Source organism: Dryas octopetala, chromosome 4 (assembly GCF_963921425.1).
Source record: "Dryas octopetala chromosome 4, drDryOcto1.1, whole genome shotgun sequence".
NCBI lineage: Eukaryota > Viridiplantae > Streptophyta > Magnoliopsida > Rosales > Rosaceae > Dryas > Dryas octopetala.
In genome coordinates this window covers 8,053,470-8,124,375 of record NC_141369.1, presented here as the reverse complement: position 1 = coordinate 8,124,375, position 70,906 = coordinate 8,053,470, and the positions used below count along the sequence as shown (strand labels likewise).

General features: G+C 37.1%; 7 protein-coding genes and 1 non-coding gene across 14 annotated transcripts; 5 read left to right on the top strand and 3 right to left on the bottom strand.

The window, feature by feature from the left end:
* Positions 1–2,726: 2,726 nt before the first annotated feature.
* Positions 2,727–5,333, top strand: LLG3 (LORELEI-LIKE-GPI ANCHORED PROTEIN 3). Its single transcript, XM_086240526.1, has 3 exons — positions 2,727–2,823; positions 2,962–3,018; positions 4,972–5,333. The coding sequence occupies exons 1-3, from the start codon at positions 2,727–2,729 to the stop codon at positions 5,331–5,333; spliced, it is 516 nt and encodes a 171-aa protein (XP_086096652.1).
* Positions 5,334–11,078: 5,745 nt separating this feature from the next.
* On the bottom strand, positions 11,079–11,854 carry LOC147286482 (uncharacterized). The gene is made up of 2 exons (XM_086241830.1): positions 11,639–11,854; positions 11,079–11,300 (listed from the first exon to the last, which is right to left on the bottom strand). The coding sequence occupies exons 1-2, from the start codon at positions 11,753–11,755 to the stop codon at positions 11,181–11,183; spliced, it is 237 nt and encodes a 78-aa protein (XP_086097956.1). The 5' UTR covers positions 11,756–11,854; the 3' UTR covers positions 11,079–11,180.
* A 5,615-nt stretch (positions 11,855–17,469) lies between these two features.
* On the bottom strand, positions 17,470–20,138 carry LOC147286481 (lumazine-binding family protein). 6 transcript variants are annotated; one of them, XM_086241317.1, is made up of 2 exons: positions 19,205–20,138; positions 17,470–17,706 (listed from the first exon to the last, which is right to left on the bottom strand). In XM_086241317.1, exon 1 carries the CDS (start codon positions 20,056–20,058, stop codon positions 19,219–19,221), a length of 840 nt encoding a protein of 279 aa, XP_086097443.1. In that variant the 5' UTR covers positions 20,059–20,138; the 3' UTR covers positions 17,470–17,706; positions 19,205–19,218. The 6 variants fall into 6 exon arrangements, with proteins under 6 accessions (XP_086097443.1, XP_086097444.1, XP_086097445.1 ...); XM_086241318.1 differs by having other exon boundaries at positions 17,470–17,660; XM_086241319.1 differs by having other exon boundaries at positions 19,211–20,138.
* A 13,816-nt stretch (positions 20,139–33,954) lies between these two features.
* Positions 33,955–35,146, top strand: LOC147286480 (CASP-like protein 1C1). Its single transcript, XM_086242517.1, has 3 exons — positions 33,955–34,109; positions 34,227–34,329; positions 34,913–35,146. The coding sequence occupies exons 1-3, from the start codon at positions 33,955–33,957 to the stop codon at positions 35,144–35,146; spliced, it is 492 nt and encodes a 163-aa protein (XP_086098643.1).
* A 7,492-nt stretch (positions 35,147–42,638) lies between these two features.
* On the top strand, positions 42,639–46,115 carry LOC147286479 (formin-like protein (DUF1421)). 2 transcript variants are annotated; one of them, XM_086241657.1, is made up of 3 exons: positions 42,639–42,969; positions 43,824–44,114; positions 44,744–46,115. In XM_086241657.1, the coding sequence occupies exons 1-3, from the start codon at positions 42,817–42,819 to the stop codon at positions 45,899–45,901; spliced, it is 1,602 nt and encodes a 533-aa protein (XP_086097783.1). In that variant the 5' UTR covers positions 42,639–42,816; the 3' UTR covers positions 45,902–46,115. The 2 variants fall into 2 exon arrangements, with proteins under 2 accessions (XP_086097783.1, XP_086097784.1); XM_086241658.1 differs by having other exon boundaries at positions 42,640–42,969; positions 43,827–44,114.
* A 6,267-nt stretch (positions 46,116–52,382) lies between these two features.
* Positions 52,383–60,526, top strand: GSL05 (glucan synthase-like 5). Its single transcript, XM_086240372.1, has 2 exons — positions 52,383–57,891; positions 59,654–60,526. The coding sequence occupies exon 1, from the start codon at positions 52,543–52,545 to the stop codon at positions 57,883–57,885; it is 5,343 nt and encodes a 1,780-aa protein (XP_086096498.1). The 5' UTR covers positions 52,383–52,542; the 3' UTR covers positions 57,886–57,891; positions 59,654–60,526.
* On the top strand, positions 55,526–55,605 carry LOC147286478 (small nucleolar RNA J33). The gene has a single exon (XR_015122178.1). It is a non-coding gene; the product is annotated as a small nucleolar RNA J33 (small nucleolar RNA).
* A 387-nt stretch (positions 60,527–60,913) lies between the features above and the next one.
* Positions 60,914–62,763, bottom strand: LOC147286476 (red chlorophyll catabolite reductase, chloroplastic-like). The gene is made up of 2 exons (XM_086240201.1): positions 62,400–62,763; positions 60,914–61,846 (listed from the first exon to the last, which is right to left on the bottom strand). Exons 1-2 carry the CDS (start codon positions 62,736–62,738, stop codon positions 61,247–61,249), a joined length of 939 nt encoding a protein of 312 aa, XP_086096327.1. The 5' UTR covers positions 62,739–62,763; the 3' UTR covers positions 60,914–61,246.
* Between the last annotated feature and the right edge of the window lie 8,143 nt (positions 62,764–70,906).

Sequence of the window (70,906 nt, the reverse complement as noted above, 5' to 3'; positions counted from 1 at the left end):
CATTATTTACGTTGTCCACATGACTTTCATCCTCACATGTTCTTTAGGTTAACAATTTCAAAAGTTTCGCATGGCATTTTTTGCAGTGTTTTTCGAGTTTTCATTCATCCTTACTTATAGGTAAGTAACGTATTATTTTGCTTTGGTTGCGTTTGTGGTTTCTTTGATCTTCTTTTTTTTTTCTTTTTTTCTTTTTTTCTTCTTCTTTGATTTTCCTTTTCTTTGATTTTTCTTCATCTTCTATCCTTCTTCATCATCAATCTTCGATCTTCTTCTTCTTCCTACCATATTTTTCCTCGACCTGCTTTTTTTTTTTTTCAACACCAAGCCCTCTATGATTGTGGTTCTTATTTTTCTCCCACATTTTTCTACTTGAGTAAGAGGTGATGAAACTATTGGTATATATATGTCAAAAGGAGGTTGAATTTGGGGGAACTAGTCTGAATTTTAGATAGTTGTATTAACTATCTAAAATTCAAACTTATTATTATTATTATATATACCTAAGTAAGAGGTGATGAAACCATTAGTATATATACCTCAAAAAGATGTTAGATTTGGGGGGATGTAAGTTTGAATTTTAGATAGTTGTGTTAACTATCTAAGGAGGGTGTACTCAATCCAGATTTTTTAAAATTTTTTTTAAGTGACAGACTTTCAGAATTATGATAGACTTTCAAAGAGTTTTATAGACTTTTCTCAAAAGTCTTTCAAAGTCTTGGGGAGGAATGGAAGAGAAATAAGAAGATTTGGTATGTATACTTTAATGCCAAAAGTCTTTCAAAGTCTATGGATTTGAGAAATTTGTGAAAGTCATTGACATTTTGAGTACCGTATGACTTTCATAGACTTTTAAAAAGTCTTGATTGAGTACCCCCTGATTTTCATAGACTTTTTAAAAGTATATAAAAGTTTTGATTGAGTACCTCATGACTTTTTAATTTAACAAAAGTCTTTAAAAGTCTTAATTGAGTACACCCCCCTAAAGTTATGAACCAAAGGTATCTTATTATTATTATTATTATTATTTATTAACATTTTGTTCTTCCATTTTTCTTGTCCTAAGCAATATGTATATTTGTTTTTTCTTCTTCTTTTTTTTTTATATATATGAGTCCAAAGTATTGGTATATATATATATATATGTTAGTGCTATGTTTGTATTGTGTTGGATTTGTTATATTTTTATTAGATTTTTTTTTACCCAAAGTGGAGGCTTGCTGTGTTCTTTTTTTTTTTTTTTTTTATCTATATTATAAGTATATTATATGTATATTGAGTGTTTATTTTATGTTTTGTATTTGAGTGTTTATATGTTGATGTTCATAATTGGTAACAATTTTGTTAACATATGAAATTGTAAAAAAGCCTTCTTCTTCTTTTTTTGTTAACATATGAAATTGTATCCAGCCAAAAAAAATATGAAATTGTATAAAAAAAACATAGATAATGATCCATGAGTTCACTTTTAACTTTTCATTGTTGCATTAACCTACATGAATTTCTGTTAATAAGGTCAACTCCTAATTTTTTTAAAGTTACATAGGTCCACATTATAAACTTACATTGTCAAATTTTCAACGAGCATTAATGAGCAATTTAACGCTTATTGGCATTATCCGTAAATAAAAACTACGCTTATGTGGTTGTACACTTGTACTGACCAATTGTAACAATCACATTTTTTTAATTTTTAAGAAGGGGTAAGCTTTCTTCTTTGGACTTGTGAGCATTACTTTCTTATTTTCTTAATTGTATATTAACATTTCACAGGAAACATGTAAACAAAATTTATGTGAATGTCTTTATTTTTTATGTAAATATGGGTTGTCCCTGACGACAGTAATAACAATGAGTTATAACTAATTAAGAGTGACAAGAGTTTTTCTGCGTGTTAGAATGCTTGATGCAGAAAGTGAGCCGACTTAATTAACACTAGTTTTTAACATATATCCTTATTTATCAGTGTATTCACTAATTTGACCTTATAAAAAAAAAAAAAGCTCAAAAAGAAACCGATTTTAGCTTTAATTTCTTTTAGAAAAGAGTAAATTTGGATTAAAATTTTAACAATAAAAGATACAGTAAATTTGGATATAGAAAATAATTAAATGGGTTTTGTCCCACCCTTAACAAATTTTATTTAAGTTCAATAACATTCTTTTACAGCAATAAATAGGTTCGATAGAATAACAAAAAGAGAAAAACGTACGAAAAGAAAAAACCGTTGACCATTAATATAGAGATAAACATGCAAGTGAACCGTATTGTTTCCTGCATGTAGTGGTGGCATTGCCATTTGTGGAAACAAGTCAAATCTACAATGCCTAATAACGAAAAAAAAAAAAAAAAAAAAATATCCATTATCGATGTATACATGTTTTGTATGTAGACACATAAAATATATATGCCTGTTACACATATTTGTTTCACCTAATAACAAACCAAATTAAGGTGAACAAATGAATTAGTTGATCGAGCTGCGGAGTCTTGCCACTTTGGCAATTGCAATTTGCAACCTAATTTCATGCAACATTTCACTCTCCTCCATTCCCTTGTTTCTCTTCCTCTCTCTCCCCCAACAAAGAGGCAGAGAACCAAAGCCATCCAAAGAGGGGCGCCAAGCCCAACTCTCAGATCGAAGGCAGAGAGATCGATCCAACCGACGTACGAAAACGTCATTTCGGTTTGGTTTCTGACGAAAACCAAAAGAAAACTTACCTACAATGACGTCCACTTCCAATATTCATCGTGGCCTTCTCTTTTCTTTTTTCTCCTTCCTTCTATTGGGTTTGGCGGCCTCCTCCACCACCTTCCTTCCCAGTAATTAATTAATTTCCTTTTCCACCTTATTATTTTTTTTTTATAATTTTCTTGCATGCCTCATTAATTTACGTATCATTCATCTGGGTTTTGTTTTCTTTATCTGAATATATAATTACTTACATTTATTTATTGCAGATCATATCTTTGAGCCTCATGGATCCCTTGGACGTTCCCTTCTCCAGGCCAAACAAAGTAATATACGGTTTTCTTGCTGTCGCCTTTTAATTTTAATTTTTCTATTTCTTTTTTCCCTTATTTTTAAATAATTATTTGTTGCTATTTTATTCCCATGATCAATTTCATGTCCTGGAACTGTGTTTGTTGATCATTCTTTCTTGTCATTATCTAGTACGTTGCACTTTAGATTTTAAAGTTATGTGTAATCTAAGTTGATTAATAGGTTAAAAGTAAAAGAATGAAGGTGAATGTCTCTTTAACAACGTATGGTTTGTTGTTGAGATACTGGGCCTTTATGGTCAATTGAGATCAATGGGCTAGTGTTGGTTGCATGGGCTGAGGCTATCATCTGGGTTGAAACATCACTTTTACCATTAACTAGTTATTTTATTAACGCATTTTCTTCATATTAACTTGCTAATTAGTTAATTTTGAAATATTTTTACATGTGTATATATGCATATACATATACACAAATTCTCTTTGCAGGAAGTCGGACATGGGTATTTCTATGAGATTTTATCATTTTTTACAAGGTTTAACATGTTATGGTATATACCCTAAATAAATAAATACTGTCAAGTTTAAGATCAAATGTTGAAAAAAAAAGTCATTAAACATATGCGTTCGTTCTTTAGTTAAAGAACGGACATCCTGCATAGAGAATTTATATATATATATATAGGGTTAAATACAAAAATAGTCTACAAACTTTAAACTGATTCTCAATTTGGTCTATTAACTATAAAAGTGTCAATTTGATCTACAAATTTTTCAAGTTGTACTAAAGCAGTACAAACGTTAACTTCCATCCGAAAATTAATAGAATTGGTCACATGAAAATATGATGAACGGACTGAAATGCTCATAAAAATGTAGTCACTTGCTATGCACATGACAATTTTTCATTAATTTTTTTTTAGAAGTTAACATTTGTTTTTGCTTTGGTACAACTTGATGTTCATGAACCGAATTGACACTTTTTATAGTTAGTGGACTAAATTGAGATTGACTGTAAAGTTCAGGTAGGTAAAGTGTAAAGTTCAGGTTAGTGTATATATATATATATATATATAATATGTTCTAAACCTAATTGGTTAACAAGTTAGTATGAAGCTAATAACCATGCACCTTTTGGATCCACCACATGATGTAATCTTATAATTCGAACTGTTCATATTTTAGGCCTCACTTCAAATATCATATTTGTAAAAAAAATCTTCTAAATTGGATGTCTTTTAGCTATTTGATTATAATAACAACTATTTATATATTTTTGTTGAAACATAATGTTTGTCTATTTATTTGATCATAGTTAGATGATCAAATAGTTTATGATTTGGTTGATTTTGTGCAATAATAATCTTTAAAGTGAAAGCTAAAATATGAACGGTTTGGATTCTGAAATTACTCATGTAGTGGGCCAAAAAAGATAGTTAACTTCGTATTAACTTGCTAACTAGTTAGTTTTAGAGCACTTATATATACACAATAAAGCTGCAATTACAACTATGAATGAAATGAAAATTTATTTATTTTTGTGTTAGATTCCTTTTCTTCATTAGGGTTCCATCATTAATTTGCCTATATGCAACAAATAAATACGGAGACATTAAATCTTAGGCACCATGTCATAGGCATTTCAAATACATATTGATCCTTGTAGATATGTTATTGAACTTTCAAATTAAACCCATATAATCTGTAGTTGAGCCTTCACTGTGAGTAAAGTTACAATTATTGAATTTATATTACACGGTTAAAATTGAAACAATAAAGAATAAGGACAACAGAGAGTCCAAATACCTAGAAAACCAATTAGAGAAGTAGGCAGTTGCCTAGCTTTTATATGCTCTATTTGGGTAAGAATTTTGTTTCCTTTCAGTACTTTGCCATTGATAATATATAAACTACCATTCGTTTTTATTTTTATTTTTTATTTTATTTTGTTGGATTAATTATGTGCAGATTGTCCTGTGGACTTCGAGAACCAGAACTACACAATAATCACAACCAAGTGCAAAGGACCCAATTACCCACCCAAGGCGTGTTGTGATGCACTTAAGGAATTTGCCTGCCCTGTCGTAGACGATCTTGTTAAGAATGTTAATTGTGCTGACACCATGTTCAGCTACATAAACCTCTACGGCAAATACCCACCTAACCTGTTTGCCTCTCAATGCCGCGAAGGTATTATAGGCCTCGAATGTCCTGATGCGATAACAAAGGAGAGCAGCAACAGTGGTCACATAGCAGCAGCTACTCACTCCATAATGCTACCACTCAGTACTGCTGCCTTCCTACTGTTCTCCTACTTCCATTTCTTCTGAAACAACTAAATTCAATTATTTTTGCCCAGAAGATGTGCATGCTTCCAGTTGTACTCTAATTACCACAAAGTATAAATATTTTGTTACATAGATATGCTTCACACCTACTTCTTTACTAGCTAGACCACCACACACATTGCCATGCAGACAGAAACATGCAAGTTTCTTAATTTCGATCCACCCAATATACTTATTCCTTCTTGCCTATATTTTGTTTGTATATATGTGTGGCTTTTAAAACAAAGCTAAATAATAAAATAATATTTATCCTAGCCATATGTCTCATTCCATGGAGTAAATAATTTTTTTGAAATGAATTACTCCCGCACGCTTAAAAACTCTTTTTTTTTTTTGGCCATCCACACGCTTGAAAACTCCTAGCTTACATTATTCAAACGATAGACACTTAAGTTGTTAATCAAAATGACAAGTCCGAAGGTTTTTCCTTATTTTTCAACTTGAATCTTATTATTTTTGGGGTTGATTAAAGTTTTTCATAGTGCGTTTAAGTATGTTTTAGTGGGATTTTTTGTTGAAAAGTATAATTTTATTGGAGATAAATGATGTATTTGCAATATTGTAACCACAGATGTAGTAATTAAATTGAAAATACAATTAATTTCAGACGCAGATTTAGTGTGGTAACTTTTTGTCCGAGAACATAATAATGTAACCGACTACCTTTAATTTTAAGCAAAAAAATTAGTTGTCTATCACTTATAATTAAAATTTCCAAATTTTTGAGGAAATAAATATTGCAAAATGCCTCATAAGTTGGTAGAGTACCCATTTAACCTATGCATTTGCTATCTCCCATTAAATGCTCGAAAAATTTTGCGGACAACAATCCTTAATTCCTTATGACTATGGACTTTTTCGGCCGAATTAATTCTTTGTTGATGTAGGGGGCAAAAAGGTAATTCCAAGATTTTTACTTCAATGGTGATACTGCAGTCAAAAAGGGTATGCTAGAAATTTGAGAAAATTATGTGACCAAGAGAAAACCGATAACTCATTAAATATCACAATCATGGAAGAAAACAAGTGCCGCATTTATATAACTTTCTTTTTGGGTGACGACGTACGCATTGTTGAAGGATGTGGTGGTGTATGGGGAATATTTAATTTCCATGATGCACGTGAAAGGCCAAATTCCTCAACTAAAGCTTGTATATATAGTAATATACTGCTGTTGGTGATGTGGTGCTTTGCAACGATCAAAAGTCATAACTCACAAGTTTTATTAATGTCGATCAAATAGTCAGCATTGACTCAGATTTGGATCCTCTTTTAAACATTATAATCTCCTAATTTTGCTAACTTTTTAGTTATGGATTGACGCATGTTTTTTATAACATTTTATGGTTCACACTCATTTAGAATTATAATTATTAAATTAAATTAATTAAAAAATAAGAAAAAAAAAGAAAATCATTAGCCCAGGTGCTTTTAAGAAAAATAATTAAAAAAATAAGAAAAACAAGAAAACCATTAGTAGCACTTTAAAGAAATTTTTTGAGAAGCACCTGATAATAAAGCAATTCCAAGTGTTTTTGCATGAACAACTTAGAATGTTTATAAAAATATGTTTGTATTTCTTAGCAGAAGCACTTCCAGTAAAAGCGCTACTAAGTAAAAGTGCTACTAACTAAAAGTGCTTCTAAGAAACAGACTTGTGGTAGACCAAGATTGGCTCAAAATTTTAATTTTGATCAAAGTTCTATATATAATATACTTATATTTTTACATTTCAAAAATATTCAATTTACCCTTTAAATGAAATTAAAGAAACTAAAAAAACAAATATTCAAAAGAAGAAAGAAGATGAGTAGCTGCACCACACCCACCATCCCCACCGGCAACCACCTCCTTCACCGGCACAACTTCCTTTCCCTTTCTCTTTCTCCATCTCTTTCTTTCTATTCTTCTCTCTTCCCTCTCTTCCCTCTCTCTATTCCTTTTCTGCTTTCCCTCTCACAAATCGCATGCACCAACTACACCAAAATAGAGGTCGGTGACCTTCGATATGGAGGTTGAGGACCTTCATTTTTGTCTTCATTTGCATTTTTATCAAGAGGTGGTTTGTTAAATGTTTATGAGTTTTTTAATCTACAATGTAGGTTTTTTGGGTCATAAATTGGTGTTAGGATGTTAGCTAGTTTTCATTTTTTATGTTTATTGGGATTATTCTATTAGAACCTAGAACATCACTTCCAAAGTCTTCAGCTCGGATCGGCTCGGCCAGACGAGATGACGATTGTACAACTCACCTTGGCTCGGCTCGGCTCGAGCCAGATCATTATTTTGTTGATCAAACTAGACAAGATGATCATTGTACATGAGACATTTACAAAGTCATATATTCAGCTCGGCTCGGATGTTCTAATCCACCACCTCAAAGATCCTACGTGACATCTTGACCAGTCAACGGTTGACATGGTCAGCCACCCTAATCGTCTTATCACTTTGGCTTGGTCAACCAATCATGATCGGACTTGCTTTGACAATCTTGTCACCACCGGATCATCTCGACCATTGGCTCGGCCCAATGACCGGTCACGATTGGACTTGTTTTGACAATCTTGTCACCACCAGATCATCTCGACTATTGGTTCGGCTCGGCCCAATGCCCTACTCTTCCAATTTGGCACATCTTACTGCCTCATACGTGGGAGATTCACATATGACATATGTTCGGCTCGGCCTAGGAACTGCCTCTTGTCGATCCGAATCAATCAACATCGTTTCTCTACACTTGGAGAAATCCATCATGAAGTGGACACACAGTTCGGCTCGGCCTTTGGTGATCATCCTCTCAAATTATAGTCACATCTGGTTTCCACTTGAAGGGATCACTACACTATCTACTTGATCGGCTCGGCCGACTTGTCCATGTCCGATCTGATCACACATGGATTTCACATCTACACAAAAAGACATATGTATTCAGATCGGCTCGGCCTCCCACCGCCATTCTAAGAAGATCACGTTGGGACTAACCGCCATACTTAAGTGCCCCTGACATGACTTTCTGACAGATGAGACATTCCAGCTCACAACCATGACTATGAGGGCATCCCACTTGTTCTTCCATACTTGCATTCAATGCAACATTGAATGCAAAGATAGGGGCAGTTGTGCATGCTACTGTTCATGACCAAATGCGTGGCCTCTTCTCAGCCGTTCATCCTCATGTAGGTAACTTAACCTTCACCACTTCCTTTGTCTATATAAACTCACTTATATGCACAAAGGAAAGGGTTCAGATTTTTATTTACAAAAAGGCCTATCAAAATACACTCAACTTGCTGAGAATAAACCCAGAAGATCTTACCTTATTCTTTCTTATTCTCCCAAGTTCATCATTTGTTCTTCCTTGTTCTTACTCAAACACCTTCAAATACACTTCACTGACTTCATCATCGGAGCATATTTGGCTGGTACCCCACCGGTCCTTCTCCCTTGATCTTGTGTTCGTGCATGAAGATCTCAAATCTACATCCACTTCATCATCCAACAAGGCTTCCAATCAGTCAGATCATCCTTCTTAAGTTGTTGCATCTCCCTTACAGATTTTTGCATCAACAATACACATGTACCACCCTGCTCCTTCAGGAAAAGGCGCGAAGTATTGTTTTCAGAAAACACAAGCACAAACACATGTATATCCATTTACACATATCATTCGATATAGATATATATAGGAGAATACTTAGGTCTCTCTTAGGGTACGTGGACCTCTATGTTGATCAAATGAAAATTGGCCAATTATAATTTTACACCTATGACCTATCATTGTTTAAAAACAATACCAACCAATTAAAAATTTTCTTTTTTCTTCAGACCATAAAAAAAAAAAAAGAATAAAAATATATAGGGTGCTACTATTTAGATCCAAGTTTATTATTTTATCCCAACACTTTAATAAAAATATAATTTCCAATTCTACCATAATGTAAATTGACCTTTAAAGACTTACAAATTTAATTAAAAAAATGGGAAAATATTTTGTGCCATAATGTGATATGGCAAAATTATTTTGTACACGTCATCTTGATGGTCAAATTACAGTTTGAGTGTCTTCAAATGAAATATTTGCATCATTCTTTCGAGTTTTAATAAAAAAAATGCTTATTTTCAAAAATTAGAATCGTAGCATGTTCAATGCACTAGAGCAGAACATGTTTAGAGTCGTTTGACAATGGCGCACCAAATATAGTATTGTCTGTTTGGCCACACACTAATGAACACCTTTAAGAAATTAAAAAAAAGTTTGGTGGTCTGTTCGGTTGTGCGCATCTGAACATCCTTCTACCCATTCGGCATTCAGATGTTCGGCTGCCAAACAACCTTCTACCTGTTCAGTTTTGCTCGACAAACATTCTTCTACTCGTTTGGTTAATCAGTGATGAACAAAATCTGAAAAAAAAAAAAAAAAAAAAAAAAAAAATTCAAAACCCTCCCCTTTCTGTTCAAGTTCGACATTAAATAACTAGAATTCAAACTATTGCAACACAAAAGATATATTATTTAATGCATAGGGTAGTGGGTGGTGGCGTTGGGTGGTGGGTGGTAATTGATGGTGTTGGGTGGTGGTGGTGATCGATGGTGTTGGGTGTGTTGTTGAGAAAAAGAGTAAGAATAGGTTGTGTGTGATGTTTAGGGTTTAGGGTATGAATAGGTTTTGTGTGATATTGGGCGTATTTGTTAAGTTTTAGTAAGGATGCTTTTGAAAAACTTATTGGGTGTAGTAATAAATTTTTATAATTTAAAATTTAAAATTAGTTGTAAAAAGTTTGTTGGGGTTAGAAATAAAAAAGTTGGGTGTAAATAGCAACAACCATAAAAATATGGGTAATATTAGGGGACCATTCAAGTGTACTATCTCTCTAATAGAGGTGGGTCCCACTTGGTGGGACCCATCTCTATTAAAAAAATAGTATCCCTAACATTTTCCTAAAATTATAACCCTTCCTCGAGAGGGACTTACCCGTCCCAACAATAACAGCTGTGGTATTTCTCTCTCTATCTCTCTCATCTCTTCTCCTTATTCTCTCTTTCTCTCTCTACCGTTACACAATTCTGCCCTATCACAGGGTAGGCAAGTTATTCTCACCATTCTCCACTTCCCTTCGTCACTGCCACCGCCACGACCCCACGTCCTCCAGCAAAAATTGTTCAAGTCTACGCTGCGAATCGAGCATCGATCTAAAATTTATTCTTTTAAAAATATTTTTGCATTTGTCGGTCAACTCCGGTCGCTGTTAAAGATAATGTTGGTTTCATTGCCTTCATTTATTCAAGCTACGAGACCCACCCTTGTTCGATCTCATCTCTTTCACAAAATGAAAGTGACATTAAAGAGAAGGGAAAAAGAAAGGGAGAAAGAGAGAAAAAGATGGAGAGAGGGAAAGTGGGGGGGTGAGGGGTTGTCACTTCTCACTGCAGTGATGTCGTCCTTTCTGGTTTCATCGGACCCTTCCAATTGGGTTACTCCAACAACGGCGGATAAGTTTGTATTTTAAAGTTGGGTGTACAAATCAATTCCAAGAGTCTAGTGAGAAATTATTCTTCTAATAAGAACATTGAGATCCACCACAGGGTGACCTAAGTATTCTTCTATATGTATCATCTGCAACATGTGATTTCATGAAAAAACAAAATCGTCCAATCATTAGTCAACTGGCCATATTTACTATTTAGTAAAAGAAAGAAAGGAAAAAAAAAAAATAGGGGAAAAAAAAATTGTCACATGAAAGCTAGCTTAGCCCTTGAATTTTACTATATAGATTTGAAGATACATAATGGAGCTTGATGAGTTGAGACAGAGTTGAGAGCCAATTAATCTTATCTATGAGCAGTGATCAGTGTTTCAATAAATCTCAAACCATCGAATCTCGGAGCGAATTTGTCTGTGGAAGGTGATGAAGAACCTGAAATTTCTTGATTTCTCTTGGGAACAGCCTCCTACAAAACCAAACATAAAACAGATTCTTACTTAATTGTCATTCAAGAACATCATATTTTGCAGATATTAATTAAACAAACTTTAACTTTTCTGCAAGGGCTTTTCTCTTTTGGCTCTATTTTGTTGGTTTTGTGTAGTAAATAACGAAATTCATGAGTTAAAGTAAAGACTCAAAATCCCAATTATTTATATCCCTGTTTTCTTTTTCTTTTTTCTCGGCAGCCAAACAGAGCACAATCCGGACCAAATACAAGCAAGGCACAAAAAGTGCAGCCCATGTACAGAAAAAAGACAAGATTGAGAAAACCCAGAATTGTGAGGTTGCTTAATTATTTACCTGATGAGAAAATCGCATGGTTGAATCACACACAAAGCTTGAAGAAGAAGAAGAAGCAGAGAAAGCAGTAACAGAAGCGGCAGCGACTGAGGCTGCTAACAAGCCTGGCTTCTTCATCCGGCTAGGAATTGGAAGAGGAGTAATTCTGGAGTTTGGAGAACTTGGGACTTAATTGTGAGACTGTTTGTCTCGGAGGAAAATGGAAGAGAAAGTTGTGGGTAGCTGGAAGAGCTTTGACGGCTTATATATAATGTTAAGGAAGGTTGGTGACTTGGTGGTTACTGACTTAATGGTAACTTTGAACATTTACGCGGCGACCATACCAACCAACTTGGGCTTGGAATCCCAATCTTGCCCCTTTGGAGACTTTTTTGAGATGTTAGCAATTGGCTAAAATGCCCTCATGTTTTCAAAATATTTATATATTTTTCATGCAAAAATGTCCACTAAAATTCTTAAAATTGAGAGACAAATAGACAGTGCATTAATAATTGTCTATTTGTTTGGCAATTTAAGTGCATAAGGTCCAGGAAAAATAAATAAATAGAAAATTATTGAAAAGTCCTTAGAAATCTTTAAGAAGACTCAAAAGTGAGCATATATATATTAACTCAAACTCCCTTAAAAATACATTGACGGACATGTGTCCATATTTTACTAAAACAATGTCGAGCACTCGATACTGCAGTGCAATTTTTTCCTATTTTCTACATGTTTTTTGATAACTTTTTTGTTTTTGGGTGTTTAGCTATGGTTTAGTTTTAGCAGGTTTATAAGATTAAGATTTTGAGTTTTGAGTTTTTTAAAACTATATATAAGTGTAACTGAACTGGATCAACATACAAAAAAGTGCTACTGCAGTGTAGTACTATACGCTTGGCATATTTTTTTGTTCTTAAGCATGAAAATCTTTTGTAAGGTGGTTTTTATGCGAGTAAAGTATAGGTTAAGCACTTTTCAGTTGAAAGCCAAAAAAAGTAAAAGAGTGTTACTTGAGTGAAGGCATTGGCGGATCTACTAAGAGACTAGTGCAGGCAATTGCCTACATTTACATTTATTTTCACCAATCAAACTGTCCTAGCAACCTAAGTTTTTTTTAATGTTTTAAATAAATAAAACAACAAGATGTTTGATAAAATACCTTAAAAAGACTAAGGTAAGGGCAATGAAAAAATTTAAAAGCTTCCTTCTCATAAAAAAACATATATATGAAACATTTCCTCATCTCGTCCCCATTAAAAAACTTTTTTAAATCAGCAACTGGTTTTAAGTTTCACAAAATTTTCTTGTTGTTGTATTTTTGTTTTGTTTTGGCCTATGGTAGTATGTTGTCATTTTATTTTCTTAATGTGAAGAAAATAGAGGGAGGCCAATTTTAAAAGTAGAAATTATGATTAAATATCAAATATCAATAGTTTTTCAATAAATAAGTAAAACACTAATTTTTTTTAATTTAGGTACTAACCTAGAACAAGACATTTTGAATTAGGTCATAAATTGGTTTGCTATACAGTTGTGATTGTCGAACAAATTTATAAAAATTTAAAATTTATAAGGGTTTAATGCTTTTGATTTAGGCTTAGGGGGTGAAGTCCTATAAACCAGACATTAAACATTAAAAGTTTAATCCTTACAAATATTGAAAAAATAACAAATTAATAAAAATATTATGACTGTTAGACGGTCACAGTTTGATATAATTATATTTTTTAAAGTTGTTACTTAAACTGAAATTTAGTATCTAAAATAAAATAATATAAATATTTTTATAGTTAAAATAAAAAAAATTATAATTTAGTACATAAAATCAACGAATCTTTTTTGACATAGAGAGAACCTAAATCTAGAAAAGTAGAAGGGCAATAATATTGGAGGGGCAATTTAGTAATGCAGCATTAATTATTTTTGCATTTTCGCGGCACGTGGGTGTTGATTTTTCGAGACGAAGTTGGCCCTGATAGGTTGATCTTTTCTGGTGGAAGTCAACTATGTCACGCCACGTGAATGGTATAGATTAGACCACGCAAGCACCACTTGTTTCACAAGCTAATTAAAGGCCTACATCTTCGGAATGATGTATGGGGAGTTGACAGTTTGGAAGTTGTGAACGGAAATTACTACTTTAGCCCCCATAATTACATTATTACCGTACATTTCGTTGTCAGCCGCAAGACCGGACACTTCCACGCCTAATCGCGAACTTAATATTTTCTACCATTTTGAAAAAATAAATTTTGTTTGGTTATATACTTATATTAAAAAGAAGGGGAAAAAACATTTTTGATCCTGTGTTTTATTCCAAAAATATATCGCGTGTCACTATTTAGACTCAACTTCATTAATAACCCCAACAATTTAATATATATATAATTTTTTTTACTCTAACGTGAATTGACCAACAAAGACATACTAGTTATTAGTTATTACCCAAAAAAAAATTACCCAGCTTCATTTCTATACCTAACCATAAAGTACCAAATTTTCTTAATTAAAAAAAAAAAAACTAAAAATATTATTAATAAAAAAAGTCCATCGTCATCACTACAACTCAGCCCCCCGCCACCACCCCATCCACTGATCGGCATCTCTCTCTCTCTCTCTCTCTCTCTCTCTCTCTCTCTCTCTCTCTCTCTCTCTCTCTCTCTCTCTCTCTCTCTCTCATGAACATCACTTTAGTTAAAAACAAAAGAAAAGAGAACTGCAAAACTATTCAACCTTGATGCACAACGTTGCGATATCTTATTTGTTGATTTTACTTTTGCTATTTTTGTTCCTATGTAGGGGTCTCTTTCCCTTCTGAAGGTTTTTCTTCTTTTCTGGTTCACAAAATTTGGGCTCTTGGCGGTTTTGTGCTCATTACTATATATGGCCACAGATTCTTCTTTTGAGGGTAACCCATCTTTTGTTTTTCTCTTCTATTTTCTTTGTTATGCTCAAATTGTTTCTGGGTTTTGATTCATCTTGGTCTTACAATGATTGGTTTTGATGTTTTTCTTGATTGGAAAGTAAGGATTGCATCTTTTGTCGGATTTGCACAATATCCATGTTAGTCAGATTGTAGAAAATTGTGTTTTGTTCTTGATTTGAGCATCTGGGTTTTTATGGGTATCGATGAATATTGATGGTAATTGTTTCTATTATATTATTTTTTTATGGTGTTGGGCTTAGGAGTTGGTGGTGATAAATGATAATGTAAGGCTTGGGTGTGATAATAAGGAGAATTGTTGGGAGTGATATTAGGTTTAGTTGTTGAGTTTTCATAAGGTTAGTTTAGGAAAAATATTGGGTCTACTAATAAGTTTAAAAATTTATTAAAATTAAGGTGGGTGTAAAAAATATATTGGGTTTACTAATAAAAAAATTAAGTCTGAATAGTGGCACATAGTTGGTCTATGTTGTTTCAAAACTTTGCATTTGTTCCTTGTCTTTTTTTCTTTTTTTTTTGTTGCAATTTTAGGACATTTAATAACCCAATATGAAATTTTTTTTCAAATTAAAACTAATAACTTGTATAAACTTAGGAGTTTTACTAAAAAATGACAAAAATTCATGTATGTAACCTTCAATTTGATTTTTAAACAAAACTTAAAAATTTGAATTTGTTAAAATTGTCCTCATATTGCAAATAACATAAAACACATAAACCAAATGTTGAGTTTTGAAACCACATGGACCAAATTTGTTTTCTAGGTAAAACACAGGAACTAAAAACATTTTTTTTCCCTAAAAAGAATCAATTTTGGACATATAACTTTGCTAGACTTAAAAAATGTTGATAAAAAAAATTGTATTTTACTGGCCTAAAATTTATAATAAATGATTGAATAATTCACTTTTGTCTTAATAAAATAATCCACACAATATATTTAGTGTTAAAAAATTCTTCTACTCTTTTTTTTTTTTAAATGATAAACCGGCCCACGTTTTTTAAATTAGTGCCGATAGGGCCGAGTGCTCAGCCTTCTTGGTGAGCGTTTAACGTGTCTTATTTTAGTTTTAATTCTTTTTTTTTTTTGGTACAGGATTGGTTCAAAATCTCAAACAATTGAATGAGAGAGAGAGAGAGAGTAAAGGAAGTTCCTTCGGTATTCAACAATATAATGACATGTTTACTACTCTGTAATCCGGAATTGAATTGAAGAATAATTGGATTGATAAGGAATCAGAATTCGAATTCCCATTGAAGCAGTTTACTAAACTATCTGAAATTAGAGTAGGAATGATACTAATTCCATATAAGCTGTTTACTAATTCACTTAAATCGGAATTGAAACCAATTTGATTATTAAAATGCCCTTGTTTTAAATAAATTATTTCATATGCTAAGTTTTATGTTGGGTTAAAGTGAATGCGCAAACTTGAAATTGTAGAAATAATGGAATGGTATAATGGGAAAAAAAAATGGACTCCTGATGGATTATTTCTCTAGTAATCAGAATACCACCCCTCACCCAAGAATCCAATTCCTCCAAAATAAGGAGTTGAATTCCTGATATCATGTGGGCTCCACTTGTATTTTTATTCCCATATGGTTAGTTAACACATGAATAATTCGTAATCAGAATCCAACCCCTTATTTTGATTCCGATTACAGATTAGTAAACATGTTATAAATGTATTCACAAAAAACTAGATACATCATCAATATATATAATACAAGCATCCACCTATACGTATTCCAAAAAATTAATAAATAACACCATAATTCCTAACTCTAAGTTGGAATTGTTCATATGTTAAACAACATTTCAACATTGTTCGAATTGGTCACAGAGTTGGATATGACGGCGGTACAAGTAGGGCGATTGCACAAGGCCCACCACAATGAAGGGCCCCATATTTTGGACCAATGTTATATAGGCTTTATTGTTTACTAAACTCTGAAATAAGTAGATAATTTGTTAAACATTTGTTTTATAGCCCATGTCTCTAGCTAACATGTTAAAAAACTACCAAGGCCCTACAAAAAGGAATAACATGACTCAACTTACACTAATAATTTGATGTCGAACTAAATAAAAATAATACAAGTAGCCACAGAAGATAAAGAAAAAAAATGTTAGAGTTTAAAAAAATCATAAACTAAGTTTTATATTTGTACCTGAAAAAGATAATTTTTCTCTTCATTTTGTTATGATTTTTTTTATTAATATATATTGGTTTGTTAATTCATCTTTGATATTATTAAGGTTAACAAAATTATGTCTTAGCTCTCTATTCTTAACTTCAAACATATTGATTTCTATTTTATATTGTCATACTTTTAAAGAAAAGCTTATTCGCGAAAATGCCCATTGAAAGTACTTTTTATTCTCATTTTGCCCCCCGAACTTTACAAACCCTATATTTCGTCAAGTCCGTTAATGGCTCTGACGTGTCACTTACATGGATGAGCAACACGTCAGCTTTTTTACAGAGTCATTGACTTACTTGAAAGAATATGACTTATTGAAAGGGTTAATACAATAAAGGAAATGGCTTGTGAAACGGTTCACACTATGTAGTTTAAGTTTCTTCTCATTTTGTCCTGCTAGGTGAAACACTCTACCCTAAAATGGCGAACCCTATAAAAAATTGAACAAAAGATGGTAAAAAATTATAAAAAACACTCACATCCATTTTTTAGTTCTGACGGAGAGAATTTGTGTGTATATATATACATCCTGAATGATAATCCTATGGAGCGAGCAAAGAGGACTAGTCTGCTAAGTAATGAATTTTGGATTCCCTGTAGTGCTTGTTTTAACTTGTTTAAATCCTAGTCATATAATACAAATCCAAGTGTTAATACATGGACGTAACCCCACACATATCTTTGGATTTATAAAAGATAGGATTAAAAGTCTAGCAAAAATAAATAGAGAAAAAAAGGAGCAGAAGATCCTCCGTAAGTAATACAATAAACGGCAAGCTTTAAAATCACTTTCAATTTGAATACACTTCCCTTTACTCAATACTCAATTAAGGCCATCACGTAAAGCATTCAACAACAGCAACAGATGAATCCCCAAATTCTTCAAACCTACTAGATAGAACTACCATTACTGTTCCTCAAAATAAAAATCAGCCTGCAATACAGAGAGCTACCATATCATGAAAGAAAGGATAAACAGAAAGTATAAGACATTCTGGAGAAGGAATTGATTGAAAAGTGTAATCTTATTGATCATTCAATCACCTATAAATAATTTATATCAGATAGCCCTAGTGGGAAGAATATGAAAGGTATACAATACTCTACGTCAGATTCACTGCAGAATGGTTTTCTTAATGTGTGTGTGCACAAAGATTCCAGCCAGGGTCTACTGCTGAATCAAGCCTTGACAATGGTGGTTACTACAAAATCCCATATTTGTTTTGATGTTCAGAAGCTACTTTGAGATGAATTACGTGATGAGCTTTAGTTGACAATGGAGCATGCAGCTGCAACTTCCTAAAGATCCTGCAGTGGCCAGTACCATTGGTTACTATTCCATAACGAGTGTAATAGTGTACAAGTCATACAGGTGATGACCTTGCATGGACAATGAGCAGTAACAGTACAACACTTGCCAGCATTAGAGAACTTCAACTAAGAGAAATTTCAATTGCTTAAGAAAAAGCCTCGTCATATAAATGACTTTCATGATTACTCCATTGAAAGACATTTAATACCCCTTGCTTTTTTTTTTAAATAGAAATTAGTTGCTGCATTCTTTTTTCTCCAAGGCTCATGCAAGTGCAAAAAGTTTCATTTTTGCATATCACTCAGTCAGCTATTGACTAAATTTGGCAGAAACTGAGACACTTAGTAATCTCATGCGTCCACCATAATTTTCTCTCTGACTAGCAGATAAGCACAAGAAAGAAGGAACAAGTTTCCATCAAACTTCTATGATAAAATCTCCAAAATAATAAACTCCACATCTAAAAGCTACATAGAGTGCCAAAAAAGTTTAAGATATGCTAAACATGTGACTTTTACAAACATGTCATGACCTTGAAGTTATTTATGTATAGGTTAAGTCTAAGTGTCTAACTACAGAATAATTTAACTCAACAAACCCTTCAAATTCAATCCAACTCTACTCAGAAAACTATGACAGTGATTGCTTAGGGTCATCTATTTTAATAATGGTTCACCATTCAGCTCCATACCAGAACATTACATTCAGACACTTATGTCTTCAAACACCACTTCATCAGTTCAATATATCCAAATGACCTCAGGGGCAATCTTGTTTGCCTAGTTGCTCTAATGAAGGAATACTTTCACTAGTGAACATCCTCTATTCCCACACGATACACATATTGTTGCATAGGATTGGATTGGATGGCTAAATGGCTATTTTCATGTGTATTCAAGGAAAATAGAGTATAGGATATGCCCAGAAAATTTACAATTGCATAAGTCTGAAAAAAAAACTTAGAATCATTCGGAATAACACTAAAACCACTCAAACATCTGAAGCTCTAACACAAATAGACTATTTTTAAACTGAAACAGAGAAAACAAGAAAAGTAAACATTACAAGATATAAAAACACATGGAACCAAATCAGGATTGCAGAGAAGAAACTAACTCACAAGTACCTGATGTGTCAAGAAGATTTGATTGACTCAACAAACCCACTACTGAGAAGTCTCTCCACGTACTTGCCGAGTATATCAACCTCCAAATTCACCTTTTGCCCAACCTTCTTCAAAGGAATCACCACTTTCTGCTGAGTATAAGCCACCAACATGAAATTAAAGCAGTCTTCTTCATCAAACACATCCACCACCGTCAAGCTTGTCCCATCCACGGCTATAAACCCTTTTGGGACCACATACTTGAGCAGCTCCTTTGCTGCCTTCACCTTGATCCACAGTGAATCCCCCTCAGGCTCCATTGACACTATCTCCCCTGTGCCATCCACATGACCCTGCACAAAATGCCCGCCCATTCGGCTCGTGGGTTGCACCGCCCGCTCCAAATTCACAAGCGACCCGGGTTCGAGCTCCACCAGCGCCGTCTTCCTAAGCGTCTCCGGCGACAGCCCGACCGTGAAGTCGGACAATTGGGTGTCGAACTCAGTCACCGTGAGGCAGGTGCCGTTCACGGCAATGCTATCGCCAAGGTTCACTCCCTCGAGGACGGTTTTGGCGTCGATTTTCATGTCGAACCCGCCGCGTTCACCGATACCCAGTTGCTTGACTTGGCCCATTTCCTCGACGATGCCGGTGAAAAGGCATCGGATTGTGTTGCGAGGAGGAGATGTGAAATGCATATGGGGTCTTTGGGTGGCGACGAAGAGGGTTAGAGTGGAGGGTTTGAATATGGGGTTAAATTTGTGGTGGGTTCTGTATGAGATACTTCCGAAATTGTTCAGAACTGACATCTTTGGAACAGAGATTTGTGGGGTTCTTGAGAGGGCGGTCAGGGAAAATGAAAGTGCCATTCTCTTTGTTTCGTAGGAAACTGAGTTCAGAACATCCCCAAATATTTGTGAGTTCAGGACATCCTCGCTGAATGTTGACACTCGACAGTAACTTTTTTTTTTTTTTTTTGGTAATCAACAGTAACTTTTTTTTTAGAGAAATTTTATGCAATAATCTCTTTTAATACTCTTTAAACTATTTTGACTTTTTAGTCTCGAATTTTATTTTTATGACCATCTTGCATTTTTTCAAACTAAAATACCTTTATACAAATACTATGTGGCGACGAGATAGTCTACATGTCAACCATGTAGCGAGTTGAGTTACTGTAGCAGTCAAACCTTCCTCCATATTCTTCTTACAAGAACCATGGAGAGCAACCTCCATCACCGGCCAACACTCATCATCTCCTCCCTCTATCTCTCTCCCCTTCTCTCTCAACCCAAATCTGAAAGAAAAAAAAAAATAAAAAACCCAGAGAGAGAGAGACAAAGATGAGATGTCGGTGGGGGAGGTGGAGGATGGTGTTGGGCACCGGCCAACGACCCGTCATCTTCTCTCCCAACCCAAATCTGAAAAAAAACAAAAAAAAAACAAAAAAAAATTGAAAACTCAGATCTGGTGGGATTGCTATAGCCAGATCTGGTAGAATTTTTGGTCGCTACATGGTGGAATGTGCTATAGCTATGTGGCGACCATAAATTCGACCATGTGGTGACCACAAATTCAACCAAATCTTAAAATTTTATGGGTTTCGATGGGCTTAATCTCTCAAAGAATCAACCATTTTATAGTTTTTTTTTTTGTGGGTTTTACTGGGCGACATGAGTTTTTTTTTCATTAGATTTTATTGGGTTTGGTTTGCTGCATTTGCTGGGTTTACTGCATCAGCGGGGAATGGGGGCGCCAACGGCTAGGCCAGCGAGTGGCGCAGCGACGATGGGACAGTGGTTGGCTGGAAAAGGAGGGAGGGAGGGGCAGTGGTTGGTTGGAGAAGAGAGAAAAAAAAAAGTTTTATATGGAAGGTATTATGGATATTTCACAGGCAAAAAAGTTATAAAAGTAAGATATTGGGCTAGGGGTCAAAATAGTTTATGGAGTATTAAAAAGGGTTATTGAATAAATTTTTTTTTTTTTACCCCGTAAAAACAAAAAAAAACTGCCAAAATGCTACTCATATTTTTCAACAAGTATTGATTTGATCCCTATACTTCTTATTTAGAATTATTAGGATCAAAGTAAAATGGTATCAATTTGGAACCTATAGTGAATTTTATGAGATTTCATCAGATTTTCCATTAGAAATATAATGTGTGACTTTTAGGACAATTTCCTTTTTTTTTTTTTTTTTATGTTCCTTCACATCCTCCTCCTCCTTCTTGTACTTCTTGGGAATTACTATTTGTACTCAACAATTTTCTTTTCTTACTCAACATTCTCACTACACCCAACATTCACTTTATTTTTCTTCATTTTTTCATTATACCCAACACACTTTCCTATTATACCTTTATGTTAGTAAAACCTACATTAACATTAAAATTTCTTTCCTTACCCAACATTACTCTCACACCAATACCCACATTACCAAATACCCAACTTTTACAACCAAACCCCTTCCACCGAAAAAGCAAGCAACAAACGGCCAAGCCCAGCCGTGCCCAACTTCCAAAATTTGGGTTCTCGAATTTATACCAATAAATTTCAACATTATTAAATAATTTTCAATAATTTAAATAAATTATTAATAACCTAAATTAATTCATCAAAACTCATTTTAACCTCAAATAAATATTTAGGAATCTCCAAAATTTATTATTGTCCTCAAATTAATTTACAAAAAATTCCTAGGGTCCATAGCTCAACTTTCCTTTAGGTTTCTTAAGTCCACAAATAATAACAATTTAAAGTTTCTAGTTAAATTTGGGTCGAGTTGTTACAAATTAAGATTAAATGTAAATATAATTCAAAATGAAACCTAAATCAAAATCAAAATCACAAGTGAGAGAGATTATCAATAGATGGGCGGCGGTGGCTGAAGATGTGAAATTGTAGCATATTAGGCTTTGAGAGAAGAAAGTGAGGGTATGAAGAAAAAAGTGAGGAGAGGGTGGAAGAAAGTGGAGTGAGGATGGAGAGTTTTAATGGCGTCTTTTCCAGAGTTTTAACTACGAAAGTAAGTACTTGGAGAAGTTTAATTGCACACTCATGACAACAATGACACACAACAAAGGGTTTTTGTTGACGTAGAAAAGGAAGCATTAATGCTCCAAAAAATATAGGGATCAAGTCAGTGATATTCACTAAGTAAGTAATGTTAACTTTAACAACTTGTATGAATAAAAACGCATACCAGAGTTCACCATAGTTACGTCCATTGATGATGCTCAAGAGCCAAAGTTCTTCCTTGCGCGCAATACTTTAACACAAATTAAGTACTTGATAGGGAGTAGGCCGGACTTTGTGGTGGTCTGTATGCAAGGGGATCTCGGTTTTATATGTATAGAGTGGCATATTCTATGAATCTAACTCATTACTGGACTCATAGGATAACCTTATTAGCATAAAACACTAATACATTGTCCTTAGAGAAATAGAAATCCCTTTAGTATGAGACTCCGTATTTTTTTCAAGTTTTATTTTGAAAAATATTTTAAATATTTTAGAAATTTATTTGAGAAATAAAATGTTTTGGGTAAATTTTTAATTATTTTCTTTTTAATTAAGTTTGACCCGAGTTTGACTTTTTGATTTATTAGGCTTTTGACTTCGATTTATGGCTTGTTGGAATGGTCTCGAACACACGAACACGTGGGCGCTAACTATGCATCGATCGAAGCTATAATTTGAAAGATACAGACGTTCGAAGTTGGGGGCATTAATTTTTGTAATTTTTCTTCCAAACATTTTAAAACCCAAAAATCAGTGTTACCTCCTTAATTAATTTCTCTCTCCTCTCTCCCCGACTTCACTCTTTCTCCTTCTCTCTTCGATTCTCAGTCGTTTAGCCATGGATGGCGGCAAGACCACCACCCAGAGACTCCACTCTTCCACCTCTCTCTTTCCATGTGAGCTGATCACCCAGGAAACAGAGGCAATGGTATATCGAACGCGAGCAGGTTCGACCCTTCGCGGCGGTGATCCATTGTTTCCGACCACGATGCGGTGTCGAACCACTTGGGTCCTCTCCGTCTTGTGACGGTGAGTCTTCTCGTGCCTTCCCCTTTCTCTGACGACCTCTCACGACGGCGAATCGAAGGATTTTAGGCCGGCAGATTCCTCCCTTCTTTCCAACAAATCTGACAGTAATTTCGGGCAATTAAGGGTATATTCTTGATCTTCTAGTTGTACTCTTCAATTATGTATAAATGGTTTGAGCCAATTGTAATTGTAATTCGAATTCGAACTCCCTGTTTTGCAGCCAAGGTCACCGCCAGCTCCGCCACTGGTGTCGGCGGTTTGGTGGTTATTAGTCCCTGTTCTGCTCAATTGAAGTCCCAGAGACCATTTTTAGGTCAAGTTGTTGTTTCAGGCGAGTTTTGTGTGTTGTTTGGGGCTGGGCAGCCACTGTGTATGGTGGTTGCAGCCCATTTCGGCCGTTTAAACGGCCAAGTTGTGAAACCTAGAATTAATTATGAATTTTTTATTATTGATGGAATATTATATGAATTGAGGAATATTGGTATTATTGCCGTTTATGGTGGAAATTGAGGATTATTATTGTTATTCTTGATTTATTGAGAATTGAGGTTATTTGTGGTGTCATTGCACTCATACGAGCTTCATAGCTTATCGGGTTTTTATGTAACTCGGTGCACCATTCTACGGTGTAACGATTGGTTTTGCAGATTAAGCAAGCTGAAAAGACAGTGGGGAGATAGACTAGGTAGTGGGACCAAGCAGTTTCAATAAATGTTTTTAATGACAACAGTGATTTATTAAAAGTATTTTTATACAAAGAATTTTTAATAAATGGTTTTACAATAATGTTTTTATGTATTTGGGTCATTAAATTAATTTGTTGAATATTTATGGGCCCAAGAGTTGAGGCGTTACAGAATGGTATCAGAGCTAGACCCGACCAGAAGTGTGTGGATTGCAAGACCCAAGGATCAAGACCCTGAGTGGGCGGCTACGAGAGGCAGTGGCAGACTACCAAGTGAGGAGAAATGAGTGATCCAACACTGCCTGGATGAGGAAAAGTGATGTTAATAAAAAAGAAAGAAAATTGAAAAAGCCTATGAAAGGCGAGTTGAAAAGGTTTAAATTTTGGTGAAGTTGATAAGTGAAAACATAGTGTTCTAGGTGAAAGTGAAAGAGGATTTATGTAAGGTCAATAGAGAAAGTGAAATTGTTTATTTAGTGGGTTGAATAGTTTCACCCTAGCGAGTTTAGTTCACCGAGTAAGTGGAGTTATCGAGAAAGTAGCTAGGTGGGACCTAGGCTGTCTTTTGTTGGCCAGAACTCAAGAGAAGTTTTGCAATCTCAAGTGGCAACACTTCAGAAGTGGCTGAGCGATTCGCACAAGAAGGTGGATCGGAAATTCCGAAGAAAGTGTCGAGAGTTATCGAGAATTGTGGCAAACTACTCGAAGGAAATGAAGATCAAGCTAAATGTACTGAAAAAGTTTGGAAAACGGATGTGGGAGGAGCACGACAAGCTCGTTGCCTCCAGTTCTCAAGTAAAGGATTAGGTCTTCATTGTATTTTTATTTTCTTTCTTGCTTGTGTTATTCTCAGTTTCTTTTAAATAAAAGAACTTTTCTGAAGTGTGATTTGTTGTTGCTTATGCTTGATTGTGGTTGTGTGAAGTTGTTCTACTTTTACTTATCCTTTGGGAATTTCGAGGATGAAATTATTTTTAAGGGGGGGTACATTGTGAGACCCTGTATTTTTCCAAGTTTTATTTTGAAAAGTATTTTAAATATTTTGAAAATTTATTTGAGAAATAAAATGTTTTAAGTAAATTTTTAATTATTTCCTCAAAAACATAATCACTAGTCTCTGAAGTATCTGTAGGATCTTTTAGAAATTTTGCTCTCCCTATTTCAACAAACCTTGTAGTATGCTGAGGAGAATAGATCGAACCTAAGTTTGGTATTGCTATGAGAAAAAACTGATGTGAAATCACTACAACAAAAAAGGACTTTTATAGCACTCAAAAAACTCTATAAAAGCCCTTTTATAGCGTTATCGCAAACGCTATGACAGCCGACGCAATAATAGACCCAAGGTTTATTATAGCGTTTCAAAAACGCTATAAAAAAAATTCCTTTCTATAGCGTTTTTATAACGCTATAAAAGATCTATATAATAACGATTTAAAAATGTTGTAGAAAGATATACAATAGCGTTTTTAAAGTGCTATTATTGTGGCATTTAATAGCATTTTAAAGAAGCTATAATAATTATTACTATAGCATTTTAATTTTAAAATGCTATTGTTAATTTTTACAAATACATAATAGTTATTGATTACATATTTTGGTGCCTCCAAAATTTTTTTTTTAGGCTTTAAAGTAACAAACATGCTATCATATGTGCTGCTAGTGTTTATAATACTATTATAATTCTTTTTATACCTTTTCCATAGCATTTTTCCCGTGTCATTTTTTTGTTGCTTTCAAGAGTAAATTATATAATGTTGTCAATAGTAAATGGTAAGACACATCTCATTAAATGACCTCAAAAGAATCAATTAAGTGTATTACATAAGACTCCATAAGTACAATAATGTCTCATTTTTTTTCCCTATATAAAAGTAATGCATATATTAGGCCCTATAGTAACAAACACACCTAAATCAATATGCTATTTCTCATAAGCAAGCGTTCAATTCCAATAGCTGAGTATCTCTAAGCTGCCAAAAGAAAAAACCAATTATAAGAAACTAATAAAACAAAATTACACTTATAAAAAATCAGAATGGGGTAATTGAGTTAGCATACAAGAAGAACACCATAAGTTAAGTACTTGAGCTAGCTAAATCAAAACTAGTGCTTGAGCTAGCTAAATCAACACATGTTATATCGATTCACATTATCCCTCCATATTAGCATATCTATATATTGTGCAGGAAATCAAAACCAAACAAACGAATTGTGTTGGCCCATATCTACTTCATATTTAATTAACTAATAGAATATTTTTCCAATTTGGCCAATCTTTAATTTCATACACAAGGTTCATGACCAACTGATAAATATATATATATATATATATAACATATTTGGAAGACATTCAAATGACTAATGTACTTTTCAAGGTAGATAAAACAAACTATTATTTTTTTCCCATAAAAAAACTGCATTGAAAAGTCAGATTCGACAAGGCAGCATCCAAACAAGGGACAATATGTAGGTCACCCCAAAGAATTGACCTATAAAAAGTCCTCTTGAACAAAACCAAAGAATTGAACCAAAGAAGAATTAAAGAGAGAGCTTGACTTCCAAGTTGATATCTCAACAATTGCCAATATATCAGCCATAATACTCTTCAATGCACAAATATAGAAAGTTGAAGGGTAAAGACAAATATGTATAGGTTAAAATACAGAAACCCACAAATCCACAATATTCAATAAAGTGCTTAAGATGACTCACATTCACTGACCAAGGGAATAGAAACTGATTCAAAAGCTGAAACTTTTCCATGGCATATTCTCTTATACCACAGTCATTATTGGATGCCATGAAATGCATTCCACCCCTGTAAAAGAGTTTCTATATCAGGTAATGTTTTATTATGAAGTGAAAAATGATTCGGATGAACAGCTTTTTAAAATAGTTCTAAATTAAGATTTTGATTGTACTTGTAGCGCACCAAGTATTACAAAGGAAAGAAAAGTCTCAATGCTCTTTATTAATTTAATCAGATTGACCAGATCACTACAAGCATAGTAAGGCACGGTATTATATTTAATCAAGTTCAAACCAAAAAAGTTTAGGTGAGAAAGCCATCTTAAACTAAGGAGCATCAACATATGCAAGCCTTGAAAATAAAGAAACTTTGGTAATGCCAGAAAGTAATATGTACAGACTAAGCAAAACAACATAAAATCAGAAACAAACTTTGGAAGCAACATTATAAGACAGAAATAAGACTAAACCTGATGAAGCTTGGGAAATGAACCAAGCAATGGGTTTCAGGACAGCTATCATTAGCAAATTTCAGCTGGTATTTCTTTCCAAATAATGGGAACCTGAAAGTTTGAAGTATATCCATTGGGGAAAAAAAAGAAGTGAAAAATTATGACCTAAACAATCCAAGAAAACAAAAGCTTAGGTGGCATGCTTAATAATCTCAAACTTATACATACTTCTCATTACAAGAAAAAACTTTACAAAGCACAAGCTTATATTTGTGTCATTTGTTTCAAAAAGCACAATTAATCATGCTCTAATGTCATTGGTAACGCTGCGGCCACAATTATATGCTTGTGACCGGTATTGGCGTTACTCATAAAGATAGGGCACAACCTTGATATTTGTGTCACACACACAGATACACAAATACAAGTAGTAATTGTGTCTTCCCTCTGATGATCACGTTGACAAATGCGCAGACATGACCTGACACATTACTGTTAGGGACATGGCACATCTACTACAAATGTGCCCAATGAGTTTATGTTTAAAAAAAATAAATAAATAAACAATATATATTAGTATGAACTATGAAGACCATTTTATATGTTAATATTCACACCTTATTATTTTGCACTTACACAGTATATATAGCACATGCTATACACTAGAAATCTAGAATACTATCCTATCTACTGGAAGTGTAGTACCATTAAAACTATATGCATACATCTTATTATATTATACCATTAAAACTAGTAAAAAATTAGTATAGTGTACAACCCTATTAGAAAGTAAAATAATCATTGTAAAAATACCTAATAAAAAAGATTTAATTGCACTTAGTTAATTTCATCATAATATGCTACAAACAAATCATATAGACTATAATGACAATCAGTACTTAATTCTATTGTGTAATCTGTTCGGAAAAAAAAAAAAAGGTATACATTAGTTACCATACTACAATTGTAATATGCAAGTACAAAACACAAGATTTACAAACCTACATATTACAATTAAATAAATAGACTATTACCAACATTTTCCTATTCTACGTAATCTTGGATGACTGCATCAACAAGTTAAACTTCATTCCAAGTATGCATCAACAAGTTTCAAGTGTGTGACTTTTCCTTTGACTGAAATATTTAAAAAAAGCAATAACATCACTCTCAGCAGGTTTGGAATTGCTTATAGCAGAAGAGAGTATTAAAAAAAAAACAAGCAAAGGAGACAGGAATATTAGTAAACCATACCTCAATAGGTTTTAACTTCCACATGGTCTATGACTTTAAAAGCCTATAAAAAAATAGACCAGAAAGTTAATAAGAAAATAGACCATGATCCTTACATACAGATACAAGAAAATAATAAAAAAAATTTAAAAAAATTATGTGCTTACATCTTCAGCTTTTTCCAGCCAATTTGAACTCAACTCACTAATATGGCAAAGTCCCTGTAAAAGATTGAGAATTGAGATGTCTATTAACAATACTGTTTCAACCTCATCCCTCTGCAAATATTGTTTAGAACTCTATACTTCACCTAACATAGGATCTAAGTGATAAAGCAATTCAGCATACGGGTCAATGATAACCAATGTCCAATGATCCCTATAATCCAAAAAATTTATGCATTTGCTCTATAATAAAAAAAAAGTAAAAAAAAAAAAGCGATAGGAAAAGAGACATGGAAAATAACCATTAGAAGAAAAGCATTACATATTTATACATACTTTATTATTATGAAAAAAGGCTGAAAATAAACCAAAGCTGCCTTTCTAAACATAACAAGCTGACAAAAAAAAAAACGCATAAGCTTTTGTTCATTCATCCATTCATCCAAATTGAATCAAACAGGCATCCAAAAATTGAATCAAACAGCCATCCAAAAATTGAATCAACCAGCCATCCAAAATCTCATAGAAGCTTTTGTTCACCGGAAATGTTTAACATATAATGAGCTACTCTCCTGCTCAAGACAAGAAACCTAAACCAATCAAAACAAAATAAAGAATGATTAGCCACACTTGATAAGGAATATCATAATTTAAAAAAGTTCAAACACATTTGAATTGTGGGGTCGTTGAGGGCCTTGGGGGCTGTGGGGCTGTTTGAGGAGGATCAACCCCTTCTGTGACTGCTTCAGCTCTAGAACTCTCATCCATTGTTGACATTCCTAATTAAAGGACATTGCAGTGGAAATCAGAGGCCAACATAACTTAATAAACGAACCGTGACTAACCCATAAATACAATTTATTTAATAACACCCAACCCAAATGAGTTTTCTAGTTTACTAATCAAACAACCAAACAACATTTTAGTCCCTATGCAGAATAGAACAGAACATATAATCAAATATGCAGATAATCAATTACACGCAGATAACCAAACAACATTTTACTGATCGAGGAAAATAATGCAGATAATCAAATTAAATCCCTCTGTTTAAGCCGATAATCAAACCCTAAGAAGTGAACAAAAAAACAATTATACAAAAATCCCTAATTGATTAAATAGAAAAACCCTAAATTGAACCCTAACCCATGAATCCCCAAATCAAACGCTAATTAAAATTGCACGAGATATGAGAGTGAGAGAGAGAGATGACATACCTTTTGAGTTTTGGAGCTGCGACCTTCGACAGAGATGAGACCGTGAGAGATGAGAGGCGAGAGACTGAGAGACTGAGAGAGATGAGTGACAGAGTCACAGAGTCACAGAGATAGAGAGAGGGCGACACCGGCGCGAGACGGCGAGATGAGTGAGAGAGAGAGAAAGGGCGGCACTAGACGGCGAGAGAGTCTGAGAGACTGAAAGAGAGACAGTGACTAGGTTTTGAGAGTGAGTGAGTTTTTGTGTTTTAGTTGTTTGGGGTTTGGCGAGAGGGAGGCGAAAGAGAGTGGATCCGGAGAGGGAGAGAGGGCTGCTAGGGAGAGAGACAGTGACAACTGAGGGGTGAGAAAGTAGGAAAGTGAAGAGATGGACTTTCTCTGTTCTCCTTCAGAGTTTTGAAAAGAAAAAATAAATAAAACCAAACAGGCCCGCGCCTAAATTTTCATGTGCCGCGTGTTAGCTTTTTAGAAAGTAAAACTACAATTATATTAAATATAATAGCACTTTTGAAAAAATGTTATAATTAAATGCTATTATAGGCCTCTTTTGTTGTAGTGAATAAAACAGGTGTGAGTAAAGTCAGCTGTAAAGTAAAGTAGTTGAGTGTTTGGTAAACTATGTTTTCAAAAGTGCTGTAAGTGCAAAAGGCAGTATTAAAGTGTTTGGTAAATTATAATATAAAACTGATGTGGCTGTTTATAATTATTAAAAAGGCTATGCTAGGGTGCCATAAATCCTAATTATTGGTGCCCTAATATTGCCCTAATGACATGTAATTTCCATGTCAATTAGAGTATTTAATATTATTAAATACATCTAATAATATAAACTTATAAAAAGACTCATTTGACCTTTATTAAAATCTTACAAAACTTAAATTAAATTAAAAATAAAAGAAATTTAAGATCAAATTATAAAACTTATCAATACGTATTGCAGTTCTCTTTAGCTTGGCTCTATCAAATTTTAAAACCTATCAAACCTAACTATCAGACCTATCAAATTATAAAACCTATCAAATTCAAGATCAAACAATAGCCAATTGGCTCTACTAGATCCGCAAATTGGAACTAGTTCTCTTTTTGTTTTCTTAGTTGTTTGGCTTCTCCTTAATTAGCTTTAATCTTCCCTTTTTATTACTATTGTTTGTTAGGTGTTGTGTGATTCTGGGTTGGGTTGCATCCCCCCTAAAATCCTTTATTTGTATGGTTTCAAGTTTTCTGGCCAAGGGTTGGCTGCCATTTCAGTGCAAACCACGTGAGATTTAGAGCAATTTTTTTAGTTTCTATGACCATTTGATTAGAATAAATAGTTCTCAACTTTTGTCTTTTGTAATTTTACAGTTGAAAGATCTGGAAAAATTGGAAATCTGAAAGAGGAATGAAAATGATACAATGGTTAAGATGAATTAAAGGTTGGATTTAAATGGAGTTGACCCTAATGGGTTATTTGGTATTTAACTAAAAATGACATGATAATTAAATGATGTGTATTAAATTTATTTGCCACATCAGATTAGGGCACATAGATAATATATCTAGTGCCCTATTAGGGCACAAAATATTTTCCCTTATTCAAATAGACATGAAGTTGAACATGCTTTTGATTTATTTGTTTGGTAATAAACAAGTCTTTTACTTGTTTATAATTTTTTATTTACAAATTTATATTAACATTAAAACTGCTAAAAACAAAATAATTAAATAAGTATGCATATTATTTTTGTAGGTATATTACAATTTTAATGGAATAAATAAAATACCATAATTATTAATTTATATAAAATTAAGGATATATTAGACAACTAAAATTTTTAATTAATGGGCCCAAGAAACTTTCATTCACTGCAGTTTTGAAAAACATGTGGATAGTTGCTTTTCAAAATTATAGTGAGTGACCTAGAATAGTGAGGCACTACAATTTTTGGATTTTTTACCAAACATCAAAATTGTTGTGAGTGACCTAGAATTATCATCCACAATATAGCTTTTGGGTGTCCAACAAAAATCCCAACAACACTTAAGTGGTTTATGCTTTAATAGCCAAAAACATTAGGGAGGAAGTTAAAGTTAAGATTTCTTCCAAGAACCTTGTTTATTTCCTCATTTCCTTCTATCAATTTTTGTTTTGGTTGCGGCTGCATTGGTAGTGCAAAGAGACTATGGGCCAGTTTGGTATTGCTGTGTGAAAAAATAGCTGTGAAGTAAAGTCAGTTTTAAAGTAAAGCAGCTGAGTGTTTGGTAAAGTATGTTTTCAAAAGTGCTGTAAATGCAAAAAACAGTATCAAAGTGTTTGGTAAATGTTAATGTAAAAGTGCTGTGACTGTGTATAATTACTAAAATAGACATGATGCTAAAAGTGTTTTTCACTTATTTGTTTGGTAAAAATAAAATGTTTTTTACTTGTTTTTTAAATTTTTTGCTACAAATTTTTATTAGCATTAATTTTTCTAAGAACAATATTATTAAATAAGTATGTGTATTATTTTTTTAGGTATATTATAATTTTAATCGTGCAAATAAAATATCATAAGTAATTATCACAATATAAAATATAACTAACAATAGACATATTTTTTAATTTAAAATAAACAAATTAAAAAATATTGAAATCATGAGGATATTATGGGTAAAATAAAATATTCATTGTTGCTGTGATTCACTGCAGCTTTCAAAATCACCTAGAAACCTGCTTTCTGTTTTTGTTGTGTGGAGTTGAGAATTGTAGGAAAAAATAGTTTTTAATTTTTTTACCAAACACCAAAACTGCTGTAGGTGATTGAAAATTGTCATTCACAGCAGTTTTTGGGTCTTCCACCGCAATCCCAAACGGGGCCTATATATGATTGGGCGCCATTTTAAGTAGTTTTCTAAATTTTTACATGATTTGAAAGTTATTGTTACAAACTTTAAACCCCTACAATACTGTGCATTGAAATGGTGTTCTTACGTACTAGTCAAAAGTGAGCTTGAACATCACAAGTTGGGTATGAAGAACCCAAATTTTCTGCAGCTTGACTGAATTTACGATTTGGACTATAGTAGTGCTTACAGAATGAACTGCAGGATGATAAATGCAACAAAAAAAAAAAAAAGATAATTACAGCTTTGCTCCACTTATTTTATAGCTAGTTTAATTTTGGTCAACGATCTTTTTTAAGTTCAGTTTTAGTTCACTAATTGTTTCACTTGTTCAATAAAGTTCCAAATTTGTTATCTCAAATTTTTCCCGTCTTTTACCCTATCAAATCTCAACTAAATTCAACAAACATATACTTGTTTTAAAGCTATGCGTCTTCTCTTTACAACCATATAATGATCATTCAAATCGGAGTTCTAAAACTCAAGATAATTGGCTCTAAAATAGGGTACCCGAAACTACCAATTTTTCATAAAAATTTTTCAGATTTTTCAAACTTCACTAAATTTCAATTCTCTTTTATTCTAATACTTCAAATTGGTTCATATGACTACGAAATAATGAATTATAACTTCTACTTCAATTATAATTGAAGAAAACACAACAAAAATGATATAAAATCATAACTTAAAAAAAATCGTGAACCAAAATTGAACTTGATAAAATAAGTAGACCAAAATTGAACTTAAAAAAGATCGTGGACCAAAATTGAACTAAGTATAAAATAAGTGAACCAAATTTGTAATTTCCTAAAAAAAAAAAACTATATATAGAGACCAAAATGCGAACATGTGCAAACTATATATAGGGGTAGTGAAAAAATGTCTTTTGGCCTTCATAAAGTTTTAGGTTTTGTGCTAATGGAATCAACATGGCAAAACGAGAAGAGAGAAGGTATATGAAATAAAGTGGAAAGAAACTGCATGTAGGTAGCAATATTGTTCTAAATGTGAAGATCTGTTTGGTTGGACTCTTAAATCTCTCCAAATTCTACCAAAACTCTTGTCAGATGTATGGCTATACCCACATCAAGAATATATTAGCATAATAAGACAAACGTACACCATTAGCTTACACCGATAAAAGTCTATATATACAGCGCAGCAAAAGCTAGTAGATCAACTTCTACATCTACTAGACGATGGTGGTGACAGTTGAGCATTTCAACTAACTAAACACAAACAATTAAATTAAGTATCAATACAAGTACGTGCATGCATAACACTTCAGGCTTCCCAAACAATACAAAGTAACATCTCTTTGAGCTATATCCAATTAACCCAAATCGATCTCATGGCCAAGACTAAGAGAGTCTTCACCCTTGTGTTAAGGCTCATGGCCTTGGGTGCTACCCTTTCGGCTGCAATTGTCATGGCTACTAGCCACGAGAGGTCTAACTTCTTTGCATTATCTTTTGAAGCCAAGTATACCAATTCCCCATCTTTCAAGTAAGTTCTTTAATTAATTACCTGTTGTTAATTTTGCCTTAATTTTCTGTGCTATATTAATTATTTTCTCGATCCTCTCCTCTCCTGTCGCTAAAAGCTTTCTTAATTAATTTGTAGGTATTTTGTGATCGCAAATGCTATTGCAACCGTTTATGGGTTTTTAGTTCTTTTTCTCCCTTCTGAGAGTTTGCTCTGGAGATTAGTCGTTGCCTTGGATTTGGTAATTACTCATGAAATTAAACCTATGTAATTTCTTAATTCTCTTTAAATGTGTTTCTATTTGATTTTAGGTTAAATTACATTTGTAGTCCCTATAGTTTGGGCTAGCCAGATTCCACACTATGGTCATGTGCTCATCTAGTTTTCTAACATTTGTAATTTGAGGATACATTCTTAATTCTGTCATTTTAGTTAACAAAAATATAGTATATGGCGTGCAGAAGTGGGGTACTTTAATTAGATACTGACAATATATGAAGAAAAATCACCCACAAAATCTAAAATGCCCCCCTCTCCTGCACATTGAATATTGCTATTTTTGTTAAACATATTGACAGAATTAAGGGTGCCATTGAATTTGAACTCTTAGAAAATTGTAGGGGCAAAATCTTATTGAAACCTAGCTCAATACACAGGCCACAGTCACACACATAATTTGGCCTTCATTTTATATGCCAGCGCTGTTGTAACCAAAAGTGGCCGGCTCTTGATTTTTCCAAATCTAGGGAAAAGATATATTCCCAATAATTAAACAAAAATACAAATTAATTAAGGACTTATGTAATTGTTTGTATCATCATCAGGTTATTACCATGGTTCTGACCTCAAGCATTTCAGCAGCTTTGGCTGTTGCTAATGTGGGCCAGAAAGGAAATTCATTTGCAGGTTGGCTACCCATATGTGGCCAAGTCCCCAAATACTGCGACCAAGTAAAGGGTGCTCTAATTGCTGGCTTCATTGGAGTCATAATATATGCGGTGCTGCTTCTCTATGCCGTCCACACTCTCCTAGATCCTTTCTTCTTGCACAAAACTTAGCTTAATTCTCAACTCCGATCCTCTCAATGTTTAGCCCATTTCACAATGTGTTTTAGAATAAAGGATTTAATATTTAAGCCTATATCATATTTGAGTAAGGTCATGTAACTGTGACAATTTTGTTGGTGATCAGAAAATATAATGTGTAAATGCCACTAAAACTGAAACGTTGACTTGAACACACGTGAAATGACTTCAATCAGGAAACAAAAAGTCACTAAGTTTTGTTTGTGTAAATAATTACATACATCTTAAATGACCTAATTAACCATCATGTTAGGTGTATATATACATATGCTCCTATCATAATTAGACTGTAAGTCAGTTAAGATGAGAAGCAAATCACAAAAATGTACTACACAAGTCAAGCAAAACAAGTGTAAAACAAGGCATCCCAAACTAAGATGAGGGTAGTCCAGGGGCTCTTTAGAACGTACAGAAGCTTTTGTTGCATAGTCCTCAATCCACAGTATCGCATCCATGCGTCATCAACACAGTCAGTGACGGGAAGATATATAGTGATGCTCCATATACAAACGTACCCTATTCATGGATACATGAATTTAAGTTAAGTTACTAGCTCACTTTTACTGACTATATCTTTAGTCAAATCATGATAAAGTTATGTAAAACTCTCGGGTCACTCCACAACACTACAAACATTTAAGTGCAGTCGCTAGCTAGGGTAAGCCTATTTTAATTTTAGTTCACCAAATAAATCATGAACAATGTACTTTAATTAATAACTGAAATCTCTAACACTTAGCTCCATAATGTAGAGATCGAGTTGGAAACCTAGCTACTTGTAGGTTCACAAACACAACAATCAGGTTTTAGTGAAGTCTTTAAAGTAACCCTAATCTATTTAATTAGTTATTAAACAACAAACACACTCCTACGTACTCTTTAATTTAAGTGAAGTATTTAAAATAAAATTATTATGTTGCTAACCTACAGTCTTAAGGTGTGCATGCAGCATTCAATTTTCTAAAAACCTAGCTAACCTGAACTAAGTAAGTACAAGTTAATGCATAACCGATTAAACAATATATATATATATATATATATATCCTTAAGGAACCCTTGTGTTTCTTGCAATCACCACTTCCTCAAGCCTCACTTGAAGCACTTGAGTGTGGCCGGGAAGAGTCCATTAACCATGGTCAAGTCCAATCCATGATACATTGATACCGAATTTCATCTCAAATTTTACTGCTTGAAAAAGGGAAATTAAATCACCAAGGAGCGAACCTCAATCAAATAGCCAACTAAAAAAAACACATGCATATATACTACATATAGTATATTTATAGGTTTTTAAGAAAACAAGTTTAGGCAAGGGTAGGCACGTGTCCCATACCTTGGGTCCAAACAAGAATCAACACATGCCATTCTCCAAACCTCGTGTCCTAAAGAAGTGAGAAATCAAACGCAGTAAATGACAACTAATATTAATTGTGAAATAGAGAAGCCATAAACTCAAGCAGCTTTTTAGTCAAACCATTTCCTCTAACCGAAAAGAAACTCCAATTTTCTCCTTCTCCTTTGTCACGGATATTACAATCCTTTCTCCAATACTTTCAAAATTTATAAAAGTTTATTTTGAGGTTGGACATTTCAGACTTGTTGAGGTTGGGTTTGCGACCTGGGATTGGTGATGGCTATTCTTCTTCTATTGTTTTTTTTTTTTTTTGAGCTTTTCATTTTAGCTTTTTTATTTATTCTAAACATATAAAATAAAATGAATATATAGTTTATTTGTAAGTGACAATATTACTTAGGGGTGACCATACTGAAACACCAATATCAAATTCTGACCGATAGGGATTGGGATCAATGAGATGATGGTGGCTGGGTAATTGGGGTATTAAAGTATTAGGAGTGTGGGTGTGTGAGACTATGGGCTTGACTACAAAAAAAAAAAACACAACAAAAGGCCCAAAAAAAACAAGACAGGCCCAAAAAAAAAAATAGACCCAGAAACTAGATCGAAAAAAGAAAAAGAACTAGTTTCTGCAAATCTAAAACCAAAGTAGAAGAAGAAGAGAAGGAGGTACGATATCGGTACAGATTGGTATACCGCCAGTATATGTATATTAATACCGTTTCGATCCCGTTTTTAGCCGATACAGTGCGGTATTTACTCCAATATCAAAAATTCAAAAATATATATATATCATACCGATCGATACGACATCGGTATTTTTTGGTAAATCGGGAAAAAAACCTAGCCCTAATATTACTCCTAACATCTTCTAATAATTCTAACAAAAATTCAGTTGGGTAGTTATTAAATACAAAATAAAAATATAGGTACTCAGTTGGGTCAAATAAAATTAAAGTTTACGTATTAAATTAGGACACGACCCAAAGTATGAGTACCAAAAATGAAACAAACAAATCCTTTGGAATTTCAACAATGAATAATTTCTAGTTTGCACTTTAATGTATTTTTAAATAAAATTTTAAAATTATTCAAATCAAATATTAATTTTGTCAATCTTTTAAACGGGTTGTAGGAAAGAAAATGTCCAAAATAATTGTTAGTTTGTTACTTTAATAAAATAGAATTATGTAAAATATTTTGGGTTTCTTTATAAGCCCAAAAATAAAAATGGCTTGATACGCCAGTTCACACGCTTTATGCAGTGATAGACATTTCCACTTTTTAATAATTCGAGTGCTCAACCCCCTTTTTATTTTTTTTTAACATTTTCACTGTCGACAGTAACAACTATTGTCATTGCATGTGCAACAGTAAAAACCAAACGATGGCATAATATATATAGATACTTATAAATATAGAATCCGTTAATTCTAAGGTATTGACAATCCAAAAGCTTAACCAAAACCACCCTAACCCACAAATTTAACTTGCAGATAACAATAAAATTTAAGCACAACTACCCTTATCTTCCTTTTTCATATGCAGACCATCTTCCAAAAAAACATTGGATATGCCAACTAATAAAATGACGAAAAAACACACAAAATAAGAGCAAGTTTTTCTGAAACTGTTATACAAACGAATAATTTAAGAATTCTGAGACTTCATATTCAAACTTGTACATCAAATATAAGAATTTATGTAACTTAAATTACAACTGAAATTGAAATTGAAACTACAAACTGAAAACTAAAATTGTAGCTACATCAAAAATAAATATGCAAAATTGTTTTAGAGATTTATTTTAAGGCAATCAGCTACAAATCTAAGCGTGATATAGAGGTAAATATCGATTTGCAAAATTGGAAATCAAAACTCAAAATCAAATTGAAATTGAAACTATAGCTACAGTAAAAATAAATTTGCAAAATCGATTTCAATGCAATCAGCTACAAATCTGAGCACGAAATAGAGGTATATATCGATCTACAAATTTGAAAATCAAAGAACAATCTAAAAAAAAAAAAAAAAAAAGATCGATGCAAATAAACACTATAAAACTACAAATCAAAATCACCTACAAATCGAGCAACAAGTAGAAGTTGATCTTCAAACATCAAAAATCAAATTCAAACAATCAACCAAAATCAAAATACAAAACAGAAATACAAAATCATTTTTCAATTCAATGCCAAACATACCTACGAGCTCGATCTTCCGAAAATCGAAAGATAAAAAAAGATAATATGAGAAATTGGAGAAGATTGAAGAGCGAAGTCGATGAAGATCGAAGAGCGAAGTCGATGAAGATCGAAGAGCGAAGTCTATGAAGATCGAAAAGCGAAGTCAATGAAGAATGAAGATAGAAGTCGATGAAGATCGAAGAGAGAAGTGGATAAAGATCGAAGAGAGAAATGGATGATGATCGAAGAGCGAAGTCAATGAAGCTCGATTTTCGAAAACGACATAGAGAATTTGAGAGCAGAACTCAAATGAACTGCTAGCTGAAGAAAGGGCAAAAAGGTAAATGAAAACCTTTAATGAATTGCCAGCTGCCAATCAGATCAAGCCTACGTGACCTGATTATTAAAAATGTCACCTTATTGTTACATAATAACAATAGGTGTAGTATTACATGTTAAGTAGGATGCATCTACACTAATTGTTTCATAAAATATTATCTGCACTTTTCTTACATAAACATGTAAAAAATAATAAACCAACATAAAACAAAAAATTCAAGCTTATGGAGTCACATATACTCTAATTTCAACAGTATAAATGGTTGTTATAGTCAAAGAAAGTTAGAGAATTCATGCATAGCTAATACTTTGTTTTTACTTTCTTCCTTCCTTTATTTCGAATCAATTAGCACCATTTCGTATATGGTTTATGGTTTAGTACATTCTTAGTTTTTGGACTTTGCTCAAACTTGAGAGCTAGACCTTAAGCCCTATACTCTAAAATAAAGATCCTACCCCTTAGGGCACATTTACTAACATGGAATGAGAGTAAAATGAATAGGAGTCATTCTCATTTCACTTTAATCTTATGTTTGCTTACATTTGGGAATCAAAAAATAAGTGGGGCCCACTCCAAAATCAGTAATTACATCATTCTTTTAAGAAGAATCACACTCCTTGGGTGGACTTGGTATTGACTCTCATTCCATTTGGAATAACTGCTTCATACCAAAATTGCCCTCAAGTGAGTAGTTGAATAAAATATAATGTAGGGTATTTAGTAATTGAAATAAATTTGATTATGATTTATGATTAATATAGTAAACACATGAGTGGTAATCAACTCCATTTTCAAGGGAATGACTCCTCCCACTCCAATTTTGCTTCTCTCTCCCTTTCCTTTTTTTTCCTATTCATTTTCTCTCACATTCCATGTTAGTAAAAATGTATGGCCTTAAAGTAGTGGGTAAATATGATTGTGGTCCATGTGTTTTACCTCAAAAACAGATATGGTCCTCGTGGTTTAAAAATTACCAATTTTGTCACTGTTGTCAAATCTCAAAAATATTTCCAATATTATTTTGGATTTATTTGGAAGTTTGGTGATTTTTTGAGAATTTTTTTCTAGATTCTAAATCCATATTTGCATATGATCGTATCCTAGGTTATGGGTTTGATAAAAATAAATAAAAATTAATTGTTACTTTCCGCTACGTTTTCTATAACATGTTATGCATGCTGATATTATGATCAATCCCATATATGGTTTTCCAACATCTTTGACCTAGTCAAATATTCTATTAATTATGTGTCAAGTGTATTTAATTAGACTATCATTAAATCTCACTTACACTAGTTTAGTGATTAATTAACCGTCCAATTTAATTTAATCACTTAGGTCTAGAAAGTAGTAATTAGTTAATATATTCTCTCTATAATTAACCGTGATTAATTAACTCCTTAATTAATCATTCTTTGTTAAAACTTTGGTCAAATTCCTTTGACCCAAAGTAACTGTTACACAGTTATATATCGATATCAGCCATGCAATTAATTAACTCATTTATTATCTCTTCTAGGGCGCCAACTTATAAGTGTGAAATTCTTAAGTTCTATTCAAATTTGGCAATGGAATAATCAAATATTCATTTGATGTTCCCACAAGAATAAATTCACTTATACATAAATGTATACAAATGCATTAAACCTATTATTCATTGGGTTTTCAAAGGCCTTGAGTGACACTTAGCTATGTATAAGGCTTCCTCAAATTGAATAAATTATCAAATCTATCAGTTGCAGTTATAATTCGATATGATCCCTCTATCCTTTAGTCATTCATTGTCCTGATCACTTATATGAGGTATGGAGTATTGTCAAAACCTCTCGTCGTGATCCTATGTCAAATGTTTTTCTAATCATGAGTTTGGTTGAGATACAGTTAAAAAAACCTCATTCTAACTATAATCTCACCCATATACTTCGGCCAAAGTCTTTGACTCACATCATACCAATCACATAGGACGTAAGTACAATATTTATTTCCAAACTGGGTAAGGCGATAAATTTCTTATTGGCCACTCATATGTGCGTATTCCCTTTCACTGATCCTAGTGGTACACACATTGTACCTCGATACTCGTGCATTGTATCACTAATCACTAAAGCGTAGTGATTAGTTACACAAGATAATGAAATCTGCTACTGAAATATTGTTTTATGATTATTTCATTCCATACAACATTCTCATTTGTTGATCTCGTTCAGTAGACCTATATTCTCTTTATGCAACCTTGATATTGCCTTTGGTGTCTTCATACGCATAGTCCAAGATTAACTGCCTCCACATTTGAGTAGGCTTAAGAACTATGCTGATTTCACTCGAGTACACTGCTACCCAGACAGTGATCCCTTCGATCAAGAACAATTTAAGATTTATCAATGGAGAAGTATAGGCCTCGTGGATAACAAACCTTTATCCATTTATACTATCCTCTTAAATAGCTCTAAGGTGTCATATGTCTTTATGGGTCTACTTCATGGATGATTGCCTGAAATGTTGTCCTCAAAGTCAGTTACAATTGGCCTTTAGCACACATTTTCTACACCCATGAGCAACAAACCAACCCCAACCACATTGCCATCGCCATTCTAATCTTCAACACATACACGTTGTCACCGCTTTCGGCCCAACTCCGACCATGATTCAAGCAGCGGCGAAGAACTAATCTAGGTTGCTAGAAATGGAGAGAGAAGGAGAGAACCAATTTTTGGTGCTGATGAGAGAGAGAGAGAGAGAGAGAGAGAGAGAGAGCTGGGAGTATGAGAGAGGTAGAATGACAAATTTTTTATCTTTGATAGCAGCATTTATATTAGGTTTTATTACACTTTACACATCTGAACTTTGAGCACGATCTCACTTCACCACCTAAAAAAAAATTGTATCAATTTACCACCTGAATTAAAAATTTGTTGCAATGTACCACCTTGGGCACATCTCGTTTAAACTTCTATTGAAAATAAGGGTATTTTGGTCTCTTTAAGTCAGTTTTCGATTGTGTCAAAGCGGGTAAAGTGTAAAAAACTTTTTTTTTCTAACAATATGAGCTTGAAAAAGATCAAAACACCCTTCTTTTTAACAAAAATCTAGACTAAATGAGCCATAGGTGGTACATTGCAACAAATTTTTAATTCATGTGGTAAATTAATAGAATTGTTTTTTTAAGTAGTGAAGTGAAATTGAACCTAAAGTTCAGATGAATAAAATGTAAAAAAACCTTTATATTAAACGCATTATAGACATTTCAATTTGAAAAAGAGTTACAAATGTAAGAAATTACTTGCATGAGCTAAAAAAGTAAGTCCATTATTCTGTCTAATTTTTCAAATAAATATGGGAGATCATCAAATTCGACACAACTAGTGGCTTCAAGAATCATGGTCCATCGAACATACGTGTCGCGTGGTCCATCAAAACGTAGAAAATAAAAAATTCAAGCCTATATCTGCAAAAAAAAAAATAGAAAAGCATGGTCGGTGATCCTCATCCTTATCTGACCGCAAACTCCAAACACAATCTTCCTCGTGTTTCTTATTTTAAATAAAACAAATAGAAACGAAATTTCCATTTATTACTACGGAAACTTGCCTTTGCAAGCAAACCCAAACGCAAAACCAAAATCCAAACTCTCTTTTCATCGTTCTCTGAAAGTCTCTATTTTCGTCCCCTCAATTCTCTCTCTCTCTGGGAAACCCTAACTTTCTTTCTCTCTCTCTCGGAAACCCTAACTTTCTCTCTCTTCACTCCGATCGTTCCCAATATGGCTTCTGGATCGTCGGGTCGGCCCAACTCGGGCTCCAAGGGCTTCGATTTCGGGTCCGACGACATTCTCTGCTCCTACGAGGACTACATCAATCAGGACTCCTCCAATGGTAGCCACAGCGACCCAGTGATGGGACCCAATTCCGGCAAGGTACTTTTACTGCTTTGGATCTTGGGCTTGGCAGATTGAGCAGTAATTTCGTGGGATTTTAAGGGTTTTTTTTTGTATTACTTAGGGTTTCGGATCACGTGCATAATTGGGTACAATTTCATTGTTGTTTTATGGCATATTTAGCTTCTTATTTTTTATCAAATTTATAAATATGGGTGTGGATTAGTAAGACATTTTCTTTTTGTTGTTACTTAATCCCAAGAAGGAAAAAATTTAAATTTTAAAATCCTTTATTTGCCTTTTTTATTTAATTGAGATTGAACAATATGTTGAATAATAGTGTTGCAAATTGGTAATAAAATGGCACGAGCTGATTTTGCATCTCACGGGCAATTATAATTCTGATTGGTGTATTAGTTGAAGGGTAAGCTTGATTTTTCATAAAGACAGCAGTTTAATCTGCAGCTGATTTTTGTGAGTACCGTAGATTTGGATTGAGAAGATGGTATTTGAAAACTAGAGCATTCTGCTTGATTTCCTTAATTCAGCATTACTTTTGTCGAAAATAATAACTCTATTTAAAAAGGTTTAGCTTATTGTCTATAGTTAAGGGAATACTAATTTAACTTTTATCCCATATTGAACTTTTTTAGAAGAGTTTACAGTATTATTCTTAGTGATGTCCTAAGAACTAACTCCCCAAGGAATATAGAGTGGGGAGGTTTGCTTCTGTTTCAAATTTCGTGTACACAACCTGTACAGTTTTTGTTAACAAAGTTATGGTGTCAACTACACATTTTGATTGTTATCTAGTCTTATCAAACATTTTAATTTAAAAGTATAATAGAAACTATTCTATTTTTTAACTAGTGGCTGTTGTGTTCTACCCATAGCAGGATTATCATAAAAGTAGAGTGGCAAGATCACCGATATTCCCTTCTGCTGCCTATAGCCAGCCGGAAGATTCTGTGAACCAAGAAGTAATCTCCACTGTTGAAAAGAGCATGAAAAAATATGCTGACAATCTCATGCGCTTTCTTGAAGGAATCAGTTCACGGCTTTCACAGTTGGAATTATATTGCTATAATCTTGATAAGTCAATTGGTGAGATGCGTTCTGATTTAATTCGTGATCATGGGGAGGCAGATTCAAAGCTCAAGTCTCTTGAGAAGCATCTTCAAGAGGTTGCAACTCTGAATTATGTAGTTTAGATAGTATATTTACGTTGAATTTGTAATTTTCTTGGAATGGAATATGATTTATAGGTCTTTTTTTTACACACTTATTGCACCAATACAATGGTTTGGCATAATACTAAAGTGCTGCATAATAGTGTTGTGGGGTGTTAAAGGATTATGTGGTAAAAAAGTGTTTTGGTAGGAACAGGAAGATGATCCCCTAGCCCTATAATCTTTTTCTGTATGGAACTGTTCTCTTTCTTGGCTTTTTTAGGAATAAGAATTTTGGAAATAGGTTTCCTTTGTATAAAGTATGAACTCTAGAATGTTAGATCTTCGAAGTATGACTACAAATTTTGTTACTTTCCCGTTATATCACATCTTGATTTTTCTGTTCAGAATCCAAGGATTTTGCATGTTATAAATCATTTTGGTGAAATGGGTATTGATTTGAAGCCGCTGCTATGCCAGAACTTTGTTGTTCAATGGCAAAGCAGTCTGTTTTATTGTTGAGTATTTGGGCCATTCTCATCTTCTTGGCATGCATCTAATAGTGTATACTCCAACTGTTTATTAGTTTGACTTTTTAGAATAGGTTTTGGCAATCCTTGAACTTTTCATGGTGCCCATTTCAGGTCCATAGGTCTGTCCAGATTCTAAGAGACAAACAAGAACTTGCTGAGACTCAGAAAGAACTAGCCAAGCTTCAGTTTGCACAGAAAGGATCTGCTTCATCAACCCATTCCCAATCCAATGAGGAGAGAGCTTCACCACCTACCTCGGATGCTCAAAAGACTGACAAGACATCTGAAACACATAACCAGCAATTAGCTCTTGCCCTTCCCCATCAAGTAGTGCCACAGCAGCAGCCAGTGGCACCTCCCTCACAGGCCCCAACTCAGAATGTTGCTCAACAACAATCTTACTATTTACCTCAAACTCAGTTACCAAACCCACCACCCCCATCACAGCATCCTCAAAGTCAATATTTGCCTTCCGATTCTCAGTATAGAACCTCCCAACTGCAAGACATTCCTAGGTTGGCCCCACAGCAGACACAATCTCAAGTAAATCAGACGCCACAAGCCCAACCTTTCCCTCAGTATCAGCAGCAATTACCACAGCAGTTGTCTCAGCAGGTGCAATTTCCACAACAGACCTCTATGCAACCCCAGATGAGGCCCCCATCAGGAACTGTATACCCTTCCTACCCACCAGGTCAACAAACAAATCCATCTCCTCCAGAGCCTCTGCCAAGTAGCATGCCAATGCAAGTGCAGTATTCCAATATTCCTCAACCAGGACCTGGTCGTTCTGATGCCATTCCCTTTGGATATAGTGGAGGTGGTAGAACAATGCCACAGCAGCCTCCACCTCAACAAATCAAGGGCACTTTTGGAACACAACCCGGTGATGGATATGCTGCTGCTGGACCTCACCCTGCACTTCCTCCAGGGAGTACATATATGATGTACGATAGTGAAGGGGGGAGATCTCATTATTCTGCTCAAGTGCCTCATTATAGTCAAGGTGGATATCCTCCAACAAGTGTCTCTCAGACTCCACAACCAACAACAGCTCCAAATCTTATGGTTCGGAATCCACAATTCATCCGTAACCACCCTTACAATGAGTGGATTGAGAAATTGGTGGGCATGGGCTTCAGGGGTGATCATGCTGCAAATGTGATTCAGAGGATGGAGGAAAGTGGCCAACCCATTGATTTTAATGCTGTGCTCGACAGGTTGAATGTACAGTCATCTGGGGGTCCTCAGAGAGGATGGTCAGGGTAAAAAAACAAAATATATCGTCAATCTTCCAATTGAGTAACAATCATTGCGTGTGTTTTATTACGCATTGAATAAAGGCTGATATGATGTGTATGGTGTCCTCATATATATGGTTTGAGTGATACAAGGATTATTGTATATCTGTGACCACATTTGATGACGTTAATGGTTGTTTTATGCCATGCTTTGATGTCTAGAAATAGAATCACTTCTTATAGATGCTCTCTCTCTCTCTCACTCATACTCCAATACTCCTATACTCCAATAGCATTGGTTTTAGGACTAAATTGGAACGGCTTTCTTTCACCATTTACCTTTTATTTGCTTATGCTCATTGCTTATGTCTTATGAACACATGCTTAGTAGCCAGTGCGCATATGAACACATGCTTGGAAGTAGCACAGGTGCTGTGAAGTCGAAATTATTCTTAGTATGGGAGATATATTGATGGCTTGTGGCTGTGCTAAGGCTTTCTTCCATATGCAGGCGTTGATGTTTAGCAAGTTATGCTGTTGTTGGATGTGCATCAGATTGGATTGTCATTGTAATCATGAACATTCTTCCATGTCCCAGAGCATATAGTTCATGGTTTCACGGCCGAGCTTTTAGATTGGATTTGCTCTGGTCGGGGAAACACCTTGAAAATTTTGATATCGATCGTCAGTCAGGTCCTTGACGAAGATATGGAAGGCCGAAGATCTGGCAAATGGTCCTGATACACAGAGTGGACCCTTGAAAGGGAGAGGAGATGGAAATTGTTGGCACAATGGGAGTAGACAGGGAAGCACAATGTTCCAAATTATATGAGGTACAAAAGCTGGTACAATGTTCCAAATTACATATTTACCAGTTACTTACCAAATAATTGAAACGAAATATTCTCTAGTTCGAGCCCAAAATCATAAGGGAACATAAAGAGCTTTGAGCTTCCCTCTACTTGACCTCCCTTCCCATCTTTGTACATTTCTCTTTTTCTTAAAAACCAAAGAAAAAAATTAATTCTCAAAAAAGAGAAACAAATGGATAGATATGAAAACTCTGCTTGCCCAAAAATATTATGAATAAATTACTCAGCGGAGTTCAATCTCGTCGCTGGTGAAAGTGAAAGCAAATAAAGAATTTGTTGAAGTTTTTTTTTTTTTTTTTTTTTTTTTTTTTTTTCAAGATATGTATTTTCTGTTTTCAAATATTTAAAATTACTTATTTTTCTAGTTTGATTATTTAATTGTTATTTATAATTCCTGATCTTGTGTTTCGATTTGCTTTCCTATTGCATATCCAATTAGCAAGGAAGTTATGAACTTATGATGGAGAACCCAGATGCTAGCTTTGGGGAATTTAGTTTTATTAGTTCCTTTTTATGTCTCTTTGAGGAATTGAAGTTGTTATAACTAAAGTGTAGCTGAGAGAAGTGAAATTATCGGTAATAGCAACCTATTTGCATCTGCTACATCATCTTACAGATGCTTCTGCATCGTCTTGCGGATGCATGTGATGCTTCTTAATATCATTTAAATTATTTTGTAGATGCATGAATCATGCATCTGAAAGTTTTATTTTTAAAAAAACCTCGTAAATAGTGCATGTGAATAGTAGCAAACTTTTGTAAATTTGTCTTGGAATTCAAGTCTTAAGCAAGCTTGTTTTGAGTTTAAGAATCTAGAGAAAAATTTACAAATAAGACACATAATTTAATAATTTAATGATTGTTTTATTTCAGAATATTAATTTTGATTCGTATTAATAAATGACACATATTTTTATTTTGTGTCAATTAAATATCTTATTTTATCTCAACTTTGGCCCGACATTAAACCCATCAAAACTCCACCAAATTTAGCAAATTTATACTTGGTTTAAAGTTATGCATCTCATCTTTACAACTATATAAAGATCACTCAAATCGGACATCTACAACTCTATGTAATTGGCCCAAAAGTAGGGTATCCAAAACTTTCTAATCGGACCTTTAGAAAAAAATTTGAAAAATCGGATAGTTTCGAGTACCCTACTTTGGGGCCAATTATCGGAGTTGTAGAGATCCGATTTAGATGATTTTTATATGCTTGTAAAGAGGAGATGCATATCTTTAAATCCAGTATAATTTTTTTGAATTTGATAAAGTTGTGATGGGTCTAATATCGGGATAAAATTGAGATAAAAACAAAAACAAAAAACAAAAAAAACATGGTCCTTAATTAATTGACAAAATATATATCATGTTTATAAATTTTTTTCAAGAATTTTTTTTTATTTTGTCCTCCTAGATAAAGAACCCTAAAAATTAATACGTAATCAAAGAAAAAGTGTAAAAAAATCATATTCACTCTAATTTTTAATTACTCAATCACACTTTGTCAAATATTTTTCTTTTGGTTTTGCCGTAAAACAAGTCATATACAGCCAAACTCCATGCATACATGGGCCTTGGTGGACACGTTGAATTAGGATTCTAGGAATGACCCGTTCAATTTGAAATTTCCATTTAGGAGAGACGCGCGTTTGACTTTATATTGGATGTAGATTTCTAGACGTTAACTTAGCATTGGCCACTTGGCAGACACACGGTATAATACAAATTATTGCGGCTTGCAAGTGGAGAATCCTCAAAAGAATGGAAATACCATTTTCTTATTTGGACACAAACAGAAGCTTCCTTCATGGCCGGCCCTTTGCTTTCTCCTTCCCTTGACAAAGACCACAATAAAATATTACAAGATTCTAATTGTCATAAGAAAGCTGAGGCTGGTAACGTGAAATATATTTTCCATTTATGCTTTTCTCTTTGGCTCTTTCCTTTTACTGCTCACCAACCCTACAACTTCCTTGAAATTTGTCATCTCACTCCCTCTTTTACATTAGTGTAAACAATTGATTATTAATTTGGAAAACCCCATTTCCTAATTGGATGTGGGAATTTGTCTTTTGAAAAATAAATATTGATTGAATTAATTGTGCATTATAAGATTTTACGATTTCTATGTCCTATAAAGAAGATAATTTTAGAAAAACGATGCAATGACCCAAATTCCTGAGATATTATTTGAGAATACAAATTTTTAATTATATAGTGTAGTTCAAGAATTCTTTTACCCTGAAAATAAATTTATGAATTATTTAATACTTGTATAATTTTACTTATGAATTTTTCAAGTAAAGCCGTAGAGGATGAATTTTAGACTCAAGAATCTACGCGTAATCAATTGGAGCCTTGGAGGACATTACCAATTCAACGTATCATTTATATGGTTTTAGTGGATCACTGGATCCCTTATTAATTTCAAGGATTCCCACTATTAATAATAATTGCTCATTAATATTTGGTCACACTTTTTCTTCTTTTACCTTTAATGAGGAATCAAATCTAAGCTATCTACATAATCACTAATCAGAAAAAGAACAAAAAAAAAAAAAAAAACCTAAGAGCTTTGGCGGATGGGTCCCTAAACCCTTTAATATCCAATGTTTCATTTTATGTCTTATTGATATAAGAATCTCTATAGCTTTTTGTTTATTTTTTCAAAAAAGAATTTTTCTAAATAATCAATTTATTATTATCTTGGATGTAAAAAAGTGTGTTAATTAGTTCCTTCTTTTTCCAATTATAAGGCTGGGTCGATGTCGATAATTGAACTGACAAACCACGACTGACCACCGAACTGCCACCAACGATATGGTCAACTTTGCAACCGTCGTCACCGCTACCGACAGCTTCAAATGCGGTAGGTGTCGGTCGGTGTGATCGGTTACCATGGCTGGGACTTCACGCACTGCCAGCAGTCATCCTACCAATGCCGATGCCGATGCGCTGCTAAGCCAAGCAGCCCAAGCTCGCCGTCGCACTAGCCTCATCAGAGCCTCTGCGCATACCCAGCCTCGTTGCAAAACCACCCGCCGCCACCTACCCAAGAAGAAGAAGATGATTTCTGCAACCAGAAATCAGAAAAAGAAGATGGGTGTCGGTCGGTATCGGTATACCAATGGTTTGAAATTTCCAAACCGTCATTGCCACCGCCTACCATCGGATCGGTAGGATTACAGCCACCGACACATCGGTCACTCTTCGAGACAATTTTGCTTGGAGCGGTTTAGTCGATCATCAATTTTTCACCATACCAACCCAACCCTAGTTAATTATACATATATGATGTAGAAATAAGACAATACTATTCAACCCAATTGTTCTTTTTTAACTCTTTTTTCCCATTCTACATGCCATTATGATTTCCACATTAAGTGTACAACATTATTATTTTTTAAAAAATAAAAAGATGTAGTGTGCATATCACGTGCCACATTGATTGGAATAAAAAGTGAGTACATGTAATATTTTTCAACATTTTTTATCACAAATAATCCCTCAACTTTTACCAAAACATCAATTTGGTCCCTAAAATGCATTTTCACTCAATGTCGTCTCTCATCTTTGCTATCGAACATCAATTTGGTCCCTAGACACACTTTGAAAATTTTTCAAATATAGCTCAGGATATGAAATTTTTTTTTGAATTCCTATGGACTCGTTTTGACTACTATTATTTTTATATAGGGTCAAATTATCAAATTGACGTTTAGTATTTTTTAGAAAATTCAGGGAATTAGTTTGGGAATCTCGAATTTTCTGGAAAATCAATTTGATAATTTGATCTCATATACGAATAGTAGTAGTCAAGACAAGTCTATAAGAATTTTTAGGGAATTTTTTCGTATCCCGATATATTTTTGGCGAATTTTCAAAGTGTGTCTAGGAACCAAATTGATGTTCGATGGCAAAGATGAATGATGAAATTGATTGAAAATACACTTTATGGACCAATTTGATGTTTGAGTGAAAGTACAAAGACTATTGGTGAAAAAAAGCCTTTTTTAAAAGTGTTATTGTTAGTATCATTTCAAATTTAAACTTACCGAATCCTTTCTTATAGATTTAAGTTTTAAACATTCTCTTCATTGTGCACTTCTAATTTGGAAAATTTAACCTAATGACCCCCTTGGCCACCCCTCTTGCATTTATAACCCACTTCTTCAAACATTATATTTATAATTATTTTTCATGTGAAAGGTCCAAAATGTCCTTTCTTTTTTCACTGTCTCCCACCCTCACTATCTCATACCCATCAGAAGATGATCAAGTTTTCAGAAAAGGTTGGAGTTGATGCGAGGGACAATCTTTATTCAATATTGTCGAGTAGCATATGATCATTGCATTGGGCTCAGCTGAAATGGGTCGAGTCATCGGCGAGTGATCCAGTGCTTACTTTAGAGTGGATGGAGGCTTTGGTCAGATCTTGAGCTTACTACTCAAGCTCATTGATGAGCTATGGGTTTGAAGATCCTCTTATTTTTATGGCTAAAATTCACTTTTAGTCCATGTAGTTTGAGCTAAGTTCAATTTTGGTCCATGTAGTTTATAAATTGTTGCAATTGAAGGACATCTTAGCATTTTGTTCATCAAATCGTCAAATTTGTTGTGCTTTTGGTCATGTACTTTATAAACCATTTCGATTTTGATCATGTATTTTACATACCGTTAGTGATTCAATGAATAATTTAACGAATTAATTGAAAGAAAATGTTAACATGTCCTTAAATTGCAATGATTTGTAAACTACAGAACTAAAATTATAACAATTAAAACTACATTGATTAAAGTGAAACCTAATGCAAATTACAGGGATCAAAAGTGAAATTAAGCCTATTTTTATTCTCTATATTCAATATTATGCCGTGAAGAGGACTCGAACATCCATGCTCTTTAGCACCAAATTTTGTGTGTCCCGCGTCTACCATTTCACCACCAAGGCAAGACGATGGTTTTTAGATTTGCAAACATGAGATGTGTTCCACAGTTGAACCACAAGTAGTACTCCTTGAAACTATATTTAAATCCATTTTTCAAATTCCTTTCATTGATGAAGGATTCCTCATAAAGTTAAGGATTAGTGATCTTTTTTTAGAAATTGAATGGATTTAGTCTGGATCATCATGACCTCTACATTTCAGCGAGAAGAAGAATTTGAAAAAGGGTTAATGCGGCAAGAAAAAACCTAGAGAGGTGCATTTTTTTTGGACCTTAAATAATTTTAGTCCATTTTATTAGAGTTTTATAAAATATAATCTTCAAGTAGTGTTGAAACCATGTTTGCTCCATTCTTATATTTTTAAAATCTTGAGAAATGGGCTAAAAGTCTTTATTTAAAAGCACAAATTTTAACTAATTTTTTGAATTTCCCAAAATTGAGGAAATAGGTAATAAGTTGAAAAAAACAAAGATCAAACATATGAGGCTAGAAAAATGCAAAAATACCGAAGTTGAGAAGTTTGGAAGTATGTCCATAAAAGAAAAAAAGAAGAAAGAAATGAAAAATTGAAACATGTAAAAGAGGCAAAATTTTGAAATAAAGGGTAACCAACCGAGTGAACAAAAAAGGACAGAGTTAACCTTCTTCCCCCTGCGGCTCTATGCCTTATTTTCTTCGCCAACTCTTTCCATTTTCCATTACGTCTTGCACGTTACACCCTCACCAGCTGTCCCTCTCTGATCTCAGCGGCAAAGCAAAACAAAACAAGGGGTCTGAAACTAAAACCACCGCCCAACAAACGCAACCTCCGTGCTGCCATACTTTCCGATCCTTGTTCATACCATGAGTATCCGCCAGGGTACTCCTCCAGCCCAGCGCCGGCCCAGGCCCACCCCAGCCCACTCCACCGACCCAGACCCCGAGTCCGAGCCCTACAACATAATCCCCGTCCACAACCTCCTCGCTGACCACCCCTCTCTCCGATTCCCGGAGGTACGCGCCGCCGCGGCCTCCCTACGCGCCGTCGGCAACCTCAGGCGACCGCCCTACGTCCAATGGCAGCCCCACATGGACCTCCTCGACTGGCTCGCCATTTTCTTCGGCTTCCAATACGACAACGTTCGGAACCAGCGCGAGCACATCGTCCTCCACCTCGCCAACGCCCAGATGCGCCTCAACCCTCCCCCCGACAACATCGACACCCTTGACGGCGCCGTTTTGCGCAAGTTCCGCCTCAAGCTCCTCAAGAACTACACCAACTGGTGCTCCTATCTGGGCAAGAAATCCAACATTTGGATCTCCGATCGCCGCGTGGCCTCCGCCGAGGACCAGCGCCGCGAGCTCCTCTACGTCAGCCTCTACTTGTTGATATGGGGCGAGGCCGCCAATTTGAGGTTTGTACCTGAGTGTATTTGCTATATATTTCATAATATGGCTATGGAATTGAACAAGATTTTGGAGGATTACATTGATGAGAGTACGGGTCAGCCTGTGATGCCCTCGATTTCGGGCGAGAATGCTTTCTTGAATTGTATTGTGAAGCCGATTTACGAGACGATTAGAGCTGAGGTTGATAGTAGCAAGAATGGGACTGCTCCTCATAGTGTGTGGAGGAACTATGATGATATCAATGAGTATTTTTGGAGTAAGAGGAGTTTTGAGAAACTCAAGTGGCCTATTGATGTTGGGAGCAACTTCTTTGTTACTTCTAGTAGGAGTAAGCATGTGGGTAAAACTGGGTTTGTGGAGCAGAGGTCGTTTTGGAACTTGTTTAGGAGCTTTGACAAGCTTTGGATCATGCTGATTTTGTTCCTTCAGGCTGCTATTATTGTTGCTTGGGAGAAGAGGGAGTTCCCATGGCAGGCGTTGGAGGAGAGGGAGGTGCAGGTCAAGGTTTTGACTGTGTTTTTCACTTGGAGTGGTTTGAGGTTCTTGCAGTCGTTGCTTGATGTGGGGATGCAGTATAGTTTGGTTTCAAGGGAGACTTTGGGGCTCGGAGTGAGGATGGTCTTGAAGAGCATAGTTGCTGCAGTATGGATTGTGTTTTTCGGGGTGTTTTATGGGAGGATTTGGTCGCAGAGAAATCAGGATAAGCGGTGGTCGCCGGAGGCAGATAGGCGGGTGGTGAATTTTCTTATAGTGGCATTGGTTTTCATCATTCCAGAGCTTTTGGCTCTAGCCCTGTTTATTCTTCCTTGGATTCGGAATTTTCTTGAGAACACAAACTGGAAGATATTTTACATGTTGTCTTGGTGGTTTCAGAGCAGAACTTTTGTTGGCCGTGGCTTGAGGGAAGGCCTTTTTGACAATATAAAGTACACTTTGTTCTGGATTTCGGTGCTTTCTACAAAGTTTTCTTTCAGTTACTTCATGCAGATTAAACCCATGATTGAGCCATCACAAGCACTCTTAAAACTTGAGGGAGTGAACTATGAATGGCATCAGTTTTTTGGTAACAGCAACAAATTGGCAGTGGGATTGCTGTGGCTTCCAGTCGTTCTCATATACCTCATGGATTTGCAGATTTGGTATTCAATTTACTCCTCTCTTGTGGGGGCATTAGTGGGGTTGTTTGCACATTTGGGTGAGATTCGGAATATCCAACAACTGAGGCTGAGATTCCAGTTCTTTGCAAGTGCAATTCAGTTTAATCTCATGCCAGAAGAGCAGCTGTTAAATGCAAGGGGGACACTGAGGAGTAAGTTTAATGATGCCATCCACCGGTTGAAGCTGAGGTATGGGCTTGGACAGCCTTATAAGAAGCTCGAATCCAACCAGGTTGAGGCAACCAAGTTTGCTTTGATATGGAATGAGATAATTTTGATCTTCAGGGAAGAAGATATAATTTCTGACTGTGAGGTTGAGTTGTTAGAGCTGCCACAGAATTCTTGGAATGTCAGGGTTATTCGCTGGCCTTGTTTTCTTCTGTGCAATGAACTGCTGCTTGCACTTAGCCAGGCTAAAGAGTTAGTAGATGCTCCTGATAGGTGGCTTTGGTATAAGATATGCAAGAATGAGTACAGGCGCTGCGCTGTTATAGAAGCTTATGATTGTATCAAGCACTTGCTACTTGAGATTATCAAAACTAATACAGAAGAGCATTCCATTGTGACAGTCTTGTTTCAGGAAATTGATCACTCTCTTCAGATCGAGAAGTTTACAAAAACATTTAAAACGACTGCACTTCCACAGCTGCATGCCAAGTTGATCAAACTTGTTGATCTTTTGAACAAAACTCAGAAAAATACTATCCAGGTGGTAAATACTCTGCAGGCCCTTTATGAGATTGCCATTCGAGATTTTTTCAAGGAGAAAAGAAGTACTGAACAGCTGATGGAGGATGGTTTGGCTCCTCGTAATCCATCTTCTGCTGCAGGGCTGCTTTTTGAAAATGTTGTTGAGTGGCCTGATCCTACTAACGTATCCTTCTACCGGCAGGTTCGACGCTTGCACACAATACTTACCTCTCGGGACTCAATGCAAAATATCCCAGTTAACCTTGAGGCAAGACGCAGAATCGCCTTCTTCAGTAACTCCCTATTTATGAACATACCACATGCCCCCCAAGTTGAGAAAATGATGGCTTTCAGTGTTCTGACCCCTTACTACAATGAAGAAGTATTGTTTAGCAGAGAACAACTACGTACTGAGAATGAAGATGGGATTTCTATCCTGTATTATTTACAGACAATATATGTCGATGAGTGGAAGAATTTTTTGGAGAGGATGCGCCAAGAAGGAATGGTGAAGGATAATGAAATATGGACAACGAAGTTGCAAGATCTTAGGCTTTGGGCATCTTACAGAGGCCAGACACTTTCTCGGACTGTAAGGGGAATGATGTATTATTATCGGGCCCTTAAGATGTTGGCTTTTCTGGATTCTGCATCAGAGATGGACATTCGGGATGGATCACAAGAACTTGGTTCCATGATGCGAGACATTGGCAGGGATGGTTTGAGCTTGGAGAGATCACCTTCTTCCAGGAGTTTAAGTAGAACAAGCAGTCATGTGAACTTGTTGTTCAAAGGTCATGAATATGGGACGGTTTTGATGAAATATACATATGTGGTTGCATGCCAGATATATGGAACACAAAAGGCGAAAAAAGATCCCCATGCTGATGAAATTTTGTATTTGATGAAAACGAATGAAGCACTGCGAGTTGCCTATGTTGACGAGGTTTCAACTGGCAGGGATGAGAAGGAGTACTATTCTGTTCTTGTGAAGTATGATCAGCAATTAAAGAAGGAAGTGGAAATCTACCGAATAAAGTTGCCTGGTCCCTTGAAGCTCGGTGAGGGAAAACCAGAGAATCAAAATCATGCCATTATCTTCACTCGTGGTGATGCAGTTCAGACTATTGATATGAACCAAGACAATTATTTTGAGGAGGCACTCAAAATGCGGAATCTATTGGAAGAATACAGGCACTATTATGGAATCCGGAAGCCTACGATCTTGGGAGTCAGGGAGCATATTTTTACTGGTTCTGTCTCATCACTTGCTTGGTTTATGTCAGCTCAAGAAACAAGTTTTGTCACCTTGGGGCAGCGGGTGTTGGCAAACCCTTTGAAAATTCGAATGCATTATGGCCATCCAGATGTGTTTGACCGGTTTTGGTTCTTGACTCGAGGTGGCATCAGTAAAGCTTCCAGGGTGATTAACATTAGTGAAGACATTTTTGCTGGCTTTAATTGCACGTTGCGTGGAGGCAACGTCACACACCATGAATACATCCAAGTTGGCAAGGGAAGGGATGTTGGGTTCAACCAAATTTCCATGTTTGAGGCCAAAGTTGCTAGTGGGAATGGGGAACAAGTTCTCAGCAGAGATGTTTATAGGTTGGGTCATAGGCTGGATTTCTTCCGGATGCTATCATTCTTTTATACTACCGTTGGTTTCTTTTTTAATACAATGATGGTTATTCTTACTGTGTATGCATTTTTATGGGGCCGACTTTATCTGGCTCTTAGTGGTCTTGAAGGTTCTATATTGGCAAATGACAGCAGTAACAGAGCACTCGGTACAATCTTGAATCAGCAGTTCATTATCCAACTGGGTCTCTTCACTGCCCTTCCAATGATAGTGGAGAATTCTCTTGAGCATGGGTTCCTTCAAGCGATCTGGGATTTCTTAACGATGCAGCTCCAGCTTTCATCAGTTTTCTACACATTCTCAATGGGAACTCGCACCCACTTTTTTGGGCGAACTATTCTTCATGGTGGTGCAAAGTATCGTGCAACTGGACGTGGTTTTGTTGTGCAGCACAAGAGTTTTGCAGAGAATTATAGACTCTATGCTCGTAGCCATTTTGTGAAAGCAATTGAACTTGGTTTGATACTTACAGTTTATGCGGCACATAGTCCCGTAGCGAAAGACACATTTATTTACATAGCCATGACCATCACTAGTTGGTTCCTGGTTTTGTCATGGTTTATGGCCCCCTTTATTTTTAATCCTTCTGGCTTTGATTGGTTGAAGGCTGTAGAAGACTTTGATGACTTCATGAACTGGATTTGGTATCGGGGCAGTGTGTTTGCAAAAGCTGAACAGAGCTGGGAAAGATGGTGGTATGAGGAGCAGGATCATCTAAAGACAACTGGCTTATGGGGAAAGTTTCTGGAGATAATTATAGACCTCCGCTTCTTCTTTTTCCAATATGGGATTGTATACCAGCTTGGTATTGCTGCTGGAAGTACCAGTATTGCTGTTTACTTGCTGTCTTGGATCTATGTGTTTGTGGCTTTTGGCATTTATATTGTAATAGCATATGCTCGGGACAGATATGCAGCAAAAGATCACATTTACTATCGAATGGTCCAATTTCTTGTCATTACACTTGCAATGCTCGTTATAATTGCCCTGTTGGAATTCACAGAGTTCAAATTCTTGGATATTTTCACTAGTCTTCTGGCATTCGTCCCCACTGGGTGGGGCTTGATATTAATAGCACAAGTATTTCGGCCCTTTCTGCAGCGCACTATACTATGGGAGGTTGTTGTTTCAGTGGCTCGACTATACGATATATTATTTGGGGTGATTGTATTGGCTCCTGTGGCAGTATTATCATGGTTTCCTGGTTTCCAGTCTATGCAGACTAGGATATTGTTTAATGAAGCATTCAGCAGGGGCCTCCATGTATTCCAGCTTATTACGGGAAAAAAATCTAAGGCTGATTTGTGAATTAAGGTAAATTCTAATCATTGATCTTTAGGGAACTTTTTTAATACTTTATCATCCCCTTTTTATTATTTATGCCAATTTCCTATTTTACTCGAAGTGACTCATCAAAACTAGGATTCCACCATGTTCAATACATTATGCAGTTAAATGATAAGTACTATTATTTTATGGTAAATAAGGCACGGGGCATAAAATATGTAATTATGTGAAAAATCTGTGTTCTTTTTATATGATTAATTTTAGAAATCCTCTCTCTCTTTTTTTTTTTTTTTTTTAATTATGTCTTTATTTCTAGGTCACATTCAACCATTGATTTTTGATTGGATGCTTTGTGTCCTAGCATGTATGGTCAAGCAGCATCCTGAAACCTTTAGAATTAATATATTTCCTCTTAGACATTGCATTTGCTATCTCATCTTTTCTATGCATTTTTTTCTTGTTTGTCATGATAAATTGGTTTACATTTTGATTCTTAGCAGAATTAATTAAATTATGATGAGCTTGCATATATGTAATGCTTTTGTACGGCGGTATTTATTGTTGAACTAATGTGGCATCAGCTTGATGTGGATAGTATACTAAACTAACTGGAACTATGAACTGCTAGACCAAGAATAACTCTGCAAGTTTTCTGGCTGCTTTGGTAGAGGAAAGAAAGCCAAAGTTCTTTGGGGCTGCTGCAGGCTGGATGTTCTTTAGGTGGTTTGGACGGAAAGGAATAAAATAATTTTTTATGATTATAAAGGGGTAGGAGGGCTGGCTCTTTGGGAAAGGGTGAGGTTTTTGTCCTCTCTTTGGGCCTCGGTCTCAACAGAGTTCAAGGACCTATCCCTTTCGACTATTTTTTGTTTAGCTCAACTATTATGTAGTTAGTGTTTTTTCCTTTCCTTTAGTGGACTTCTTGTCTACTGTTGGTGTAGCTTTCGTTAACAGGTGATCATCTTCATAATTGGCAGATAGTTTAACAAGTGATCTACCCTTAAAAAATATCTTGGATCTAGGAGTAAAATTATTAGTTTCCTGCAGGACTGCTGTTGTGTTAGAGCACTTAAGCATTTGTTCTTTTTAAGTTTATAAAATATACTGTTAAGCTGTCTTGCTTGTTTTATGAGATTTGGAGGTATTATCCCATATTTCAAAAATGGTAAGATATTTCTTTATATTTGGTGTCTTGCCTGCCTGTGTCATACTTGTTGTGGAATAGGTAATGACCCTTTAGTTTTACCATGTGGTATGGATAATGTGGGTTTGATGCCAAGAGTATTTCAGTTTTAACAAATTTCTTTTATGGCCTCCATTTTTTCTACTTTATGGAATATGTGGACTGAGGCCAAGTGTATTTGTTTTGACATTGATGTCTGCACATTGGTTGAGATAGACATGTAGTTACTTTTTAGTGTTCTTGTTTATATGCTCAAAGTTTCATGGAGCTCTGATTGCGTTATAATGTTTTAGGGCCTCTCTTTTTTCTACTTTATGGAATATGTGGACTGAGGCCAAGAGTATTTATTTTGACAGTGATGTCTGCACATTGGTTGAGGATCTTAACGTAGTTGCCTTTTAGTGTTCTTATTTGTATGCTCGAAGTTTCATGGAGCTCTGATGCCTTTATAATGTTTGATCTGCACTGTTCATTTGGGATGCCTCTATTTAAGCATTAATGGTGAAACTGTCATTTGTTTAAACATTTCATTTATCTGATCACTTTATTTGTACCTATTTATGTGAATTTTCCACGTTACTAAGAGGACTGCATATTCTTTTGCAGGTTTGATGTTGGCATGCGGTGTAGAAAGTATAGGTTGAGAGGTTAGATTTCAATTTTGATTTGTGGGGGGCTCATGTGTGTTTTTACAGGGTGGTATGATTAGTTTCACATTGACGGTGGAGAGGACAGTTGCTCATTTGTTCTTCAATGCTGGGTTCATCTTCCAAATCCATTACTTGTGTAATTAGTAAAATGTCTCATAGATGTAACTAATGTTTAATTCGGGAGCTCTTAGTGTTATGCACTTAACCTCCCAAATCTCTTGAGGGTACAACTTTTTGCATTGTGTCCATATTGAGTATAGCCTAGTGTGGTAGTTTTTTGAGATTGTTACTACATTTTTTATTCTTTTGTCAGAAATGCAACATTCATACTATTGTTTGTCTTGATCTACAACACACATCAATGTTTTGCTTTAGCATTAAGGCACATTTAAACAGACGAAAGCGTGGAAAAGGAATTGACTGGCAATTATTTGCAGTTCCATGTTAATCTTGCTTCATGGCTTTGGTCGCCTTTCTCCTTTTATATTCAAAATTTAAAGTTATGCTTGATGCGAGTTTAGAGTCTCCGACATGGGTCTTGCTCTTCCCTACAGGGTTCTAGCTTCAGCGGTCCTGCTACGACTTATTACAGTAGGAAAAAATTTCTCAGATCTTTTTTAAAGAATAGAAATGGTGTTTGGTGAAGCTGAATAAGTAAGATAGGGGGCTGAAATTGGGGTGGAACTGTACTTGAATTGATCTGTTATTTGCTGTGAGTAATGTCATGTTTTCTACAAAGGAATTGAGAATTGTGTATGGTCTTGGGTGCTTTTTCATGATATGTGACCGTTATTATTATTCACTCACATCATACTTTGACTTTTTTGTCTTTCTTTTTCCGAGTGGTTTTCAACTGAAGCAACATCATGTACAAGTGGCATTTCATTTTCATAGACTTTACAAATTTTTAAAGTAAAACATTTGTAAAGTTCAGATGCCCCATTTCATTTGTAAAGCAAAACATGTTAGTTCTTGTGTGTATCAAACATCCAACCAGCTTTCTAAAAGATAGCTTCACCTCTCTCTCCAAGAAGAGAATAAGCTACAAAGAACCAATCTGATTAACCTTCAATTTGATACCTTTCACTCCATAATGTTATGGAATTTCATTTCATTCCTCTTAACTCTTTCAAATATGACATTTAACTTTAACCAAGCATATCATTAGTACATCAAATGTAACCCCATTTGTGAACTTAAATCACATATATCACTCTTGTACAAACAATCGATATAAATTAAGCATTGATTAGAAACTTTTTCATACTCTTTCAGCTTAGCTCCCTCATAGACAGTAACTACTTTAACCTCATCTTTTTCTTCTTCTTCAGGCGGGAAAAGCTGAACAATATTCGCAAAAAGCATACCACAGTCTAAACCATAAGCTAGAGTGGTCCTTAATGTACATAAACTAGAGTGGCAATAATGATTAAAAGGATAGGATTTGGCAAGTCTAATGTGTTTATATGACATGGTTTAGACTGTGATGAGCAATATGTTTATGATATTACTCCTATATGTTATCTTATACACAGATCCAATTATCACATCATACCCCATAAGCTTCCCGAATAGCTCCCAATACTCGGGTTGCAGCATCAGGCCCAAACAGTCTCGGAAAATTGGACCCCAAATCAATCTCAATAGTCTTCCTCTTGATCAAATCATCCCTCTTCTTCAAACAAGCTCTCTCATCCTCTCCCACTTCTCTCTTTCCAAAAGCACACTGATCCAACCAAATCCCCAGCACTTCCTTCGCAACAGGACCAACATGATTCTCTATGATCTCCTCCAAGCCTGCCTCTGCTTCTACACGAACCATAATGGCGGTCGGGGACACAACACTGCGGATGTAGAGTGATGAGGAGAAGTAAGGTGTGACCCCAGCAACTTTCTCAAGCACTTGCCTTTGTGTGTCCAACTGGGTGTCTTCGTAGAAGGTCTTGAGGTAGTCGGGATGGAGGACGAGGTCTTTTCGAGGAGGCAAGTCGAGGATGAGGACTAGGGATGTTGAGGTGCTCTGGATGAGCTCAAGGAGGAAGTTTGGGGCATCTGTGGAGGGGTTTAGATAGGATGAGAGACTTGTAATGTTCAGTGCTCCACCTGTTGGTAGCTCACAGTGCAGCCAACTTCCCAATATGAAATCAATCTGAAACACACATAAATGTTCATGATTAAGTCACTTTCCTAAACCATTTATAAGACTCAAACGGCTCTTCAGAAATCTTCAAACTTCAGGAGTAAAACCAAGTATATATATGCTTGAGTTGTTTTCTGTGACATGTAGTGAAAAACCCAATTCCTAATTCAACTAGGAACTGGGTTTATCGTATAGAGGTAAGCTTAACTTAATGTGTCGTTTTGGAGTAGAAAGCAATTTGATTCAGTCATAGAAAGCATACAACAGGGTTGTGAGTTTGCATTAGTACATGGATATGATGCTGAAACCACACTTGAAAAAAAAAAAAATCATGGTAAGTCCAATTTTTCATCCCAGAAAAAATGTTCCAAGCAACCATAGAAATGGACCCAATTTAGTCCTGTAATCACACATTGTTATGTAGAACCATAAATTGAGCCAATTTGTGACCCAATCAAATGAAATGCCCAAGTAAGCACCAATAAAATCACACATTGACGTTGTTAAGTAGCAAATAACATTAACTATAGGAAACAGAGAGAGGGGGTTGAGAAATTTTTACAGGGGAGGAGTTGAGGCCGGATCTGATGTGGAGGGACGCATGGGCGGTTCCGGTGGGGTTCTGGTAGTACTGAACGTCGGGAGGGAGGGTGCAAGGGAGGAGCTGCGAGGCAAGGCGCGTCTCCACCGTCGATACAAGGTCCACCATGAGCTTCTTGTGTGGGGCCGACACGTAAGGGAAGTCCTTGAACTTTGTTTGTCCGTCGTGATTGTGCGGGTGCATGGCAGATGATGCGGATGAGAAGCAGAGGCAGGCCCTTGAGACTAGTGTTGATGAAGGCAAAGAAGAAGAGGGAGATGGTGGAGAGTAGTGTAAAATATGGCGGAACATTACAGCCATTCATTCAGCAGCGAGTGAATGATTGACTGCATTGTCTTGTCCATACTCTTATATTATGATAACCTCCACACAGTTACGTGCCCAAAACGCATCGTTTCAGACTTTCAGTGCCATTTGTTTGAATGGACCGGCCTTGGAGGCTCATAACTTGTGCATTTGTGAGTTTGAACTGCAGAAAATAGACTGACTGTTGATGCAAATTCTCGTAAGGTAGATGCAACAACTCAGAATAGCTGATCTGGCTGATCAGGTGCTTTGCTGGATGATGAAGTGGATGTTGGTTGAGATCTTCCTGCAAAAGAAACAAGATCAGAGGAGAGGGACCGGTGTGGTACCAGCCAAACACACTCCGATGATGAAATCAGTGATGGTGTTTGATGGTGGATGAGGAAGAACAGAGGATGAACTTGGGAGAATAGGAAGAACAAGGTAAATGTTCTGGGTTATTCTCAGCAAGTTGGGTAAGCTCTTTGGTGAGTGGAAATTTTGTATAAGTGTTTGTGGGTAGATGCATAGATTGCTCTATATCCATTTTGTGCATACATGATCCCTTTATATAGGCAAAGGAAGACTTAATGATTAAGTTACCTGCATGTGAATGAATGGTTGCCAGAGACCCACGCATCTGGCCAGACCTAGTTGCATGTTCAGCTGCTTGCTTCCTCAGCATTCAATGCTGCATTGAATGCCCTATTAAATGCAAGGTTGGAAGGTTCAGGCAAACTGCCCCAGTAGTCATGAATGCAGGCCTGACATTCCCTCTGTCAGAAGATTTGTGTCAGGTGCATTTAAGTGTGGCGGTTCGTCCCAACGTGATCTTCCCGGGAATGGCGGCGGAGAGCCGAGCCGAGCCGATACAAGCACATGTTCTTATGCGTTGACATGAAGTCCATGTGTGGTCGGATCGGACATGGGATTCCAGACCGAGCTGATCCAGTAAACTGGGGTCTTTCCGAGCCCTAACTGGCCGACGCCAGAACTCGACAAGAGACCATCCCCTGCGCCGAGCCGAGCCGAACCGGGATGACCGTGGAAAGATGGACACTCGATCCCTTGAAAGATCATCGGTTCGGCTCGGACCGAACATAGTGGGCCCGGCGTGGAAACTCGGTCTGAGCTGGCAGAGGAAATGCTGACCAGTGATGATGTGGAGGTCAAAGTTTGACCACTGAGAGTCAACTCCGAGATGGATGTTGACCAGCCACGTGTCGAGCCGTGATTGGCTATTCGGATCTATGTGGATTTTCCCACAAACAGGAGTCCCCCAGCTTCCGAGCCGAGCGGACAGCGGTGGATTGGAAGCTGAAGTGCGATGACCTTCCCAAAGATAATATGCTTGCTTGATCCGAGCCGAACCCGACATATCTACGTTTCCGAAGATCCGAGCAGGTGGTGACTTGTGATTGGCCAAAATATCTCAGGGACAGGTGAAGGGACGTTTGATTTCTGCATGGGGGAACGTAAGGGTCACCTCGTTATGGGTATTTTGAATGCTTGACAGGTGTCAAGATCTGGGACTTGAAGCGCCAAAAAATGAAGGGCTGAGATCGGTTTGCATAGGGGTATAAATTGGCAGTTTCTCTCTCTGCCTCTTCACTTTCATCTTCAGTTTCTTCCTCTCTCTGCGGAACCTCCCTCTCTCGCCGCGAATTTCAATCTCTCACCGCCGTCCGAGAGGTTGTCCGATCCCGACTTTGACCTGACACGGTCGTGGGCAAGGTGGTTCCTAGTGTGTTAGGGGCGGAGACTTTGGGCGGAGGAAAACCAGTAAGTGATTCTCCTCCTTTTTTGAGTTTTCTGCATTTTCGGGTTTTGGGTGTGTGTTCTTGAGAGTTCTTGAGAAAAACCACTTTTTGATTCAAAAAGCAAGAGAGAGAAAGGTGAGAAGGTGTTCGTAATGTCTGACACTGATTCGAGTGGCCGGATCGGCTCGGGAGAAGCCTTTGAAGGAGATAGTGAGGCCGAGATGAGCCGAAGCCCATCGGCGGGTGAGGCCGAGCCGAGCCGAAGCCCACCTGCGGGTGAGGCGAGTTGGGACGGTTTGTCCGAAGAATTGGACGAGGCCGGCTCGGCACTGAATCGCAATCCAGGTGGAGAGTGCCGAGCCCGAGGGGACCAAGAAAATCCCGAAGTATTGAGTTCCGACCGGGAACAAGGGGCGGCCGAAGGTGGTGACGAGGAGCCCCTTGATGTCGAGCCGATCGCGACCATCCCGAGCAGGCTAACCTCGGGATCAAGTGAAAGGGACAGGGGTCACGATGCGTCGACCTCGGCTCAGCAAGTCACGGGGAGTCCGATCGACCCGGACTTTTACGAGGAGTTGGCGTGGAGGGCCGATCAGATCCCAAATGAGATGACCGAGTTTCATCTCGAAGATCTGAGGGCTCGGTACTCTGTTCCTGAGGCCGTGCAGATGAGATTGCCGATGAAAGGGGAGAAGCCGAGCCGACCTCCCAAGGGATGGGTGACCATGTACCCAGAGATGTTCGAGAACGGGGTTCGGCTCCCCTTACACCCATTCCTTCAGGATTGGCTGGCCATGATCGGCGCGGCGCCGCACCAGCTCAACCCGAACGTGTACAGAATCATCCTGTCGTTGCACATCTTGTGGCACAAAGTGCACAAGTGTGTGCCGGACAAGGATATCCTGTTCTGCTCCTACGCGCTAAGGTCAAAACAGACCGAGCTCGGCTTCTACAATCTGCAGGCCTACTCGGGGCCGTTGTTCACAGGGAATCCCTCTTCCCAGAAGACTTGGAAGAGGAGATACTTCTTCGTCTCTGGGGATTGGGAATTTGCCGATCCGAGCGGACCCACCCCGGCTCGGGTTCCCAGAGCCTTTAGGATCCCAGGTGGGCAATGGAAGACTGGGGCCGATCCGAGGGCGATCAGTATATATTTTGTAATGACTGTATATATGTATTTTGTGGCTAACTCCTTTCTGTTTCATCCTTGCAGTCAGCTGGGGCAAATATAAGCTCCGAGGCGAGCTGAAGGATCAGATCGCCGTGATCAGAGACTCACCGGCCGAATACCTGTCCACCAAGTTCCTGCTCGGACCGACTCAGATCAGGTCGAGTGGGATCTCCTGGTTTGTACCCAGGTGGAATCCGAGAGCGGAGAGAGGTATGAGTTCGGCAGATCTGGAGGCTCGGCTCAGGAGGAAGGCGGCGAAGAGCGTCCAAAGGAGAGCTGGAGGTCGGGTGCCCGCCGAGCCAACCCCGGTACCAGCGCCTGCCGCCGCCGCAGCCCGACCTGGGCCTTCCGTGACGAGACCGGCTCGGCAGGGAGAGAAAAGGAAGGGCCCGGCGACCGATGCTCGTCCCGAGAAGAGAACTCGGGCTGAACCCGGTGGTGGGGATGCCGAAGCCTCGGGCTCGGTGCCCCTGAAGACGGTGGAGGTCGACCCCTGCATCGAGCCGTTCGTCTCGGGCCTTAAGCGCGTGATGACGGCAAGGGCGCGGGAGGGGCTCTGGGCTGGTCAGGACGAGCCGAGCTTCAGCCACCAAGCTCTGACCACATCCCGCCAGGCTATGTTGGTAAGTCTTTTTTACTTCGGATTTCGTCTATCCGCTCGGTTCGGATTGGTGATAAATGTGTTTCTTTTGCAGCTCGCCATGAGGCAGTTCGAAGCTGCCCATGCCGCCGTCGAGGCCGAGGCGACACTGGGGAGATTTCGGGAGCGGACCCAGGAGCTCAAGGAGAAGCTGGCCGAGGCCGAGCGGGTGGTGAAGGCCGAGCGCGATCGGTCGGCGGGCCTGCGGTCCAAGCTGGCCGAGAAAGAGGTGGAGGTAGCTCGGCTCGGGAAGGAGCTTGTGTCCTCAGAGCAGAAATTGACTGACCTGCGGCTGTACGTCGACGATCTCCAGCGAGACGTCGAGGCTGCCGAACGGAGGACCGCCGAGCTCCGACGTCAAGCTGGAGCGCCGAGCGCCAAGGCACTTGCTGATGCCCACTTCGACGGGTACAAGGAGTTGTTGGACGAGATCAAGTCGAAGAGGCCGGACTGGGATGTCTCGTTCCTCGGCGAGTCCGACGGTGAGGAGGATACCCAGGGAAGTCAGCAGGATGAGCTTCCACTCCCCGACCGCCAAGTCCCCGCTGAAGCCGAGCCGACTCCGGAAGATCCTCCACTGCCTGCGTACGAGCCGACCCCGATCCCACCGGCCCCCGAATCCGATCCCAACGCTGAGATGCAGATCGGCGGGGTTGAGGTGGTGCAGCTCGGCGAGGAGACGCCCGAGGAGTCAATTGAGCCGATCCAGGAGGGCCCTGCCGAGCGATCTGCATGATGGCTCATTTTGTTTAATTGTCATGTTATGTTTTTATTTTTCTCCCCGAGCCGATGTGTGGCTCGGGTTTAATTTGATTTTTGAACAATATGTTGTTTGGATTTTATGTTTGTTAATTTATCAGTAATTTCTTTTTATGATACAAGTTGCTGTCAGTTCAGCTCGGAAATTAAGCTAAAGACATAACTAACAACACATGGATAAGAAAATGATAAAAGTGAAAAACATAATAAAAACCAAGTCATTTTGAGATCGGCCCGGCATGCCGATCGCAATGAGAATGAATGGTAATGATAAATTAGAACTTGTCTTAGGATCAGCTTGATAAGCATAACCAAGATAAGTAAAAATTTAAAAACCCTAGTGATCCCAGATGGGCTCGGCATACCCATTGAGATATTTAGGAATTTTTTTTTTTTTGAGAAAAATATTCAAACCTACTTTCAGATCGGCTCGGTATGCACGATGAAAGTTTTGGTTGGAATGTATATTTTTCTTTTAGAAATATCCTGTTGAACGTTAGGACTGTAGGAAATCGCTTCGGCTCGGACAGGGATTTTTATAGACCTGATAAGTCTGTACCATGCCGAGCATTGGGCCGAAAGTGGCGCGCCAGCTCGGCACGGGAGTTTATAGACCTGATGAGTCTGTAATATGCCGAGCATCGGGCCGGAAATGGCGCGCCAGCTCGACACATGAGTTTATAGACCTGATGAGTCTGTAATATGCCGAGCATCGGGCCGGAAATGGCGCGCCCGCTCGACACATGAGTTTATAGACCTGATGAGTCTGTAATATGCCGAGCATCGGGCCGGAAATGGCGCGCCCGCTCGACACATGAGTTTATAGACCTGATGAGTCTGTAATGTACCGAGCGTCGGGCCGAAAATGGCACTTCGGCTCGGCACATAGGTTTACTATTTTTTTGAAGGAAACACTTAGATCTTTCCTCTTTGTTGAAAGTGTATAGGAGTAGAGTCCCCAGTGTTTGTTTCGAAAAATAAGAAGAAATGAGTCAAAATGTGTTCATCTCTTCATTGATCGGAATGGGTGTTAGGTCGGACAGTCCCCGATCCTAACCACATTTTACTGGTAATAAGTCTTCAAGTGTTCAGCGTTCCAGCTATGCTTGAGAGGCTTCCCAGCCAGAGTGGCCAAGTTGTAAGTGCCAGGCTTGACTATGCCTGTGATTCTGTATGGTCCGGTCCAGTTCGGATCGAATGAGCTCTCCTTGACAGCGAGGGGATTCTTTTTCATGACGAGGCTGCCCAATCCGAAGCTTCTGGGTCTGACCCTTTGATTGTAGTATTTGGCTATCCTCTGTTGGTAAGCGGCTCGGTAGAGATTGGCGTCGGTTCGCCTCTCCTCGATTATGTCCAGGCCGAGCCGAAGTCCGGTGTCATTGGTCTCGGGATTGTACGTGCCGGTCCGGAATGAAGGAGTCCCCATTTCGACCGGGACGACAGCGTCAGTTCCGAACGCCAATGCATAGGGTGTTTCCTTCGTGGAGTTGCGATAGGAAGTTCGGTAGGACCAAAGCACCTCTGGTAAGAGCTCAGGCCAATTTCCCTTAGCATTATCCAGTTTAGTCTTGAGGGTTTTCTTGATGATCTTGTTGATGGCCTCGACCTGTCCGTTCGACTGCGGATGGTAAGGCGCGGTGAAGCGCAAGTTGATGTTCAGACGTGAACAAAAACTCCTGAACTTCTTGCAGTCAAACTGTTTGCCATTGTCCGCAATGATGGTGTGCGGCATGCCGAACCGGCAAATGATGTTCTTCCAGACGAAGGTCTCCATCCGTTCGGCTGTGGTTGTGGCCAGGGGCTCGGCCTCGGCCCACTTGGTGAAGTAGTCGACTGCTACCACCGCCATGGTGACTTGCCCTTTCGCCTTCGGCATTGGGCCGATCAGATCGAGTCCCCACTGCGCGAACGGCCAGGGACTGGATATGGAGGTCAGCAACTGGGGAGGTTGATGAGGGACTGCGGCGAACTGCTGGCATTTGATACAAGCGCGGGACAGATGATCTGCGTCCTTGTTCAGCATTGGCCAGAAGTAACCCTGTCTGATCGTCTTGTAGGCTAGGGCTCTTCCTCCAGAGTGGTTGCCGCATATCCCTTCGTGGATTTCTCTCAGCACATCCTGGCCTTCTTGGGGAGTGACACACCGCAAGTAAGGCAGGGAGAAACTCCTCTTGTAGAGCTGACCATCGATCATGCTAAACCGAGCCGACCTCGTTTTGATGAGACGTGCCTTGTCCCTCTCCGGGGGGAGGATCCCGGAGACCAAGTAGGTGATGATCGGCGTCATCCAGTTCGGCTCGGCCTCGGTCTGCATGACAGTGACTTCGTTTTCGGCGGTGCTAGGTCTGTCCAGGATTTCAACTGGAACGTGCCTGGCGGACCCAGTATCCGTGGCCGAAGCCAGGCGCGCCAAGGCGTCGGCCCTGCAGTTTTCTGCCCTCGGGATTTGGGATATTTTGTATTCGTGGAAGTTCCCGAGCAGCAAACGGGTCTTCTCGAGATAGGCAGTCATGCTGGGCTCCCGAGTCTCATACTCTCCCAATATCTGATTGACGATTAGTTGGGAGTCGCTGAAGATGTTCAGTTTGGGCGCGCCGAGCTCCTTTGCCAATCTGAGCCCGGCGATGAGTGCCTCATACTCTGCTTCATTGTTGGATGCTTGAAATTTGAAGCGAAGAGCATACTCCATCACAACTTGTTCTGGGGAGATCAGAACAAGCCCGGCTCCGCTTCCCATGGCGTTGGAAGATCCGTCCACATAGAGGGTCCAGGTGAGGAGATCAACCTGGCCGCGTTCGTTGATTGTGTTCGGATCGGACGCCGTTGGCATAGCGTCGGTGCGCGGTGGGTCCTCCGTAGAGGTGGTCGACTCACAGATGAAGTCCGACATAGCCTGACCCTTGATGGCCGTCCTGGGACGGTAGGATGTCAAACTCGCCAAGCTCGATTGACCACTTGATGAGCCGACCCGAAGTCTCAGGTTTTGCCAGGATTTGTCTGAGCGGCTGATCCGTCAAGACAACGATTGAATGAGCCTGGAAGTAGGGCCTCAACTTCCGAGCCGAGCTGACCAGGGCGAGAGCCATCTTCTCGAACCTTGGATATCTGGTCTCGGCATCGGCGAGGGCTCGGCTCGTATAGAAGACGGGGTGTTGTACACCACCGACCTCTCTCACTAGAACTGAGCTGAGAGCCGAGTCAGAGACAGAGAGGTAGAGAAAAAGTTCTTCACCTTCCTCTGGTTTGGATAAGATGGGAGGTTCCCCCATGTGCCTTTTCAGATCTTGAAAGGCCTGCTCGCATTGGGGGGTCCATTCTATGTTCTTCCCTGCTCCCCTTAAGGCTTTGAAGAAAGGGAGGCACCGGTCGGTGGATTTCGAGATGAACCGGTTCAGGGCGGCAACTCTTCCAGTCAGACTCTGGATTTCCTTGCGTGTCCTTGGGGACTTCATGTCGATCAAAGCCTGGATCTTCTCTGGATTGGCCTCGATCCCCCGTTGGCTGACCAGGTAGCCAAGGAACTTTCCTGACCGAACCCCAAAGACACATTTGGCCGGGTTCAGCCGCATCTGATACTCCTTCAGGACTCCGAACATGTCTGAGAGGTCCCTGACGTGATCGTCCGCCTTGATGCTTTTGACCAGCATGTCATCCACGTAAACCTCTACGGATTTGCCGATGGAAGATCTGAACATGTGGTTGACCAGCCTTTGGTAGGTGGCTCCGGCGTTTTTGAGTCCGAAGGGCATGACCTTGTAGCAGTACATGCCGCGGTCCGTTATGAAAGATGTGCTTTCCTGGTCGGACTTGTGCATGAGGATCTGGTTATACCCAGAATAAGCGTCCATGAAGC

Excerpts from the sequence above, each read along its gene's own strand:
- LLG3 (XM_086240526.1), top strand. The coding sequence starts at position 2,727 with ATGACGTCCACTTCCAATATTCATCGTGGCCTTCTCTTTTCTTTTTTC. Across the intron at positions 2,824-2,961 it reads CTCCACCACCTTCCTTCCCA|ATCATATCTTTGAGCCTCAT; the intron begins GTAATTAATTAA and ends TATTTATTGCAG. Across the intron at positions 3,019-4,971 it reads CCTTCTCCAGGCCAAACAAA|ATTGTCCTGTGGACTTCGAG; the intron begins GTAATATACGGT and ends AATTATGTGCAG.
- LOC147286482 (XM_086241830.1), bottom strand. The coding sequence starts at position 11,755 with ATGAAGAAGCCAGGCTTGTTAGCAGCCTCAGTCGCTGCCGCTTCTGTT. Across the intron at positions 11,301-11,638 it reads CCATGCGATTTTCTCATCAG|GAGGCTGTTCCCAAGAGAAA; the intron begins GTAAATAATTAA and ends TTGGTTTTGTAG.
- LOC147286481 (XM_086241317.1), bottom strand. The coding sequence starts at position 20,058 with ATGGCACTTTCATTTTCCCTGACCGCCCTCTCAAGAACCCCACAAATC.
- LOC147286480 (XM_086242517.1), top strand. The coding sequence starts at position 33,955 with ATGGCCAAGACTAAGAGAGTCTTCACCCTTGTGTTAAGGCTCATGGCC. Across the intron at positions 34,110-34,226 it reads ACCAATTCCCCATCTTTCAA|GTATTTTGTGATCGCAAATG; the intron begins GTAAGTTCTTTA and ends ATTAATTTGTAG. Across the intron at positions 34,330-34,912 it reads TAGTCGTTGCCTTGGATTTG|GTTATTACCATGGTTCTGAC; the intron begins GTAATTACTCAT and ends TATCATCATCAG.
- LOC147286479 (XM_086241657.1), top strand. The coding sequence starts at position 42,817 with ATGGCTTCTGGATCGTCGGGTCGGCCCAACTCGGGCTCCAAGGGCTTC. Across the intron at positions 42,970-43,823 it reads TGGGACCCAATTCCGGCAAG|CAGGATTATCATAAAAGTAG; the intron begins GTACTTTTACTG and ends TTCTACCCATAG. Across the intron at positions 44,115-44,743 it reads TTGAGAAGCATCTTCAAGAG|GTCCATAGGTCTGTCCAGAT; the intron begins GTTGCAACTCTG and ends TGCCCATTTCAG.
- GSL05 (XM_086240372.1), top strand. The coding sequence starts at position 52,543 with ATGAGTATCCGCCAGGGTACTCCTCCAGCCCAGCGCCGGCCCAGGCCC.
- LOC147286476 (XM_086240201.1), bottom strand. The coding sequence starts at position 62,738 with ATGGCTGTAATGTTCCGCCATATTTTACACTACTCTCCACCATCTCCC. Across the intron at positions 61,847-62,399 it reads CCGGCCTCAACTCCTCCCCT|ATTGATTTCATATTGGGAAG; the intron begins GTAAAAATTTCT and ends TGTGTGTTTCAG.